The 72,089-nt window shown below is 41.3% G+C and overlaps 3 protein-coding genes and 1 pseudogene across 3 annotated transcripts; 2 read left to right on the top strand and 2 right to left on the bottom strand.

The window, feature by feature from the left end:
- Positions 1–14,769: 14,769 nt before the first annotated feature.
- Positions 14,770–15,855, top strand: LOC127683606 (TD and POZ domain-containing protein 1-like). The gene has a single exon (XM_052180929.1). The coding sequence runs from the start codon at positions 14,770–14,772 to the stop codon at positions 15,853–15,855; it is 1,086 nt and encodes a 361-aa protein (XP_052036889.1).
- Positions 15,856–25,281: 9,426 nt separating this feature from the next.
- Positions 25,282–26,376, top strand: LOC127683605 (TD and POZ domain-containing protein 2-like; annotated as a pseudogene).
- Positions 26,377–33,799: 7,423 nt separating this feature from the next.
- LOC127682213 (TD and POZ domain-containing protein 1-like) lies at positions 33,800–34,870 on the bottom strand. Its single transcript, XM_052178599.1, has one exon. The coding sequence runs from the start codon at positions 34,868–34,870 to the stop codon at positions 33,800–33,802; it is 1,071 nt and encodes a 356-aa protein (XP_052034559.1).
- Positions 34,871–41,329: 6,459 nt separating this feature from the next.
- Positions 41,330–42,394, bottom strand: LOC127682212 (TD and POZ domain-containing protein 1-like). The gene has a single exon (XM_052178598.1). The coding sequence runs from the start codon at positions 42,392–42,394 to the stop codon at positions 41,330–41,332; it is 1,065 nt and encodes a 354-aa protein (XP_052034558.1).
- Positions 42,395–72,089: the final 29,695 nt, after the last annotated feature.

Genomic DNA, 72,089 nt, shown 5'->3' with positions numbered 1-72,089 from the left:
CCAGCTTGGTCAATTTGAGGTCACCTAACTATGGTACATATACAAAGTTGGGCAAAACATGCTGTGAGTTGCCTGGATGTAAACCATTCTTAGCATTCCAGTTCTATCATCTAGGAGGCATGTATGGGAATTTCTGGGGTCTATCAGGTTTAACTCTAGGGTTCAGGGTTCACTGGAATAGCCAAACCACCATATGAGGCTGCCAGGGGCAAGAAGATAGAATAGACCCCTGAGATAGATGTAGCTTTTAAGACCTATAAAAAAGTCTTATTGGAGGCACAGGCTCTGGTCATTATGGACATGCCCAAGTCCTCCCACCTGTATATAGATGAAAGAAAGGGAATAGTCAAAGGGGTGCTCACCAAAACTTTGGGTCCCTAGAAAATCAGTCTGTTTTTAACTAAGAACCTGAGCTTGCTTGACAGCGGTGGCACTCACCTTTAATCCCAGCATTTGTGAGGCAGAGGCAAGCAGATTTCTGAATTTGATGCCAGCCTGGTCTACAGAGTGAGTTCCAGGACAGCCAGGGCTACACAGAGAAACCCTGACTCAAAAAACAAAACAAAACAAAACAAAACAAAACAAAACAAAACAAAACAAAACAAAACAAAACAAAACAAGAAGCTGACTTGGTGACCCAAAGATTGCCAGCCTTTCTCTGGACCATAGCTACTACTGCCCTGCTAGATAAGGACCCTGACAAGAAAACAATGTGACAGGCACTTGTTTTCATGCCCCAATCCCCATGCTATCAAGTGGACCCTCAAGAATCCACTTAGCCAATGGCTGTCCAATGCCAGATTGATGTACTTCCAGGTGTTACTTTTGAATTCCCTCACATTAGATAAACCCATTATCTGCCCTTAACCCAGTCCCCCTGCTACCTGACCTATCCTCAAATGTACAGCATGATTGCTCTATAGCTTTGGGGCATGTCCAGAGCATCAGACCAGACTTGATTGGCATACTCCGGCCAGATGCAGAGCACATTGACTTCATAGATGGGAGCAGCTTCATCCAGAACAGAATCAGGTACACAGGGTTAGGAGTGGTGGACTTGGACTGTGTTTTATGAGCATCCGCTCTTCTGCCAGGCACATGAGCCCAAAAGGCTGAGTTGACAGGTCTAATTCAGGCTTTGCAGTTGGCAGATGTGGCTATAGCCAACATTTGTATTGACAGGAGATATGACTTTGCCAAGGCTCATGCACATAGATCCATACATCAAGATTGAAGATTGTTGATTGTTGCCTGCTCAAGGAAAGACCATCAAAATAAGGAAGTAATATTTGCTTTGCTGTAGGCGTTATGACTTCCTTTCTAAGTGGCCATAATTCATTACCCTGGGCATCCAAATGGATCATGTGAATTAGCCTGAGGAAACAGACAAGCTAATAAAGCAAAAAAGAGGCCACCCAAGCTTTCACCACCAGCATCCTGATAGCCTTGTGACCCCCTGAACTCTCAACCATTCCTGAGTATACTACTGAAGACTAACATGATCAGAAGAAAATCAAAACATTTTACAGAAGAAATGGTTTCTAACCTCTGAGGGCTTTAAGGTCCTATCTAAGAAGTTTGGTATGAAATTCAGCTATCAGATTCATCAAGTTTTGCACCTGTGTCAGCAAAAACTTAAGTATTTGCTAATAGGGGTAAGATACAAAATATTTCAGTTAGGATTCTTGATCGATCAGGCAATCTCACATTGTCCCACCTGCCAGGATATAAAAACTTCAGTAATAACAACCTCCTAATCAAGGATCTCCAGGAAGAAAAATTAAGAGCTAGAGCCAACAAAGAAAGAGAACTTAAGGCCAATTTTCTTTATGAATATCGATGAAAAAATACTTAATAAAAGTCTTGCTAACTGAGATCAAGAAAACATCAAAACAATCATCCACTATGATTCATCCCAGGGGTGCAGGGATGGTTCAATATAAGGAAATCCATCAATGGAATCCACTCCCTAAACAAACTCAAAGAATAAAACCCAAAAGATCACTTCATTAGATGCTGCAAAAGCATTTGACAAAATTGAGCATCCTTTCATGCTAAAAGTCTTGGAAAGGTCAGGAATTCAAGGCCCATCACCAAACATTCTCAAAGCAATATAGAGCAAACCAGTAGCCAACATCAAACTAAATGGAGAGAAATTGAAGCAATCCTACTAAAATCAGGGACTAGACAAGGCTGCCATCTCTCTCCATATCTTTTCAATATAATACTTGAAATTCTAGCTTGAGCAATTAGACAACATTAGGAAGTCAAAGGGATACAAATTGGAAAGGAAGAAGCCACTACTTTTTCATAATAAAGCTTTAAAATCATGGGCTATCTCCTCTTATCTAATCCTGCCAGGTTGGAGCAATGAAACAGGCTTCTCAGTACTTCCAGAACACAGACTGGACCAAGGAAAAAGAAACTCTTCCTTGTCTTTCCTTCTCTGATGTGGAAACAATCATGGTTGATTTCTCCTTGCCAATGGCCACAGTCATCTGTTCTGTTCAGTTCAAGGCAGAAACATTTCTCCAAAGAAACTCAGTTGTTCTCTGCCTAGGGCCAGCTCTAAATTGAATCACAGTTTCCAAAAAACTAGACAAAATTCAAAGAGGAACATTAACATCATAGATGTCAGGTAGAGTGTTCCAGACTGCAGTGATGCCTATTGCTCACCTACCACTTCAATATGTATAATACATTGCAGGTGTTTTAAATCCTGAGCCACCATGCTGCCGTTCCCCTGATAAAGTGAAAATGCTCCCTCAATACCGTTGTCTAACCAGAAGTCATTACTGACAAAACTGGTTGTTGCTGTTGCAGAAGAGTGCAGGTCACACCTGTCGAGCTCCTGAAATCACTTTAGGCATTTGAATGACGGCTCCAAGAAAGGACACTGTGCAGAAGGACTAAGGATGTTGAACATTTCTTTAGGTTCTTCTCATCCATTCGCTATTCCTCAGGTGAAAATTCTTTTTTTTTATTGATATATTTTTTATTTACATTTCAAATGATTTCCCCTTTTCTGGGTCCCCACTCCCCTCAAGTCCCATAAGCCCTCTTCCCTCCCCCTGTTCCTCCATCTACCCCTTTCCACTTCCCAGTTCTGGAATTCCCCTATACTCTTGCACTGAGTCTTTCCAGAACCAGGGGCCACTCCATTCTTTTTGGACATCATTTAATTTGTGGATTATGTCTTGGGTATTCAAAGTTTCTAGGCTAATATCCACTTATCCGTGAGTGCATACCATGATTGATCTTTTGAGACTGGGTTACCTCACTTAGTATGATGTTCACCAGCTCCATCCATTTGTCTAAGAATTTCATGAATTCATTGTTTCTAATGGCTGAATAGTACTCCATTGTGTAAATATACCACATTTTTTTTTTATCCATTCCTCTGCTGAAGGACACCTGGGTTCTTTCCAGCTTCTGGCTACTACAAATAGGGCTGCTATGAACATAGTAGAGCATGTGTCCTTATTGCTTGCTGAAGAATCCTCTGGATAAATGCCCAGGAGTGTTATAACAGGGTCCTGAGGAAGTGTCATGCCCAGTTTTCTGAGGAACCGCCAGACTGATTTCCAAAGTGGTTGCACCATCTTGCAATCCTTCCAGCAGTGGAGGAGTGTTCCTCTTTCTCCACATCCTCACCAACACCTGCTGTCTCCAAAGTTTTTGACTTTAGCCATTCTGACTGGTGTGATGTGAAATCTCAGGGTTGTTTTGATTTGCATTTCCCTAATGTTTAATGATGTTGAACATTTCTTAAGGTGTTTCTCAGCTCTCTGAAATTCTCCATGTGAAAATTCTTTGTTTAGCTCCGTACCCCACTTTTTAATGGGGTTATTTGGTTCTCTGGGTTCTACCTTCTTGAGTTCTTTGTATATATTAGATATTAGCCCTCTGTTGGATTTAGGGTTGGTGAAGATCCTTTCCCAATCTGTTGGTTGACGTTTTGTCCTTTTGACAGTGTTCTTTGCCTTACAGAAACTTTGTAGTTTTATGAGGTCCAATTTGTCAGTTCTTGATCTTAGAGCATAAGCTATTGGTTTTCTATTCAAGAACTTTTTTCCTGTGCCCATGTCCTCCAGGGCCTTCCCCAGTTTCTTTTCTATTAGTTTCAGTGTGTCAGGTTTTATGTAGAGGTCCTTGATCCATTTGGAGTTGAGCTTAGTACCAGGAGATAAGAATGGATCGATTCACATTCTTCTGCATGCTGACCTCCATCTGAACCAGCACCATTTTTTTGAAAAGACTATCTTTTTTCCACTGGATGCTTTCAGCTCCTTTGTCGAAGATCAAGTGACCATAGGTGTGTTGGTTCATTTCTGGGTCTTGAATCCTATTCCATTGATCCACATGCCTGATATTGTACCAATACCATGCAGTTTTTATCACTATTTCTCTTTAGTAAAGTTTAAAGTCTTGGGTACTGAATCCCCCTGGAATTCTTTTACTGTTGAGAATAGTTTTAGCTATCCTGGGTTTTTTGTTATTCCAGATGAATTTGAGAATTGATCTTTCTAGCTCTATGAAGAACTGGGTTGGGATTTTTATGGGGATAGCATTGAATCTATAGATTGCCTTTGGCAAGATGGCCATTTTAAGTATATTAATCCCACCAATCCATGAGCATGGAAGATTTTTCCATTTTCTGAGATCTTCTTTGATTTCCTTCTTCAGAGATCTGAAGTTCTTGTCATATAGGTCTTTTACTTGTTTGGTTAGAGTCACCCCAAGATACTTTATGCGGTTTTTAGCTATTGTGAAAGGAGTCATTTCCCTAATTTGTTTCTCAGTCTGTTTATCCTTTGAATATATAAAGGCTACTGATTTGCTTGCATTGATTTTGTAGCCAGCCACTTTGCTTAAGTTGTTTATCAGCCGTAGGAGTTCTCTAGTAGAGTTTTTTTAGGGTCACTTATGTATACTATCATTTCATCTGCAAATAGTGATTGTTTGACTTCTTCCTTTCCAATTTGTATCCCTTTGACTTCCTTATGTTGTCTAATTGCTCTAGCTAAGACATCAAGAACTGTATTGAAAAGATATTGAGAGCCTTGTCTAGTCACTGATTTTAGTGGGATTGCTTCAAGTTTCTCTCCATTTAGTTTGATGTTGGCTACCGGTTTGCTGTATATTGCTTTTAGTATCTTTTGATATGGGCCTTGAATTCCTGTCCTTTCCAAGACTTTTAGCATGAAAGGATGCTGAATTTTGTCAAATGCTTTTTCAGCATCTAATGAAATGATCATGTGGTTTTTTCCTTTGAGTTTGTTTATGTAGTGGATAGCATTTATGGATTTCCTTATATTGAACCATCCCTGCATCCCTTGGATGAAGCCTTCTTGATCATGGTGGATGATCATTTTGATGTGTTCTTGGATTTGGTGGGCAAGAATTTTATTTAGTATTTTTGCATCGATATTCATAAGGAAAATTGGCCTGAAATTCTCTTTCCTAGTTGGGTCTTTATGTGGTTTTGGTATCAGCGTAATAGTGGCTTCGAAGAAGGAGTTGGGTAGTATTCCTTCTGTTTCTATTTTGTAGAAAAATTTGAAGAGTATTGATGTTAAGTCTTCTTTGAAGGTATGATAGAATTGTGCACCGAAACCATTTGGTCCTGTGCTTTTTTTTGGTCGGAAGCCTATCTATGACCCCTTCTATTTCTTTAGGGGTTATGGGTCTGTTTAGATGGTCTATTTCATCCTGGATTAATTTTGGTAATTGGTGTCTGTCTAAGAAAATGTCCATTTACTCCAGATTCTCCAATTGTGTTGAGTACAGATTTTTGTAGTAGGATCTGATGATTTTTTGAATTTCCTTGGTTTCTGTTGTAATATCTCCATTTTTATTTCTTTTTTTTTATTCGATATAATTTATTTACATTTCAAATGATTTCCCCTTTTCTAGCCTCCCCCCCACTCCCCGAAAGTCCCGTAAGCCCCCTTCTATTCCCCTGTCCTCCCTCCCACCCCTTCCCAGTTCCCCGTTCTGGTTTTGCCAAATACTGTTTCACTGAGTCTTTCCAGAACCAGGGACCACTTCTGCTTTCTTCTTGTATCTCATTTGATGTGTGGATTATGTTTTGGGTATTCCAGTTTTCTAGGTTAATAACCACTTATTAGTGAGTGCATACCATGATTCACCTTTTGAGTCTGGGTTACCTCACTTAGTATGATGTTCTCTAGCTCCATCCATTTGCCTAAGAATTTCATGAATTCATTGTTTCTAATGGCTGAATAGTACTCCATTGTGTAGATATACCACATTTTTTGTATCCACTCTTCTGTTGAGGGATACCTGGGTTCTTTCCAGCATCTGGCAATTATAAATAGGGCTGCTATGAACATAGTAGAGCATGTATCCTTATTACATGGTGGGGAATCCTCTGGGTATATGCCTAGGAGTGGTATAGCAGGATCTTCTGGAAGTGAGGTGGCCAGTTTTCGGAGGAACCGCCAGACTGCTTTCCAGAGTGGTTGTACCAATTTGCAACCCCACCAGCAGTGGAGGAGTGTTCCTCTTTCTCTGCACCCTCTCCAACACCTGCTGTCTCCTGAATTTTTAATCTTAGCCATTCTGACTGGTGTAAGATGAAATCTTAGGGTTGTTTTGATTTGCATTTCCCTAATGACTAATGAAGTTGAGCATTTTTTAAGATGCTTCTCCGCCATCCGAAGTTCTTCAGGTGAGAATTCTTTGTTTAACTCTGTACCCCATTTTTTTAATAGGGTTGTTCGGTTTTCTGGAGTCTAACTTCTTGAGTTCTTTATATATATTGGATATTAGCCCTCTATCTGATGTAGGATTGGTGAAGATCTTTTCCCAATTTGTTGGTTGCCGATCTGTCCTCTTGATGGTGTCCTTTGCCTTACAGAAACTCTGTAACCTTATGAGGTCCCATTTGTCAATTCTTGCTCTTAGAGCATACGCTATTGGTGTTCTGTTCAGAAACTTTCTCCCTGTACCGATGTCCTCAAGGGTCTTCCCCAGTTTCTTTTCTATTAGCTTCAGAGTGTCTGGATTTATGTGGAGGTCCTTGATCCATTTGGATTTGAGCTTAGTACAAGGAGACAAGGATGGATCAATTCGCATTCTTCTGCATACCGACCTCCAGTTGAACCAGCACCATTTGTTGAAAAGGTTCCTTCACTGGCATTAGACCCTTCTTCTTAAGAATTCCAGTATATAGTGAAGAATACCTGAGACTTCATACCTTTCAGAATAAGTAAATACTGACCCCCCATGTCCAGCAAGAGATAACACGACACCAGGGAGTTTTCTTCCTCCAAGCAGTTTATTAGGCAACCTTGAACAAAACTTCTTCTTCTTCCAGGGAGTGCCCACCAACCCCTTTTATGCTGTCCCAAGATCAAATCCACAGAAGTTTCAGAGACTACAATTTGAGACACTAGGTTCTCTGAGCTTCTCAGGCAAGGGAGAGGGCAGTGGTCAAGGAATTCCAGAGGGTGTTCAACCTGAGATCCAGATTCCCGAGATTTACCTTAATCAATGTGTTCCCAAAACACACAGTAGTGCCTGACACCTCCATACTAAAAGAAAACTGTCACAGCATATTTGATCAAATTGTGAACCCCAAAAATGTGTTATGCTTGGAAGAAAACTGTTTTTAGTTGTGGAGTGCCTCAGCCTTGGCACACACCTTTAATCCTTCTGGGTGGAATACAGACATTCACTTAGTACACACCTTTAATTCCAAACACTTAAGGTAAAGTTAGTTTATAGAAAGAAGCACCAATGTTCAGAGAAACTAAAAAATTAAAGAAAGATTAGACAGAAAAGGATATGCCCGACCATTACTAGAAGAGAGAAGAAAGGAAAGAGATCACTGCAGAGAGAAAGAGAGAAGAAACAGGTAAAGATAGAATGAGCCAGAGAGTGAGAGGACCTTGAAGATTAGAAGTGATTGTGAAAGTTAGTATGAGACCACGTGAGCAATTCAGGAGAAGATGAGAAGAGCCAGACTGAGTCAGTTACAGTGGAGCAGACTTTTGAGCCAGAACAAATTAAAGCAGACTGCCAGAGGTCAGAGAGAACTAGAAAGTGGTGAGCTTATTCAGCTGTAAGTCTCAGAAGCTGAGAGCATTCTAAACCGAGATTTGATTTGAGGGAAGCTAGAACCTTCCAGGACTAGTCTTAGATGAGCAGATCAAGGCAGAAAGCCTCAGAGACAACAATTAATATGTGCAAATAAAAGTTACTTTTCTAGGAAATTATTTGAATTATTTGAAAGGTGCCTGCACTGTCATCCCTGAAGGTAAGTATGGTATGAGAAAGCATCTTCAGTTTAGACACCAGTGTCCAGAAAGTGTTAAATACATCCCCAGATTCTCATCTTTCTGGACATGTGACAGCTACCACTGGTTGTCTGTGTAGCCTCTGTCTCGCTATCTGTCTCTGTCTTTGTCTCTGTCTCTCTCATCTCTGTTTCTCTCCCCCCCACCCTCTCTTCCAACACACCCTGTCTCTTTCTACATACATTTGACTCTTGTTTTTTTGTAATGACAAGTTGTGTTCTCTGGTATGAGGATGCTTCCAGGGCTATATTCCTTCTGTGTGGTACAAAATTCTATTGGCTCTGGGAAGTCATCTATAAAATCACACCTCTCTGCCACCCCCTAACAAAATACCTCACAGAGGTCCCACTCTGCGACAGAGATTTCATTAGCAAAGCCTATGGTTGCTGCCCAGGGGGTCTCAGTTCTCCTATAGGAGGCAACTTCTACCTACATAAGCTTGTTCCTAGGAGCTAAGAAAACAATTTAGAACATCTCTCATGCAAAGGGCCCGTTGCACTGTGATCATCTACAAGATTTCAAATGTTAGACGTCAAGCAGGGGATCCTCCTATTGAGGCACCAAAAGCATGAGATACAGAGTCATTGATGTTCAGAAGTGACTAATAAGTTTCAATAAGTCTAATGTGGGAATAAAAAATTAAAATAGATTCAGTTATTGAATATTGAGGGATAAGCAAAATTGGAGCAAGACATACTGGAGAGCTAGGAGCTGTGGAGCTGACTGAAACACAGTAATTATTTCCATGTCCTCTAGGACGTGGGTCTCTCTAAGACATGACAACTGAAGAGATGAGAGTCACAGGCAGAATTTTACCTGTCAGTTTAAATGAGGGCAGTAATAACACCCTATTCTTTGATATGTGTTGAATATATGCTTTAACCCTTCAGAGGTTTGTGGCTCTGCTTCCTGCACTCCATAAAGGAGCTCTTCCACATGCCCTACATTTGGTGAACAACAAGACAGATGACAAGTTAAGGAAAACACCCCATCTTTGATCATGCTTATGGCAAAATCAGTGTTAGACCAGCACAAGTATAAATAATATCTGTGCAGAGATTGACATGTTACCTTCATTTAGGGAAGACTGATCCCAGTAAGCAAAGGTGATGCCTATTCTTGTCTAGACTACCTGTGGACTTAAGTAACATCCAAAACTGGAGGGTGTGTCTTTAAAAACATTTTTTTTGCTTAAATTGAAATAGATAGAACAATTCAAACACAGACTATTAAGTTAGAAAATCCCATACCTTTAATCTAAGTCTTCAGGGAGGAAAACAAACACCTTTAATCCAGAATTTGAGACTAGAAGACCCACCCTTAATGGGGCCATGCCTTCTACTGGAGGCCTATATAAGCAAATGAGGAAGGAAGCTTTGTGTCTTTGCCTGCCTGCTCTCATCTTACTAGCAAGCCCATTCCTTCAGTGGCATTAGACCCTACTTCAGAATTCCAGCATATACTGAAGTAAACCTGAGACTTCAAACCTTGTGGACTAAGTAAGTACTGGCTTTACCCATTGATGAAAAGCTGGACCTCAGTCTGTATGTTATATTCAGATATCCACTTTCAATTTATGTGGAGGAATTCATTCTACAGGTCTCTACAGAACCCTGACTAATGAAATATACTTGAAATGAGAATGTATAGCATGTGTATATAGTTTAATGTAGCTTTTGTATGAAATAGAGTTTATTTAAACCATGGGAATTTGAGTTGAGTAGGGATGAGAAGGAAGTAGAGGTAGAGAAAAACACCCAGATATAGCGAGAGAGAGAGAGAGAGAGAGAGAGAGAGAGAGAGAGAGAGAGAGAGAGAGAAAGAGACAGAGAGAAAGAGACAGAGAGAGAGAGAGAGAGAGAGAGAGAGAGAGAGAGAGAGAGAGAGAGAGAATGAGAGAGGGAGAGGGAGGGAGAGAAGAGGGAGAGGAGAGGAGAATCTGTCTAGTAACACATGGAGAATGAGGAGGATGGTGTAACAGGAATGAGGGAGAAAGTGATTACAGGGTTTGGGAGAGGAAAAGACTAAAAGATGATCAGAGAGAAGTAGGGGGCAAACATCTCCTTTCATGGTGAGTCAACGGTACCTGGTTATTGCCAGGAAACTGTTGGGTAGACCCTAGAAGGAATGCTAACATTCCTTCATTTTGGATTAATTTAAAATAAAGGTGAAAACTAGGCAGAAATGATGGTGGAGCAGGGATAGGGACTCCGTGATCTTTAGCTATTTCCCGCTGTTTTGGGAGGATGTGTATTTGTGAAACTAAAGAAAATTTCTATTGGGAAGTTGGTTCCATCTTAGAAAGTTGGCTGTTTCCTTGCTATCCAGGGTTTGTGGAACCATCTTTAGGTAAAAGGAGCAGATCCAGTCGAACCATTTGTGTCTTGGTGGTTGGGGTGAGGAAAGTCCCAATCCCAGGGAAGAGGAGAGGAATCCTACGTTCTGGAATAGGTCACAAGTGGGAACTTAGGCTATTGATTGGCAGTTGTACTTATCCAAATGGAGTCTGTTTCATCCATGAGAGGTCAATCTCAGTGTGTTTCTTGGAGATTATAATTTTACAAAAGAGATAAATGTGTTAATAGCATGAGAAGTCTTCAGGATGAGCTTTGGGAAGACAGAAACCTTTTGTGGAACAGGAACCAGAAGGGCTTTTTTTTTCTCTCTAGGAGACTGACTGTATACCAATGTAGTATAATGAGAAGCATTTTGAAGTATGTATTGAAAAGACAATTAACTGGAAAATTTGACAACCTTGTGAATATGATAATTGATCATATAGTTTAGCATGAGAAACACCTTGAGTTTAGAGTTAAAATATTTAGCATGAGAAACACTTTAAGTCTATAGGTTAAAGACAGTCAAAGGAAACTTCAAATTTGGACTTACAATGTAAAAGTGGGATTGTATAGTAGAGTGTTTTATTAGGGTTATTCTAATTTATAAAAACTATTAATGTTAGGACAGTGGCATAACAGGGAAGATAAATTTGAAGCATTTAGTCACTGGGAACTGAGCTTAGAAAAGGAAGTAACAGAAGGGTAGGTCTGAAAGGTTATATCTGAACTGTGTGTACTTTATCTTGAATCCTGTGAGTGAGGCAAACTTGTCTGTCTTTGATAAAATATCTGGTAGTCATAATTAGTTAACAAATTGACTAATGAGCTAATAAAGTGGGAGATTTAGATTTGGGGTAAAGAATTAGGGTTCTGTTTTCTAGAGTTAGCTTAGCTGTCAATGTAGTTAGACATTTATGAAAAGTAAATTAAAATCTAGAAGTCATTAATTAAAATGACAGAGTTTGCTCAATAGTCCACTACCTAGACAATTTTCCCAGGTGCCTGGGTTCTCCATCATAACTCGGGCAGAGTCAATGTCACCATTAGGCCCAGAAGACAAGAAGATTTTTTCTTGAGGAGTAGAAATGTGGGAGAAATCTGGGCGTGGTGGTGTATGCCTTTAATCCCAGCACTTGGGAGGCAGAGGCAGGTGGATTTCTGAGTTCAAGGCCAGCTTGGTCTACAGAGTGAGTTCCAGGACAGCCAGGACTACACAGAGAAACCCTGACTCAAAAAAACCCCCAAATTTGTGAGAAATGACCCACCCTGTCCTAGGCAATATGAGACATTTAACCCTCTGGTTATCCTCAGTTTGACAATAATGTAGGCTGAGTGCCGGCATCAGCAATGCAATGGAGCACAGAACCTCAGTGCTTATCATAATACAGTCTAGGCAGTCTTGTCACTGCATACATCTTTTTAGAGATCTTGGTTGGGGGAGGGGGTGGTAACTGTTATGCTATGGAGTCTTTCTGTCCTAATAAGCTTAAACATTTGTTGTTACATTCAGCAGTTTCTGAGAAGAATGAGAGCTAGTATCTATTAAGCATATCTGAGTTAGGCAATCTTTAACTTAAAGCAGTGATCTTTTACCTGTTTGCTATTCTAAATCTTTAAATTAATATTTAAATTATTATTTATCAAGGCAGAATAGACTTCAAAGACCCTGTCACGATGTTCTAAGGTGAGGAGGCAGTGAGGTAGGAACTGCCCATAACAAAGATGCTGGGTGATCATGGGACTGTCATTAATTAAGATGGCACTAAAGCTACAGCCATTTATCTGACCTCCCTTATTTAAGATGGTACTGAAGCAAAAGCATAGGAAAACCTTATCTGCTTACAAAAAAGATGGCAGACACTCACAAGACTGCCCAGAACAAAAGTAGTGCTGAAGGGGTGGATGGGAGAACAGGGGGATGGAAGGGAGCTTATGTGACTTCGGGGAGTGGGGGACCTGAAAAGGGGAAATCATTTGAAATGTAAATAAAAAATATATCGAATAAAAAAAAGATAAAAAAGAAAAAAAAGATGGTGCTGAAGCAAAAGCATAGGAAATCCTTATCTTCCTACAAAAAAGATGGCAGACACTTACAAGACTGCCCAGAACAAAGGTAGTGCTGAAGGAGTGGATGGGAGAACAGGGGGATGGAAGGGAGCTTATGTGACTTCGGGGAGTGGGGGACCTGAAAAGGGGAAATCATTTGAAATGTAAATAAAAAATATATCGAATAAAAAAAAGATACAAAAGAAAAAAAAGATGGTGCTGAAGCAAAAGCATAGGAAAACCTTATCTTCCTACAAAAAAGATGGCAGACACTCACAAGACTGCCCAGAACAAAGGTAGCACTGAAGCTACAACTCTGCCTAGAGGAATGTAATGTGTTTGTTATATGTGGGAATGGCAGAAATAATTGTGCATCAGCAGATAACATGTAAAAGGATATACGTATGGAGATGAATGGACACATTTTGTCTGGTGGACAGCAGGTCTCCCCTTTCACTGTAGTCAGCCTCTGTTGATGTGTACAGAGCAGTGGGTCTGATCTGTGCATGGAGCAGCTCAGCTGTCACACCTGGTTTAGAGCTGATGCAGAACATAATGGAAAGTATTCAGAGAGCTGACAGTGGTGGTGGTGCGGGGACCCCGGGAGCACAGAAGCATAGGCAGCAGCTCAACCTAGTGTAAGTAGGGCACAAGTGGGGCAGGGCAAGGAAGGAAGCACCTTGGGTGGGCCAGGGAATAAGAGGCAGGGCCTGCAGCTGTGCTCTGTCTGCCTGCAACTCTGCTCTAGCACAGCATGTTTTGTGTCCCATCGTGTTGGGTCAGGCAGGGAGCAAGAAAGCAAGGGGGAACAGAGATAGGAGAATAGAGGCAGCCTTAGATCAAGGTGGAACACTGTTTCTCAGTGTTTATCATACCACAATCAAGGCAGCCTTCTCACTGTGCCTGTATGTGGGAGGGAGAGCAAAGAAGTAAAGTTGCAAGAGAAGAAGGTAGTGGGAGGGGGCCCTGCATAGAAATCTTTCCATTTATCTGAATGGCTGGTGAGAGGTTTGTAAAAATTTAAGTGCCCTCAAACAGCAATGGAGAGTTATTGCTTAATGGATATTGGGGCCAAATTTAGCCTGTGAATTTGGAAGCCTTTAAGAGTCCGTGGCATCTCAGGAGGGAGCATGGGAGTGTCAGCGAAGATATACCCTTTCTGGGTGAGATCGGCAGTTATTAATTTCTGCTAGCAGTATTCTGAGGAAATGTTTATAACTAAACAACAAGAGGGTCAGTTCACTAAGACCTCAAGCATTGCGTTGTGGTCTGAGCTCAGGCCAGTACCTGAGTGGGCTGTGAGGAGAATGGTCCACACAGGCCTGGGGTTTCACAACAGTGAGAAAAGGAAATGATGCAGAGGAGAGAGGAAATCTCACTCAAGGGAAAATGTCCTAAAATGAGGAGTGAGCAAGGATGCCAGTCTTAAAGACTGTAAATGTCACCATCCACCAGGACACCATAAAGTGGCTGTGAGGTCAACACCCCTCCCTTGGGACCAGGGGATGTATACACTGACCAGTGTGGGAGAGGGAGCTAACCAATTTGCTGATGTTTGGATGGATAGCTCTAGAGAGCAATATTGTTGCTGGCAAGTTCATGTGGCAGTGGGAGATGTTAACCTGTAAGTTTCTAAATCTGAGTCACAACATCAATGCTGTGTTTTATAAAAAGAAATGCAGGACATGCCTATGGTAAGGGTGGGAGGGGTACTCTGGCTGGACCATGCTAAGGCTTCCCTTGCCCCTAGGGTACCAGTCATATGACAGGACTAGCATAGAATAGAGTTTATTTGCAGCCTTGGGAGGGGAGTTAAGTAGGGATACTAAGAGAGGAGATGAAGAGGGAGAGGGAAAGAGAGAGAGACAATGAAAGACAGACAGAGAGAGAGAGAGAGAGAGAGAGAGAGAGAGAGAGAGAGAGAGAGAGAGAGAGATTTAGAGAAATTGAAACTCAAATCGAATGTGTACCTATAATTGTATCCAAGAGGAAGACATATAAGTAACTTCTAGTTCTTCTTTCAGATCACCTTTAACTTCCAAATTCTACCTCCTTCAGAAATGTCAGGAGAAATGGAAGCCAAGAGCTGGGACTCCACACAGAACAGTGTTCAGAAATTGTGCTATGAGTGGACCATTAGCAACTTTTCAACTTACATGTGGGGGATTCAGAAAGAGATTACAAGCCCAGTGTTCTCATCAGAGGCCAGTGAAGAAGTGGCGTGGTGTTTGAGAGTACACACAAATGGGGTTGATGAAGAAAGCAAAGGTTTCCTGTCAGTTCACCTGGTGTTGATCAGCCAACCAGGAAGCCTAGTTTGGGCCAAGTTCCAGTTCTGGATCATAAATTTCCAAGGAGAGAAATTTCAAAGTATGAAGTGCACGAAAGCTGCCTGCTTTCTGCCAAATAAACCACTGGGATTCAAAAAGTTCCTCTCTCGAGATTTCCTCCTCTCCCTTCAGCACTGGCTTGTCCCTCAAGACCAGCTCACCCTTTGCTGCAAGGTGAACATAATAGGAGCCTTCTTTAGCATGCCTGAACAGAACATAACACCTGCAATCAAGAATACAGGGCAGATGTTGATAGATGACCTAACAAAGCTGTGGGAGAAATCTCTTTTCACAGACTGCTCCCTATTGGTAGGTGACCATGAATTCAGGGCTCACAAGGCCATCCTAGCAGCTCGCTCTCCAGTGTTCAGAGCCATGTTTGAACATGAAATGCAGGAGAGGCTAACCAACGTTGTGAAGATCCCTGACCTGGATCCTCAGGTCTTCAAGGAGATGATGGACTTCATCTACACAGGGAAGGCACCACACCTCAACAGCTACCCTATGGCCACTGGTGTGCTGACAGCAGCTGACAGGTATGGCCTGGAGTACTTGATGGTCATGTGTGAGCATGCCCTCTGCAGGATCCTCTCTGTGGAGAATGCTGCACACACTCTCATCCTGGCTGACCTCCACAGCAGAAAGAATCTAAAGACCCAGGCCCTGAATTTCATTGCACTTCATTCCTCTGAGGTCTCTGAGACCTCGGAGTGGAAGTCAATGTTGGAGTCACATCCCCGCTTGGCAGCTGAAACCTTCCACTCCCTGGATTCTGCACAGAGAATATTTTCTTTGAGCCCTCACTCAAACGCCTAAAGAGATTTTAGAAGCTAGTCAGACATGTCCAACACCTGTCTTCCAATGGCAACACCCAATGTAGCTATCAATGACTTCTGGTTAGAGTACAGTATTATGGGAGCATTTATACAGAATCTGTGGCAAGACAGCATGGTGGCTCAAGATTAAAACAGCTGTACTATGTTAAAATGGCAGGTGTGAGAAGGGCAGCACAAGAGTCTGGGTCAATCAAGTTGACATCTGCCCTGTTGATGTTCTTGTTTATTTTTTGACTGACACGTTGGAAACTGGGATTCAAGTTAGGTGCTGACCCTAAGCACAGCTCAACAGAGTTTCATCCAGGAAAACTGTATGTACTGATCTAAACAGAACAAATGACCAGGGCCCAGAGAAAGGGAGAAATCAAACATGAATGTTTATTTATCTGAGACTAAAATGACAATGAAGACTTTTTAAAGGCTCAGTTTGTGGGAACTCAGCTGCAAAAGGAATTACTGCTCTCTCAGAAAACTGATTCAGTTCCAGCAGACAGAGGAGAGTTTTTTCAGCCACCTGTAACTGGTGATGCAGTGGATCTGAGACACTTTTCTGGTCTCAATGGGCACAAACAGTTCTGTATACAAAACCTTAACCTAATAAAATATAATAAAAATAAAACAGTTGAAATCATTCGGTGGATTTCAGAGCTGTTTATGTTCCGAGAAATCACATATAGTCCAATCAGCTCTGCTCAGCTCAAGATATTTGTGCAGACTTTCTTACCAGTATTAGAAATCCTTTGTCTTTTTCTTGGCATCTAAATTAGCAAAAAGCTCCATCATCATGCTTTTATGATGACTAAGAAGAGTAGACCAATGTAGAGGAAGTCTACTCCTCCTGGGAGGGAAGTGTTTGTTGGTCAAGATATGCAAGAATCTTTTATGTATTTTGAAAACATTTGCAGGGATTCATTTCATATGGATTCATGCACCGTAGGCCAGTAGTTCCTCCTCTTCTCAATGTTGTGCCCTCTTAAAATAGTTCTTGTTGTGGTCAACCAGAAGCATTAAATTACTTTGTGGCTACTTCATAACTGTAGTGTGGCTCCTGTTAGGAATTATATTGTAAAATCGGATATAGAGGATTTTTGATATTCAACCCCCATGAAATGGTCATTACTCTTCCAAAGAGGATGAGGAAGCCACAGGTTGAGAACCATGGCTCCAGGCCATGCTTTCTGTAACACCAGCCAGACCTCTTATAGAACTTCTCATACTAAAGTTCTCCCAGACCCAATTCCACAATCTCTGTCAACCTCTGTACCACAATACCAGTGGGAGTCTTCACTGTCCATTCGTTTTATATCCACGGATGCCATATATCTTTCCCTTCTGGCCTCCGTCTGAAGTTCTTCAGGTGAAAATTCTTTGTTTAGCTTTGTACCCCATTTTTTATAGGGTTATTTGGTTCTCTGGGGTTTAAGTTCTTGAGTTCTTTGTATATATTGGATATTAGTCCTCTGTTGGATTTAGGGTTGGTGAAGATCCTTTCCCAATCTGTTGGGTGACATTCTGTCCTTTTGACAGTGTCCTTTGCCTTACAGAAATTTTGTAATTTTATGAGGTCCCATTTGTCAATTCTTGATCTTAGAGCATAAGCTATTGGTGTTCTATTCAGGAACTTTCCCCCTGTGCCCATGTCCTCAAGGGTCTACCCCAGTTTTTTTTGTTTTTTTTTTTTTTTGGCCTTGAATTTATTTTTTTTTTAGATTCGATATATTTTTTATTTACATTTCAAATGATTTCCCCTTTTCTAGCCCCCACTCCCCGAAAGTCCCGTAAGCCCCCTTCTCTTCCCCTGTGCTCCCACCCACCCCTTACCACTTCCCTGTTCTGGTTTTGCTGAATACTGCTTCACTGAGTCTTTCCAGAACAAGGGGCCACTCTTCCTTTCTTCTTGTACCTCATTTGATGTGTGGATTATGTTTTGGGTATTCCAGTTTTCTAGGTTAATATCCACTTATTAGTGAGTGCATACCATGATTCACCTTTTGAGTCAGGGTTACCTCACTTAGTATGATGTTCTCTAGCTCCATCCATTTGCCTAAGAATTTCATGAATTCATTGTTTCTAATGGCTGAATAGTACTCCATTGTGTAGATATACCACATTTTTTTTGCATCCACTCTTCTGTTGAGGGATTCCTGGGTTCTTTCCAGCATCTGGCAATTATAAATAGGGCTGCTATGAACATAGTAGAGCATGTATCCTTATTACATGCTGGGGAATCTTCTGGGTATATGCCCAGGAGTGGTATAGCAGGATCTTCTGGAAGTGAGGTGCCCAGGTTTCGGAGGAACAGCCAGACTGCTTTCCAGAGTGGTTGTACCAATTTGCAACCCCACCAGCAGTGGAGGAGTGTTCCTCTTTCTCCACACCCTCTCCAACACCTGCTGTCTCCTGAATTTCTAATCCTAGCCATTCTGACTGGTGTAAGGTGAAATCTCAGGGTTGTTTTGATTTGCATTTCCCTAATCACTAATGAAGCTGAGCATTTTTAAAGATGCTTCTCCGCCATCTGACGTTCTTCAGGTGAGAATTCTTTGTTTAACTCTGTTTCCCATTTTTTAATAGGGTTGTTTGGTTTTCTGGAGTCTAACTTCCTGAGTTCTTTATATATATTGGATATTAGCCCTCTATCTGATGTAGGATTGGTGAAGATCTTTTCCCAATTTGTTGGTTGCCGATTTGTCCTCTTGATGGTGTCCTCTGCCTTACAGAAACTTTGTAATTTTATGACGTCACATTTGTCAATTCTTGATCTTAGAGCATACGCTATTGGTGTTCTGTTCAGAAACTTTCACCCTGTACTGATGTCCTCAAGGGTCTTCCCCAGTTTCTTTTCTAATAGCTTCAAAGTGTCTGGCTTCAGAGGACCTTGATCCATTTGGATTTGAGCTTAGTACAAAGAGACAAGGATGGATCAATTCGCATTCTTCTGCATGCTGACCTCCAGTTGAACCAGCATCATTTGTTGAAAAGGTTATCTTTTTTCCATTGGATGTTTTCAGCCTCTTTGTCGAGGATCAAGTGGTCATAGGTGTGTGGGTTCATTTCTGGATCTTCAATCCTGTTCCATGGATCCTCCTGCCTGTCACTGTACCAATACCATGCAGTTTTTTAACACTATTGCTCTGTAGTATTGCTTGAGGTCAGGGATACTGATTCCTCCAGACTTTCTTATGTTGCTGAGAATAGTTTTATCTATCCTGGTTTTTTTGTTATTCCAGATGAATTTGATAATTGCTCTTTCTAACTCTGTGAAGAATTGAGTTGGGATTTTGATGGGTATTGCATTGACTCTGTATATTGCTTTTGACAAAATGGCCATTTTAACTATATTGATTCTACCGATCCACCCAGTTTCTTTTCTATTAGTTTCAGTGTGTCAGGTTTTATGTGGAGATCCTTGATCCACTTGTAGTTGAGCTTAGTAAAAGGAGATAAGAAAGGATCAATTTGTATTCTTCTGCATGCTGACCTCCAGATGAACCAGCACCATTTGTTGAAAAGTCTATCTTTTTTCCACTGGATGTTTGCAGCTCTTTTGTCAAATATCAAGTGACCATAGGTGTGTCGCTTCATTTCTGGGTCTTCAATCTTATTCCATGGATCACTTGCCTGTCATTGCATCAACACCATGCAGTTTTTAACACTATTGCTCTGTAGTAAAGTTTGATGTCCAGGATACTGATTCCCCCAGAAGTTCTTGTATTGTTGAGAATAGTTTTAGCTATCCTGGGTTTTTTGTTATTCCCGATGAATTTGAGAATTGCTTTTTTTTTTAAAAATTCCATTTATTTTTTATTTACATTTCAAATGATTTCTTCTTTCCTGGCTCCCCACTTCCTGAAAGTCCCATATGCCCTCTCCCCTCCTCCTTTTCCCCCATCCACCCCTTCCCATTTCTTTGTTCTGGTATTGCCCTATACATCTGCACTGAGCCTTTCCAGATCCAGTGGCCACTCCTCCATTCTTCTTGGACATCATTTGATATGTGGATTATGACTTGGGTATTCCAAGTTTCTAGACTAATATCCACTTACCAGTGAGCACATACCATGATATAGGTCTTTTGAGACGGGGTTACCTCACTTAGTATGATGTTCTCCAGCTCCATCCATTTGTCTAAGAATTTCATGAATTCATTGTTTCTAATGGCTGAATAGTACTCCACTGGGTATATATACCACATTTTTTGTATTCATTCCTCCATTTATGGAAACCTTGTTTCTTTCCGACTGCTGGCTATTATAAAAAGGGCTTCTATGAACATAGAGGAGCATGTATCCTTATTACATCAAATTGCTCTTTCTAACTCTATGAAGAACTGAGTTGGGATTTTGAAAGGGATTGCATTGAATCTGTAGATTGCTTTTGATAAAATGGCCATTTTAACTATATTAATCCTGCCAATCCATGAGCATGGGCGAATTTTCCATTTTCTGAGGTCTTCTTCCAATTCCTTCTTCAGAGACTTGAAGATCTTTTCATACATATCTTTCACTTGTTTGGTCATAGTGACACCAAGATACTTTCTGTTTTTTGTGGCTATTGTGAAGGGTGTCATTTCCCTAATTTCTTTCTCAGTCTGCTTATCCTTTGAGTATAGGAAGGCTACCGATTTGCTTGAGTTGATTTTGTAACGAGCCACTTTGCTGAAGTTGTTTATCAGCTGTCAGACACTCTGAAGCTAATAGAAAAGATACTGGGGAAGACCCTTGAGGACATCGGTACAGGGGGAAAGTTCCTGAACAGAACACCAATAGCTTATGCTCTAAGATCAAGAATTGACAAATGGGACCTCATAAAATTACAAAGTTTCTGTAAAGCAAAGGACACCATCAAAAGGACAAATTGGCAACCAACAAATTGGGAAAAGATCTTCACCAACCCTACATCAGATAGAGGGCTAATATCCAATATATATAAAGAACTCAAGAAGTTAGATTCTATAAAATGAAATAACCCTATTAAAAAAATGGAGTACAGAGTTAAACAAAGAATTTTCACCTGAAGAACTTTGGATGGCGGAGAAGCATCTTAAAAACTGCTCAGCTTCATTAGTCATTAGGGAAATGCAAATCAAAACAACCCTGAGATTTCACTTTACACCAGTCAGAATGGCTAAGATTAAAAATTCAGGAGATAGCAGATGTTGGCGAGCATGTGGAGAAAGAGGAACATTCCTCCACTGCTGGTGGGATTGCAAATTGGTACAACCACTCTGGAAATCAGTCTGGCGGTTCCTCCAAAAACTGGGCACCTCACTTCCAGAAGATCCTGCTATACCACTCCTGGGCATAAACCCAGAAGATTCCCCAGCATGTAATAAGGATACATGTTTCACTATGTTCATAGCAGCCCTATTTATAATTGCCAGAAGCTGGAAAGAACCCAGGTATCCCTCAACAGAAGAGTGGATGCAAAAAAATGTGGTATATATACACAATGGAGTACCATTCAGCCATTGGAAACAATGAATTCATGAAATTCTTAGGCAAATGGATGGAGCTGGAGAACATCATACTAAGTGAGGTAAACCAGACACAAAAGATGAATTATGGTAAGCATTCACTAGTAAGTAGATATTAACCTAGAAAACTGGAATACCAAAAACATAATCCACACATTAAATGAGGTACAAGAAGAACAGAGGAGTGGCCCCTTGTTCTGGAAAGACTCAGTGAAGCAGTATAGGGCAAAACCAGGCAGTTTTCTTCTTTCAGGAGCCAGTCCACATATACAAGCAGTCATCCATGGGAAGCTGCATCTGTGTGTTTGGCAGGAGATTGAATTGGGGACCTCAACATGCTAGGCAAGTTCCCAAGCATTGAGCTAAATGTTTCCACACTTTGTACCCTCATTACTCCCACAGGCCCTTTCTTTCTTTCTTAATATTTATCAGATTTTCCTTCAGAAAACTTGGTCCAAGAAGGATGCAGAGCATCTAACATTGTGTTTCTGAGACTGATGTTACTCATAATTTGTTGTATCAGTGTACAAGGGAGCTCAGGTCTCCTTTCTCAGCACCACAGAGTATAAGACAAGGCTATTTCTAAGAATTGAAGGTAAACATCATCTACATCAAGAATTGAAGTATAACAAAAATTACGTTACTGCAAAACCCATGAGGGGATTTAAAAAGCTCAGCTTTTGAGCTTTTCTGCTCTCCCATGGGCATTGGCTTCTCCCTGCAGACCAGCCCACCCTGTGCTGCAAGGTGAGCATGGTACAAGGCTCCTTCAGCATTTCTGGACAAAACAGGAAGCTTTCAATCATCGTTCCAAAAAAATCTGAGACATCCACCTATGCTGTCTTCTATTCAAGAAAATGGTTAAGGGCTGGAGAGATGGCTCTCTGGTTATGAGCACTGATCTCTCTTCCTGAGTTCCTGAGTTCAATTCCCAGCAACCACATGGTGGCTCACAACCATTCATAGTAAGGTCTGACACCCTCTTCTGGTGTGTCTGAGGACAACTACAGTGTACTTACATATAATAAGTAAATAAAGCTGTAAAAGAAAAGAAAATGGTTAGGATGACTTCTGTTTGGACACATAGGATTCAGTCATGATCAGTTGATTCAGTGTCCAGAACGTGTGTGAGGCATTTCCAGACATTTCCGTGATAGAAGTCATTCAGGATGCAAACCCCAACACATACAAAGCATTTACAGTTAAAACTAAAACCAAGGTGTATTTGATCATAGTCCATAGTGTTGGAGTGTAGAGCCAGGGAAGTTTTAGTGATCTCCTAAAATACAGAGAGGTGCTCTTTTGCAACTCAAGAAGGATCTTTATTTTATTTGAGTTAGCTCCTGCCACACCATATCCATGTAAGGTGATTTCGGTGTTTGGGGAGCCCTGGATATCTATGTGGCAAGGCCATATACTAAGCAGCAAGCAGGGAGTAAATGTGAAAACATCTAATTGTAAAGCTACTGTGACCTTTAACATAATTGGCTGGTGCTGGGTGTCATAACATAAACTATTTTTTTTTGTTTTGTTTTTCCTCTGAGACAGGGTTTCTCTGTGTAGCCCTGGATGTCCTGGAACTCACTTTGTAGACCAGGCTGGCCTCAAACTCAGAAATCTGCCTGCCTCCACCTCAAAATTGCTGGGATTAAAGGCGTGCTCCACCACCATGTGTCTAACATAAAGTTAATTTCTGTTCTCCTCTGCATTGGTGGTCATTAGCCAGGGGGTGGTTTTGTAATCTGGGGGTGCAGGTGTTGGTGGAATAACCTGGTCTTGTTGAGGATGTAAATTGAAGATGCTGGTCTTATTAGAGATTGGCTTAGAGAGTGATTAAGGGGGTGTAAATTGAAGATGCTGGTGTTATTGGAGATAGGCTCAGGTTTTGTTGAGGGGCAACTTGGAAACTAATGCTAGGTGCCAGGATGTTAATTTGAACAGGTTTTTAAAAATGGAGTCTGAACTTCAAAGATTTGACCATACATCAGGAATATCTGTATTCTCTAACCTTAGTTTTTCATGTTCAAGTTTCTGCTCCTGGATATATATTTTTGTTAGCTAAATTGCATCAATGAAAAGTGTGGGTTTTGTAATTAAAACACACCCCCACAGACCCTAAATTACCAGAAGCAAATGCAGCTGTTGATCTAGCTTTTATTACTTAGCCAGCATATTTAAAAAAAAAAACCTCCAGTGGGTTTAGAGCTTATGGAAAGGTGTTTGAGATATTTAGTGATAGTGGCAGAGAGTATTTAATTAAAGAACTACAAAAGATAAAAAAATAAGTGTACAGAAGCAACAGACTCCAGACCCGTAAAAAAGGCTGTTGGCAGTCAAGGAAAAACCAGAAGACTGCAGGAGGTGCCTAAAACAGATAGCTTCAGAGGAAGGAGGTAAGGGGGCCCTGAAGACCCTGAGGGGAAGTACAAAGTCTAAATGGAATAAAACACAGGAAAGTATAGAGCCATCTTCAGAGGTTTGCGGCTCTGATCCTGCCCACCATACAGGAGCTCTTCCACATGCCTTACATTTTGTGAACACTCAGACTCCTGAGCAGTTAAGGAAAGCACCCCTTCCCTGATCATGTTTATGGTAGCATTTGTAAGACCAGTGCATGTGTAAATAGTATCTGTGCAGAGATTTACATCATCTCTTTATTTATGCAAGGTTGTCCCTAGTAAGCAAAGTCTATTGGTGATGGTTATTCTTCTAGTCTGCACTACTTGTGGACATACTAAAGTGGAAGGCATGCCTTTTAAATTTTTTTCTTTTGCTTTTTTTCAAGACAGTGTTTCTCTGTGTAGCCATGGCTGTCCTGGAACTCACTTTGTAGACAAGGCTGGCCTTGAACTCAGAAATCTGCCTGCCTCTGCCTCCCTATTATTGGGATTAAAGGCGTGTGCCCCCAGTGCCCTGCGAATTTTTTTTCTTAAGTTGAAGTAGGTAGATTCAGTTCAAATGCAGATTCTTCTTGTCAGAAAAAACATACACATTTAATCTGAGAAAAACATACACCTTTAATCTGAGTCTTGAGGCAGAAAAACACACACCTTTAATCCAGATCTTCAGACTAGAAGACACTCCCTTAACTAGGCCACACCTTCTACTGGAGGCCCACAATAAGCATAAAGAAGAAGGAAGCTTTTTTCTTTGGCTTCCTGCTCTCATCTAAATAGCAAGCCCATTCCTTCACTGGCATTAGACCCTTCTTCTTAAGAATTCCAGTATATACTGAAGAACACCTGAGACTTCACACCTTGTGGAATAAGTAAATACTGACTGTAGTCATTGTTATATTAGCTAGACCTCAGCCTGTATGTTATTCTTCTATATTCTCTGTCTATTTACATAAAGGAATTCATTCTGTACATTCTCTATAGGACCCTGAAAATACAACACACTTGAGATGAGAATATATAAAGTTTTACAGACTTTCCTATCCAGAGGTGGATAGAATAGCCCAACTAGTGGCCACTGACCTAAGAGTCACGAAACTCAAACACATACACACACATAGAAATTCCAGTGTTTGGGGGAAAGAGAGAGGGGGGGAAGAGGGAAAGAGGGAGAGATGGAGGGAGAGGGAGAGGGGGAGGGAGATAGGCAAAGAGAGGGAGAGAGGGGGAGAGAGGGGGAGAGAGAGGGAGGGAAAGGGAGAGGGAGAGAGAGAGAGGAAAAGAGAGGGAGAGACGGAGAGAGAGGGAGAGAGGAAAAGGGAGACGGAGAGGGAGACGGAGAGGGAGAGAAAGAGAGAGAGAGAGAGAGAGAGAGAGAGAGAGAGAGAGAGAGAGAGAGAGAGAGAGAGAGAACTTAGGGAAATTGAAACTAAATTCCAAAGTATACCTATAATCGTGTTCAATAGGATGAAGAGTAAATAACCTCTGGTGTTCTCTCAGGTCAAGATTAACCTTCAAACTACCTCCAGCAGAAATGTCAGGGGACATGGAGACAAAGAGCTGGGGCTCCACACAGATCAGTGTAAAAAAAAAAATCTGCTATGAGTGGACTATAAGCAACTTCTCATTTTGCATGGGGGGAATTCAGAAAAGGATTTCAAGCCCAGTGTTCTCATTAGAGGCCAATGAAGAAATAGCATGGTGTTTGAGAGTACACCCAAACGGGGTTGATGAAGAAAGCAAAGATTACCTGTCAGTTTACCTGGGGTTGCTCAGCTGTCCAGAGAGCCCAGTTTGGGCAAAGTTCAAATTCTGGATCATAAATTCCCAAGGAGAGAAATGCCAAAGTATGAAGAACCCCAATGTCGTAAGTTTTCAGCAATACGAAAAGTGGGGATTCAAAAAGTTCATCCTTCTAGGTTTCCTCCTCTCCCATCAGCAATGGCTTGTCCCTGAAGACCAGCTCAGCCTCTGCTGCAAGGTGAGCATAATAGGAGCCATCTTTGCATGCCTGGACAGATCATGACACCTGCAATCAAGGAGCCAAGACAGATGTTGAGAGATGACCTAGCAAAGCTGTGGGAGAAATCTCTCTTCAAAGACTGAACCCTATTGGTAGGTGGCCATGTATTCAGGGCTCACAACGCCATCCTAGCAGCTTGTTCTCCAGTTTTCAGAGCCATGTTTGAACATTAAATGATGAGAGCCTAAAGAACCTTGTTGAGATCCATGACCTGGACCCTCAGGTCTTCCAGATGATGTACTTCATCTACTCAGGGGAAAAACACCACACCTCAACAGCAACTCCATGGCCACTGGTGAGCTGGCAGCTGCTGACAAGTATGGCCTGGAGGACTTGAAGGTCATGTATGAGGATGCCCTCTTCAGGATACTCTCTGTGGAGAAAGCTGCAGACACTCTCATCCTGGCTGACCTGCACAGCACACAGTGGCTCAAGAATCAGGCCCTGGATTTCATTGCACTTCATTTCTCTGAAGTCTCTGAGAACTCAGAGTGGAAGGCAATGTTGGAGTCACATCCCTATTTGGCGGCTGAAGCCTTCCACTCCCTGGATTCTGCACAGAATGTTGTCTTTGAGCCCTCACTCAAAGGCATAAAGAGATTTTAGGAGCTAGTCAGATATGACCAACACCTGTCTTCCAATGGCAGCACCCAATGTAGTTACCAATGACTTCTGGTTAGAGTACAGTATTGCTGGAGCATTTACACTGCATCTGCAAGAAAGCAGCATGGTGGCTCAGAATTTAAAACAGCTCTACTATGTTAAAATTGCAGGTGTGAATGGCAGAACAGGAGTCTCACACAATCTAGATGATATCTGCCCTGTTGAAGTTCTTGTTTGTTTTTGTCTGACATGATGGAAACTGGGATTCAAGTTAGGTGCTGACCATAAATAAGCACAGCCCAAAGGAATTTCATTGGGGGAAACTGTATGGACTGATCCAAACAGAACAAATGACCAGGGCCCAAAGAAAGGGAGATATCAAACATGAATATTTATTTATCTGAGACTTAAATGACAATGAAGACTTTTTAAAGTTTCAGTTTGTGGGAACTCAGCTGCAAAAGGAATTACTGCTCTGTCAGAGAACTGTGGTTCAGTTCCCAGCACACCCAGGAGAGTTTTCAACCAACTGTAACTGGTCATTCAGAGGATCTGAGGCCCTTCTCTGGTCTTCATGGCCACAAACAGCTCTGTAAACAAAATCGTAACCCAATAAAATATAATATGAATAAAACATGTGAAATCAGTCTGTGGATTCCAGAGATGTTTAGGTTCAGAGAAGTCACATATAGTCCAATCAGCCCTGATCAGGTGTGGATATTCGTGGAGACTATATTACCAGAATTACAAACCCATTGTCTTTTTTCTTGGCATCTACATTAGCTAAAAGCTCCATCATCATGCTCTTATGATGACTAAGAAGTGTAGACCAATGTGGAGGAAGTCTCCTCCTCCTGGGAGAGAAGTGTTTGTTGGTCAAAGCATGCAAAAATCTTTTATTAATTTTGAAAACATTCAAAGAGATTTATTCATTATGTATTCATATTCCCTAGGCCAGTAGTTTCTCATCTTCTCAATGTTGTGCCCCCTTAATACCGTTCTTCCTGTTGTGGTCAACCAGAACCATTAAATAACTTGTTGGCTACTTCATTACTGTAGTGTGGCTCCCGTATGAATTATACTATAAAGATCTGATATAGAGGATATCTGATATCCAACCCCCATGAAATGGTCAATACTCCACCACAGAGGATGAGGGAGCCACAGTTTGAGAAGCATGGCTCCAGGCCATGCCTGCCTTCATACCAGATAGACTTCTTACAGAACTTCTTGTACTAAAGTTCCACCACACCTAATTCCACAATCTCAATTAACCTCTGTACCGCACCACCTGTGGGAGTCTTCACTGACCATTCTTTTTATATCTTGTGGATGCCACAGATCTTTCCCTTCTAGCCTCCCTACCCAACTCTATGCTCTGCCCCAGGCTTTAAGTACAGCTTGCACCCCTGCTAACACAAGTGTCACTCTTTCCATGGTAACAGAATGGTAAGGGCAGAATTAAAACTTGTCCTTTGCTTTCCCACTTACTATTTCCCCAATCCTATTCCAAGATTTATAGTGGGAAATTTGATGTGTTTTTTTTTCTGTCCTGTAAAGCACCAAACAAGTGGATCACAAAGACCTTCTCACCCATCTTCCTATAGCTGTTCAGTTGTTAAAGTGAATAGAATCCAGGCATGGATACACTGTTGCCATGTTCAGCCTGCCTGGAGTGAGAGGAAGTTCCCAAGGAATTAGCACTAGAACAATGGAAAGTCATGCCACGCTCAGCTGATCTGCTGAAGTTGTTACTTCAATATTCCTAATTCTGCTCCCTTTATGCTGACATCTTACAACCATCACAGACCGTCTTCATCAGGCTCTTATGTTCACTTGGATAATTGTTAACCTTGACCAAACAATCTCATCCATCTGGCCAGCCACATGGCCCCCACCTGAAACTTGCTTCCCATTTTTATAGTTTGACCTGGAAGATTTGTTGTATCACCAGTTAGACCCCTCTGTGAGAAAATACCTGTCAAAACAATATTTTTACATGCACCCAGAGCATCAGGTCCATCAGAGAGTCTGTGAAGGAGCTTCGGACTACTACTGTGCACAGTGGGGTTATGAAAGCACAGGTTCTACTGGGACTCTCACTAAAATCTGATTTCATCAAGCTAGTTGGGCTACCAACAAAAGAATACAAATGGAGGGACCCATGGCTCTGGCTGCATATGTAGCTTAGAATGGCCTTGTTGGAAATCATTGGGAGAAGTGGCTCTTGGTCTTGTGGGGGTTTTATGCTCCAGTAGAGGGGAATGCCTGGTCAGGAAGGCAGGAGTAGGTGCATGGGTAGGGGAGCACTCTCATAGAGGTAGGGGGAGGGGAATGGAATAGGGGGTTTTCAGAGGGGAGACTGGAAAGTGGATAACATTTGAAATGTAAGTAAAGAAAATATCCAATGAAAGAAAAGAAAAAAAGAAGAAAAACCTCCATGCTTCTCTCATGCATATTCACCTTATAGCCACATGACACTCAGCTTCACTGAAAGAAGAAAACAGGCCACTGGATGGGATTCAGGCTATATTTGGGGATGTAGAGCATGTACAAAAAAAGGAGTTACGTATGCATACAGATTCCAGGGTAAGCAATAGAAATACTCTCTTCTCTATCCAACAAGTTGTTAGACAGGTTCTGGCTGGCTATTGGGCCCAATAAAGTCCTTGCAAGGCTGGACTTCAGGCCCTAGCCTCTGCCTATGACCACACCTACCCTAACATAAGTGTCACTAAGTTTACTCGCTTCCTGTCTCAACAACCCACTCCACAATCATGACCCCTGCATTTATGAAAGCTTGTTCCAGATGATTGACTCCTCCTGTCCTGATTTGACATAGGACTGTTGGTTATGCTTAAATGCCTAGCCCACCTACTATGATAGAACAGCTCTCCCTGGAAACTATTCACAGACTACAGAAAGTACTCAGTGTACATGGCAGCATTCAGAGAGAGGTAAGCTCACCCTTCAGTAACAGAAGAAAGCCTCTGTATTGGGAATCAGTTATCCTCAGAACGTTCACATCTCTGCAATTTCATTGTAACTCCTACCAATTAAGAATATGAGTGCCTCTTGCTTCCAGAGGATGATAGGTGGGCTTGTGCATCAGGACTTACCCCTTGCAGACATTCCCTAGTTGTAAATGTATCATCTGATATTGGTATCCTGGCACAGTAGTTACCCCAATAACCTCCCACACAGGGGAAAGCATTCCCAATGAATTAGACTCTGTAGATCACCAGGTGAAAAGGGTTGCTGCACCTGTTGTGGTGTTCTCCACCTTGCTTGGTATAGGAGTAGCTGGTACAGCTGGCACAGGAACTTCTGCACTAGATCTTCAATCTACCAGGTGAACAAACTGAGAGACAGCAGCCTCACAATCATCACATTAGATGCAGAAAAAGCCTTTGACAAAATCCAACATCCTTCTTGACAAAAGTCCCAAGAGACAGGGATGTAACTGAATATAAAAAAGGCAGTTTAGAGCAAGCCCATAGCCAACCAACATCAACTTAAATGGAGAGAAACTTGAAAAATTCCACTAAAATCCAGACAAGGTAAGGTGGTCTCCTCTGTATATATACCTATTAAATAGGGCACTTGATGTCTTTGAGCAATAAGACCACTGAAGCAGATCAAGGGTATACAAATTAGAAAGGAAGAAGTCAAATATTGTTATTTGTATTAACATGACGGTAGACATATGTCTCTGCATGGTTCTAGAGGAGGTGCCGGAGCTGAATCGGGGAATTTTATACTATCTCCTATCCCTGACTGAGATGTTCTCTCTAACTCATAACTGCCTGGAAATGAAAAATTATTTTTCCAGCAGATTTACCCTGGTTATACAAAGAATATTTAAGAGTAGGCCAACTCTCAAGGAGTTGATGGCCTACACAAATGCTGAATTGTACTTTTTAATTTCTCTCATATGCTTTGTTTAGTCATTTTTCTACACTTTTGCTTTTATGTTTTGGTTCATGATTTTGTGTTTTATTGACTTTATGCATTTGTGTGTAAGTGCATGTAAGTTTCATGTGTGTTTTCTTTGTTTTTCATCCTGGTTTTGTTTTTCTGCTTGTCATCTAACTGGAAGGAGTGAGACCTGAGCAGTACAGTGAGTAGTGAGATGGGGAGGGACTGGAAGGAGATGGGGAAAGGCAAATTGTAATCTGAATATTTTGTGTGGAAAACTCATTTTCAATAAAAAAGAAAGAAAAGCAGGGCCTCTGTAAGGTGATTTTGTCATATGCTACTCCTTAGGAATAGGAAAGTACTCTCATACAAAAATTCAATCCAGGAATCCCAACATGTTTCTGATCGAGCAAGGATTTGGAGATTGAGAAAGTCCTGCTTAACCATGGCTTTGAGGCCTGCCTTGACTGTTGAGCTTCTACCATATAAAGAGTAAAAGAGTATAAAGGAAGTGAGGAGGTCCTTGCCAATTGGCTCTTCTACCATTATATCCCTAGAGCAGGTATCATTTATGAAGAAATGCATGTGTTGATCCTTCCTGACCTTCACACTGTAGGAATAAATTCCATGGTTTTAAATTACACAGTATAATGTAATTTATTATGCCAGAATGGTATTTTTTCTTAATTCCAATAACACAAGATAGAGCTAGTCAGCAGATACAAAAACCTGCAAAAATTTCCAATAGAGGAGACAATAAAATATTTTCATGGACTCCCAAACTTCTCAATATTAGTAATAGTCAGGGAATGGTGTGGACACAACTGTGTGGGAAGATGGAGAAACTATAGGGACAGAGGCTGAATTCCTCATTCCAAAGACTGATGCTGAGAGGATGAACCTGAAAGAAGAGATTGTGGTCTGTTAGCTCTGTATCCCAGATTCCTCAGAATTCACTTGTCAAGTTTCCCTTCAACTCGACCTCATGCTGAGGACAACTACAGGTGTGTAATCAGAATCAAATGGGACAGGGCCTGAGGAGATGACTGAGCACTTGGTGCTCTGGCTGCCAGTCAATAGAACCAGGTTTCATTCCTAGTAGCAATGGGCAACTCACAAAAGTCTAGCTGTCAGTCTCATGGGATCTAGTGCCTTCCTCTGGATTCTGTGGGTAGCACACATGCAGATAGGCATGCAGAAACAACACTCTAAACATGAAGTAAACCATTTTTCTAAAACATTCATTGAGGCAATAGAGATCCACAGGAGGGAGATAAGGTTTTTCTCAGAATTGGGAGAACCAGCTAAGTGTACTGGCTGGTTTTGTGTGTCAACTTGACACAGACTGGAGTTATCACAGAGAAAGGAGCTTCAGTTGGGGAAGTGCCTCCATGAGATCCAGCTGTGGGGCATTTTCTCAATTAGTGATCAAGTGGGGAGGGCCCCTTGTGGGTGGTACCACCAGGGGAGCAAGCCAGTAAGGAACATCTATTCATGGCCTCTGCATCAGCTCCTGCTTCCTGACCTGTTTGAGTTCCAGTCCTGACTTCCTTTTGTGATGAACAGCAATGCAGCAGTGTAAGCTGAATAAACCCTTTCCTTCCAAACTTGCTTCTTGGTCATAATGTTTGTGCAGGAATAGAAACCCTGACTAAGACACCAAGAATATGAGCAAAAAGGGCACGTTTATGTATTTTATTCTCTCTTCCTGATATTTGGTTACCACTGAATTTAATGTCCCTAATGACATTGCACTAAAACATAACCAGAGGGGCTCTACTTAGAAACACTTCTTATCTCATTCTGAAAGTTTTGGAAAACTACTATATTTTCTCCCCAGGCATCTGCTCCTCCTCCTCCTTCTTTAATTAAGCATGAATTCTTTATTAATACTCTATAATCTGAGTGAGCAGTGTTTCCCTCAATTCTTCTAGTTCTTTCCCACGTCCTTTCCCATATGGATTCTCTACATTTCTGTCTGTCATCAGAAAAGGACAGCTGGTACAGATCCATGGAGGCCATGGGACTGCTGCCTCAGTGTCTGTGAGTTAAAGGGGATTCAAAGGGTGTTGTCTTCCCGAGAATCTCCATTCCCTGTGTCTCCCTCCCTGCTTCTGATCATCTTCCTTAGGGCTCTCTGAACTATGAGGGCATGGATTTAAGGGAAACATCTCATTTACAGTTGTGTGTATGAAGATCTTTCTTTGTCTCTGTCTCTCCAATGTCTCTGTCTCTGTCTGTCTCTGCATAATGTCTGGGTGTTAATCTCTGTATTTGTTCCAGTCTGCTGCAGGAGGAAGCTTCTCTGATGAGTGAATAAGGTATTAATTAAGGAGATTATTAAGATTAAAGGATTATTGGAAGATATTTTACCCTTTTTAAAGAAGACCAGTAGTATTTTACTGGTGTTTTACTCCAGGTCACTGGGTTATCTATCATCTGGTTTGTTTTAGTTGGTGTTCTGGACCAAGGACTTGTACCTCTGCTCCTTCCCCAGCCGGTTCTCCCTCAACAGGTATACAGGCCTGCAAATCTGTAATGAATAAATCCCTTTGGATGTTTTCAAAACATTTAATAGATTTTGCATGCCTTGATCCACAAACACATCTCTCCCAGAAGGATTAGACTCCCTCTACTATGGCATAGTCTTCTCAGTCGTCATAAGAGCATGAGGGTGGAGTTCTCATTTTCCAACATTAAATTCCAAGGAAAAAGACCAAGGGTTTCTAATATTGGTAGGAGAGTGAGGGCTCTGTTCAAACATCCACAGCTAGCTAGGCTGCTTGGTCTACATGTTACTTCTCTGAAATAAACATCTCTGGAAACCATAGACTGATTTCAAAAGTTTTATTCATCTTGTATTTTATTTGGTTAAGGTTTTGTCTACAGAGTTCTTTGTGGCCATGGAGACAAGAGGAGGGCCTCAGATCCTCTGATTCACCACTTTCAGGTGGTGGAAAACTCTCATATGTGTGCTGCAAACTTAGCTAGAGTTCTCTGAGAGAGCAGTAATTGCTTTTGCAGCCGAGTTCCCTGAACCTTGAATGTTTAAACAGAAACTCTTCATTGTCTTTCCTTCTCTGATGAGGAAGCAATCATGGTTGATTTCTCCTTGCCAATGGCCACAGTCATCTCTTCTGTTCAGTCCAAGGCAGAAATGTTTCTCCAAAGAAACACAGTTGTTCTCTGCCTAGGGCCAGCTCTAAATTGAATCTCAGTTTCCAAAAATCAGACAAATTCAAACAGGAACATTAACATCATAGATGTCATGTAGAGTGTCCCAGACTGCAGTGCTGCCTATTGCACACCTTCCATTTCAGTATGTATAATATATTGCAGGTGTTTTAAATCCTGAGCCACCATGCTGCCATTCCTCTGATAAAGTGCAAATGCTCCCTCAATACCATTGTCTAAGCAGAAGTCATTGGTAAAAAAGCTGGTTGTTGCTGTTGCAGAAGAGGTGCAGGTCACAGCTGTCTATCTTCTGAGATCACTTTAGGCCTTTAAATCATGGCTCCAAAGAAGGACACTGTGCAGAAGCCAGGGAGCAGAAGGCTTCAGCCACCAAGGGGGGATGTGACTCCACCAATGACTTCCACCCTGAGGTCTTAGAGACCTCATAGGCAAAATCTGTGATGAAATCCAGGGCCTGAGTCTTCAGCCACTGTGTGCTGTGGAGGTCAGCCAGGATGAGAATGTTTGCAGCATTCTCCACAGAGAGGATCCTGCAGAGGGCATCCTCACACATGGCCTTCAAGCCCTCCGGGCCATACCTGTCAGCAACTGCCAGCAGACCAGAGGCCATGGAGTAGCTCTTGAGGTTTGGTGCCTTCCATGTGTAGATGAAGCCCATCATCTCCTGGAAGACTTGGGGATCCAAGTCATGAATCTCAACGAGGTTCTTTAGTCTCTCCTGCATTTTATGTTCAAACATGGCTCTGAAAACTGGAGAGCGAGCTGCTAGGATGGCCTTGTGAGCCCTGAATTCATGGCCACCTACCAATAGGGAGCAGTCTGTGAAGATGGAATTCTCCCAAAGCTTCCCTAGGTCATCTGCCAACACATGCCTTGGATCCTTGATTGCAGGTGTCATGTTCTGTCCAGGCATGCTGAAGATGGCTCCCGCTATGCTCACCTTGCAGCAGATGGTGAGCTGGTCTTCAGGGAGAAGTAAATGCTGATGGGAGAGGAGGAAATCTCGAAGGATGAACTCTTTGAATCCCCTGTGTTGGTATTGCCAAAAGCTTACAACACTGGGGTTCTTCCTACTTTGACATTTCTCTCCTTGGGAATTTATGATCCAGAACTCAAACTTTGCCCAAACTGGGCACACGGGACAGCTGAGCAATCCCAGGTCAACTGACAAGTAATCTTTGCTTTCTTTATCAACTCCATTTGGGTATACTCTCAAACACCATGCCACTTCCTCATTGTCCTCTAATGAGAACTCTGGGCTTCTAATCTCTTTCTGAATTCCATCCATGCAAAATGAGAAGTTGCTAATGGTCCACTCATAGCAGATGTTTTTTACACTGATCTGTGTGGAGCCCCAGCTCTTGGCTTCCATGTCCCCTGACATTTCTGTTGGTGGTAGTTTGGAGGTTAACATTGATCTGAAAAGAAGAACTAGCATTTATTGACTCTTCATCCTGATACATACAATTATATATACCCTTTAAATTTTATTTTAGATTTCTCCTAAATTCTTTCTCTCTGCTGTTTTTCTCTCTCTGTCTCTGTGTAACTGTCTCTGGTTCTCTGTGTCTCTCTTCCGCCCTCTCTGTCTTCTCTCTCTCTTTCTCCCTCTCTCTGAGTGTATATCTGTGTGTGTTTATTGAACATACAGAATTAATTCCTTTATATAAATAGAAAGAGGATTTATGAGAATAACATAAATTCAACTAATATAACAATGACTACAGTCAGTACTTACTTAGTCCACGAGGTTTGAAGTCTCAGGTTTTCTTCAGTATATGCTGGTATTCTGAAGTAGAGTCTAATGCCAGTGTAGAAATGGGCTTGCTAGTAAGATGAGAGCAGGCAGGCAAAGACACAAAGTCTCCTTCTTCATATGCTTATATAGGCCTCCAATAGAAGGCGTGGCCCTATTCAGGGTGTGTCTTCAAGTCTCAACTTCTGGATTAAAGGTGTTTGTTTTACTGCCTGAAGACTCAGATTAAAGGTGTGTGATTTTCAACCCTAAGAATCTGTGTTTGAACTGGATCTATCTATTTCAATTTAAGCAAAACAAGCTTTTAAAAGATGATCCCTCCATTTTATATGTTACATGAGTCCACAGGTAGTCTAGACAAGAAGAGCCATCACCACGGTACTTTGCTTACTGAGACTTCAGACTTCCATAAATGAAGGTATCATGTCAATATCTGCAAAGCTATTATTTACTCCTGTGCTGGTTTTTACACTGATTTCTGCCATAAACCTGATCAGGGAAGGGATGTTTTCCTTAACTGGTCAAGAGTCTGAGTGTTCACCAAATGGAGGGCATGTAGAAGAGCTCCTGTATGGTGGTCAAGAATCAGAGCCCCAAAACTCTGAAGATGGCTTTCTTCTTTCCTGTGTGTTATTCCAATCAGAAGCACAGACCTTGTGATCACTCCTCCCAATTTGGTCGGTGGTAGTCTTGTACTTCCCTCCGAGGAAATCCTTCTTCAGAGCCAATTAGAACAATGGTTCTGGAATATCCTAAATGCTTCTCTTTCTGTTTCTCTCTGTCTCTCTGTCTCTCTGTCTCTCTGTCTCTCTGTCTCTGTCTGTCTGTCTCTCTCTCTCTCTCTCTCTCTCTCTCTCTCTCTCTCTCTCTGTGTGTGTGTGTGTGTGTCTTTCTGGTTTTTTGAAACAGGGTTTCTCTGTGTAGCCCTGGCTGTCCTGGAACTCACTTTGTAGACCGGGCTGGCCTCAAACTCTGAAATCTGCCTGTCTCTGCCTCCCAAATGCTGGGATTAAAGGTGTGTGGCACCACTGCCTGGCTGGATTCTCCTTTTTTCAATTTTTATTTTATTAATTTTCATCTGAAATTCTTCCTCACTGCAGTGCTCCCCTCACAGTTTTTCAGCCCTCCCCCATCTCCTTTGCCTCTGAGAGGGTGCTCCCCATGCATTCCCCCTCCCTGGGGCATTAAGTCTCTATAGGATTAGGCACATCCTCTTCCACTGAGGCCAGACAAGGTATGCCTGTACTTCATTTGTGCTTGGGGCATCAGACAAGTTCATGTATGCTCACTGGTTAGTGGCTTAGTCTCTGGTGGCCCCTGAAAGTCCAGATTAGGTGATACTGGTCATCTTTTTAGAGTTGCCATCTCCTTTAGTTCCTTTAATCCTTCGCCTAACTCATCCATAGGGTTCCCCTACTACAACCCAATGCTTAGCTGTAACTGCATTTCAGTTAGCTGTTGGTAGCGCCTCTGAGAGGACAGCCTTGCTAGCCTCCTGTCTGCATGGAAATGCATTAGTAGCATGTGTGTGTGTGTTTTGCCCAAACAGCATTACATGTAAATATTTACTGCAAGTAGTCAATGTTCTGGTTCAAGGATTCTGCTTTCTGAAACATCATAGGAGTGGCTCCTCCATGACCTCCAGAAGCTGGTAGATGGAGTAGATTGTCAGGTGAACCATCTCAAAACATTGGCTTCCAGCGTGGATTGCAGCAGAGTGAGTAAGCCCAGTTTTTGTGTTCTGGCTTTTTTGCCATTATTTATTTATTTTTCAATTTTAATTAAATATTTTCTTGATTTTTCGTTTGAAAGGTCCCCTTTGCTCATTTCCCCTCTGCAAAGCTCTATCCCATCCCCCTCCCTCTGCTCACTAACCCACCCACTCCAGCTTCCCTGACCTGGTAGGGGTACCCTGAGGCAATGAGCCTTTAAGGGTCCAAGGGTCTCTCCTCTCATTGATGTCTGTTCAGGCTGTCCTCTGTTACCCATGTGGCTAGAGTCATTGTTTCTTCCATGTGTACTCTCTCATTTGTGCTTAAGTCCCTGAGAACTCTGGGCTTACTGGTTGGTTCATATTGTTGCTCATCCTATGGGGTTGCAAACACCTTCAGCTCCTTGGGTGCTTTCTCTAGTTCCTCCATTGAAACCCTTTGCTCAGTTCAATGGTTGGCTGTGTGCATCCCCCTCTGTATTTGTCAGGCACTGGCAAAGCCTCTCAGAAGAGAGTTATATCTGGCTCCTGTCAGCAAGCACTTATTGGCATCCACCATAGTGCCTGGGTTTGTTAACTGCATATGGGATGGATCCACAGGTGGGGCAGTCTATGGATATCCATTCTTTAATCTCTGCTCCACACTTTGTATTTCTTCCCATGGGTATTTTGTACCCCTTCTAAGAAGCATCAAAGTATCCACAGTTTGGTCTTCTTTCTTCTTGAGCTTCATGTGGTCTGTGAATTGCATCTTGGGTATTCTGAGCTTCTAGGCTAATATCCACTTATCAGTGAGTTGGACTTGAAGTCCTCTATCAACCTCATGCAATGTGATTTTAAATTCAAATCTTGCTCTGTCATATATTCAGTTATCCAGGACTTGCTGTGATGGGAGAACTGGCTTCTGATGATGCTAAGTAGCCTCAGTTTTTGTTGGTAGGGTTCTTGTGCTTGCCTTTTGCCATCTTGTGACTTTTGGTGTTACATAGTTCTGTTGTTTCTGTGTTTCTGACTGGAGCTTGTACCTCCTGTAGTCCTGGAAGCCTGTGCCAGATCTCCCGGGAGCCCAGCTCTCTTATGGTGGGACCTGTGCACAGAGGGCTGTGGAGCAGCCCCAGCTCCATGGTACAGATAGCTCAACTTTTTTTTTTTTAATAATAGCTCAACCTGTGTCATTGTTTTTTCTTTCTTTTAATGTTTGTGTGTTTGTTTGTTTTAGATATTAATTTATTTATGAAGAATGACATCAATTCAAATAAACTAATTTTCCCAGAACAGCCCTAGTGTGTATCCTAGGGTACCACTTCAGTTTAGGTTCTTCTGCCTCTGTCTCTTGAATATCATTTTCAGGGCACCTCTTTATCTTCAGAGTTGATCTTTTGGGGAGTTATTGCTTTTTTTATTTGATGTATTCTTTATTTACATTTCAAATTATTTCCCGTTTTCTGGGTCCCCACTCCCTGCAAGTCTTATAAGCCCTATTCCCTCTCCCTGTTCCTCCAAGACAGGGTTTCTCTGTGTAGTCCTGGATGTCCTGGAACTCACTTTGTAGACCAGGCTGGCCTTGAACTCAGAAATCTGCTTGCCTCCTCCTCACAAGTGCTGGGATTAAAGGCGTGCTCCACCACCACCTGGCTAACATAAACTTAACTTCTGTTCCCCTCTGCATTGTTGGTCATTAGCCAGGGGGTGGTTTTGTAATCTGGGGGTACAGGTGTGTTGGTGGAATAACCTAGTCTTGTTGAGGGTGTAAATTGAAGATGCTGGTCTTATTGGAGATTGGCTTAGAGAGTGAAGCTAGGCTTAGGTTTTGTTGAGGGGCAACTTGGAAACTAATGCTAGGTGCCAGGATGTTAATTTGAACAGATTTTTAAAAATGGAGTCTGAACTTCAAGATTTGACCATACATCAGGAATATCTGCATTCTCTAGTCTTACTTTTTGGTGTTCAAGTTTCTGATCCTGGATAACTATTCTTGTTAGCTAAATTGTATCAATGAATAATGTGGATTTTGTAATTAATACACACCCCACAGAAAGCAGAAGCAAAGACAGCTGTATATCTAGCTTTTATTAATTAGGCAGCATATTAAAAACAAACCTGCAGAGGGTTTAGAGGTTAGGGAAAGGTGTTTGAGAGATTTAGTGATAGTGGCAGAGAGAGTATTTAATAAAAGAAGACTACAAAAGAGAAAAAAGTTAAGTGGCCAGAAGCAACAGACTCCAGACTCATCAAAAAGTCTGTTGGCAGTCAAGGAAAAACCAGAAGACTGCAGGAGGTGCCTAAAACAGATAGCTTCAGAGGAAGGAGGTAAGGGGGCCCTGAAGACCCTGAGGGGAAGTACAAAGTCTAAATGGAATAAAACACAGGAAAGTATAGAGCCATCCTCAGTGGTTTGCGGCTCTGATCCTGCCCACCATACAGGAGCTCTTCCACATGCCTTACATTTTGTGAACACTCAGACTCCTGAGCAGTTAAGGAAAGCACCCCTTCGCTGATCATGTTTATGGTAGCATTTGTAAGACCAGTGCATGGGTAAATAGTATCTATGCAGAGATTTACATGATCTCTTTATTTATGCAAGATTGTCCCAAATAAGCAAAGTATATAATTTGGTGATGGTTATTCTTCTAGTCTGCACTTATTGTGGACATCCAAAAGTGGAAGGCATGCCTTTTCCTTTTTTTTTTTTTTTTTTTTTTTTTTTGGTTTTTTTCAAGACAGGGTTTCTCTGTGTAGCCCTGGCTGTCCTGGAACTCACTTTGTAAACCAGGCTGGCCTCGAACTCAGAAATCTGCCTGCCTCTGCCTCCTAAGTGCTGGGATTAAAGGCATGTGCCAGCAGTGCCCAGCTAAATTTTTTTCTTAAGTTGAAGTATATAGATCCAGTTCTAATACAGATTCTTCTGGTCGAAAAACATATACTTTTAATCTGAGAAAAACATATACCTTTAGTCTGAGTCTTGAGGCAGAAAAACACATACCCTTAATCCAGATCTTCAGACTAGAAGACACTCCCTTAACTAGGCCACACCTTCTACTGGAGCCCCACAATAAGCATAAAGAAGAAGGAAGCTTTTTTCTTTAGCTTCCTGCTCACATCTCAATAGCATGCCCATTCCTGGATGGAGCTAGAGAACATCATACTAAGTGAGGTAACCCAGACTCAAAAGGTGAATCATGGTATGCACTCACTAATAAGTGGATATTAACCTAGAAAATTGGAATACCCAAAACATAATCCACACATCAAATGAGGTACAAGAATAAAGGAGGAGTGGCCCCTTGGTCTGGAAAGACTCAATGAAGCACTATTTGGCAAATCCAGACCGGGAAAGTGGGAAGGGGTGGGTGGGAGGACAGGGGGAGAGAAGGGGGCTTATGGGACTTTCAGGGAGTGAGGGGCTAGAGAAGAGGAAATCATTTGAAATGTAAATAAAAAATATTTTGAATAAAAAATATTTCTATGTTGATTGAAAGTGGAGTCATATTTTCTGGTAAAATTGAAGAAGTACATGAAAAACAAAAAATAGAGCATGAGGGTGGAATTCTCATTTTCCAACATTAAATTCCAAGGAAAAAGACCAAGGGTTTCTAATATTGGTAAGAGAGTGAGGGCTCTGTTCAAACATCCACAGCTGAGCTAGGCTGCTTGGACTACATGTTACTTCTCTGAAATAAACATCTCTGGAAACCACAGAATTATTTCAAAAGTTTTATTCATCTTGTATTTTATTTGGTTAAGGTTTTGTCTACAGAGTTCTTTGTGGCCATGGAGACAAGAGGAGGGCCTCAGATCCTCTGATTCACCAGTTTCAGGTTGTGGAAAACTCTCATATGTGTGCTGCGAACTTAGCTAGAGTTCTCTGAGAGAGCAGTAATTGCTTTTGCAGCCGAGTTCCCTGAACCTTGAATGTTTAAACAGAAACTCTTCATTGTCTTTCCTTCTCTGATGAGGAAGCAATCATGGTTGATTTCTCCTTGCCAATGGCCACAGTCATCTCTTCTGTTCAGTCCAAGGCAGAAGTGTTTCTCCAAAGAAACACAGTTGTTCTCTGCCTAGGGCCCACTCTAAATTGAATCTCAGTTTCCAAAAATCAGACAAATTCAAACAGGAACATTAACATCATAGATGTCATGTAGAGTGTCCCAGACTGCAGTGCTGCCTATTGCACACCTACCATTTCAGTATGTATAATATATTGCAGGTGTTTTAAATCCTGAGCCACCATGCTGCCATTCCCCTGATAAAGTGAAAATGCTCCCTCAATACCATTGTCTAAGCAGAAGTCATTGGTAAAAAAGCTGGTTGTTGCTGTTGTAAAAGAGGTGCAGGTCACAGCTGTCCATCTTCTGAGATCACTTTAGGCATTTAAATCATGGCTCCAAAGAAGGACACTGTGCAGAAGCCAGGGAGCAGAAGGCTTCAGCCACCAAGGGGGGATGTGACTCCACCAATGACTTCCACCCTGAGGTCTTAGAGACCTCATAGGCAAAATCTGTAATGAAATCCAGGGCCTGAGTCTTCAGCCACTGTGTGCTGTGGAGGTCAGCCAGGATGAGAGTGTTTGCAGCATTCTCCACAGAGAGGATCCTGCAGAGGGCATCCTCACACATGGCCTTCAAGCCCTCCAGGCCATACCTGTCAGCAGCTGCCAGCAGACCAGAGGCCATGGAGTAGCTCTTGAGGTTTGGTGCCTTCCATGTGTAGATGAAGCCCATCATCTCCTGGAAGACTTGGGGATCCAAGTCATGAATCTCAACGAGGTTTTTTAGTCTCTCCTGCATTTCATGTTCAAACATGGCTCTGAAAACTGGAGAGCGAGCTGCTAGGATGGCCTTGTGAGCCCTGAATTCATGGCCACCTACCAATAGGGAGCAGTCTGTGAAGATGGAATTCTCCCAAAGCTTCCCTAGGTCATCTGCCAACACATGCCTTGGATCCTTGATTGCAGGTGTCATGTTCTGTCCAGGCATGCTGAAGATGGCTCCCGCTATGCTCACCTTGCAGCAGATGGTGAGCTGGTCTTCAGGGAGAAGTAAATGCTGATGGGAGAGGAGGAAATCTCGAAGGATGAACTCTTTGAATCCCCTGTGTTGGTATTGCCAAAAGCTTACAACACTGGGGTTCTTCCTACTTTGACATTTCTCTCCTTGGGAATTTATGATCCAGAACTCAAACTTTGCCCAAACTGGGCACACGGGACAGCTGAGCAATCCCAGGTCAACTGACAGGTAATCTTTGCTTTCTTTATCAACTCCATTTGGGTATACTTTCAAACACCATGCCACTTCCTCATTGTCGTCTAATGAGAACTCTGGGCTTCTAATCTCTTTCTGAATTCCATCCATGCAAAATGAGAAGTTGCTAATGGTCCACTCATAGCAGATGTTTTTTACACTGATCTGTGTGGAGCCCTTGGCTTCCATGTCCCCTGACATTTCTGTTGGCGGTAGTTTGGAGGTTAACATTGATCTGAAAAGAAGAACTAGCATTTATTGATTCTTCATCCTGATACATACAAATATATATACTCTTTAGATTTTAGTTTAGATTTCTCCTAAATTCTTTCTCTCTGCTGTTTTTCTCTCTGTCTCTGTGTAACTGTCTCTGGTTCTCTGTGTCTCTCTTCCCCCCTCTCTGTCTTCTCTCTCTCTTTCTCTCTCTCTCTGAGTATATATCTGTGTGTGTTTATTGAACATACAGAATTAATTCCTTTATATAAATAGAAAGAGGATATATGAGAACAATATAAATTCAACTAATATAACAATGACTACAGTCAGTACTTACTTAGTCCACGAGGTTTGAAGTCTCAGGTTTTCTTCAGTATATGCTGGTATTCTGAAGTAGAGTCTAATGCCAGTGAAGAAATGGGCTTGCTAGTAAGATGAGAGCAGGCAGGCAAAGACACAGTCTACTTCTTCATATGCTTATATAGGCCTCCAATAGAAGGCGTGGCCCTATTAAGGGTGTGTCTTCAAGTCTCAGCTTCTGGATTAAAGGTGTTTGTTTTACTGCCTGAAGACTCAGATTAAAGGTGTGTGATTTTCAACCCTAAGAATCTGTGTTTGAACTGGATCTATCTATTTCAATTTAAGCAAAACAAGCTTTTAAAAGATGAGCCCTCCATTTTATATGTTACATGAGTCCACAGGTAGTCTAGACAAGAAGAGCCATCACCACGGTACTTTGCTTACTGAGACTTCAGACTTCCATAAATGAATGTATCATGTCAATATCTGCAAAGCTATTATTTACTCTTGTGCTGGTTTTTACACTGATTTCTGCCATAAACCTGATCAGGGAAGGGATGTTTTCCTTAACTGGTCAAGAGTCTGAGTGTTCACCAAATGGAGGGCATGTAGAAGAGCTCCTGTATGGTGGTCAGGAATCAGAGCCCCAAAACTCTGAAGATGGCTTTCTTCTTTCCTGTGTGTTATTCCAATCAGAAGCACAGACCTTGTGATCACTCCTCCCAATTTGGTCGGTGGTAGTCTTGTACTTCCCTCAGAGGAAATCCTTCTTCAGAGCCAATTAGAACAATGGTTCTGGAATATCCTAAATGCTTCTCTTTCTGTTTCTCTCTGTCTCTCTGTCTCTCTGTCTGTCTCTCTGTCTCTCTGTCTCTGTCTCTGTCTCTGTCTCTGTCTCTCTCTCTCTCTCTCTCTCTCTCTCTCTCTGTGTGTGTGTGTGTGTGTGTGTGTGTTTATCTGGTTTTTTGAGATAGGGTTTCTCTGTGTAGCCCTGGCTGTCCTGGATCTCACTTTGTAGACCAGGCTGGCCTCAAACTCTGAAATCTGCCTGTCTCTGCCTCCCAAATGCTAGGATTAAAGGTGTGTGGCACCACTGCCTGGCTGGATTCTCCTTTTTTCAATTTTTATTTTATTAATTTTCATCTGAAATTCTGCCTCACTGCAGTGCTCCCCTCACAGTTTTTCAGCCCTCCCCCATCTCCTTTGCCTCTGAGAGGGTGCTCCCCATGCATTCCCCCTCCCTGGGGCATTAAGTCTCTATAGGATTAGGCACATCCTCTTCCACTGAGGCCAGACAAGGTATGCCTGTACTTCATTTGTGCTTGGGGCATCAGACAAGTTCATGTATGCTCACTGGTTGGTGGCTTAGTCTCTGGTGGCCCCTGAAAGTCCAGATTAGGTGATACTGGTCATTTTTTTAGAGTTGCCATCTCCTTTAGTTCCTTTAATCCTTTGCCTAACTCATCCATAGGGTTCCCCTACTACAATCCAATGCTTAGCTGTAACTGCATTTCAGTTAGCTGTTGGTAGAGCCTCTGAGAGGACAGCCATGCTAGCCTCCTGTCTGCATGGAAAACATAGCATTAGTAGCGTATGTGTGTCTGTGTGTGTGTGTTCTGCCCAAACAGCATTACATGCAAATTTTCACTGCAAGTAATCAATGTTCTGGTTCAAGGATTCTGCTTTCTGAAACATCATAGGAGTGGCTCCTCCATGACCTCCAGAAGCTGGTAGATGGAGTAGATTGTCAGGTGAACCATGTCAAAACATTGGCTTCCAGCGTGGATTGCAGCAGAGTGAGTGAGCCCAGGTTTTGTGTTCTGGCTTTTTTGCCATTATTTTTTTTTCAATTTTACTTAAATATCTTCTTTATTTACATTTCAAATGTCCTTTTTGCTCAATGCCCCTCCGAAAACCTCTATCCCATCCCCTCCATCTGCTCACTAACCCACCCACTCCAGCTTCCCTGACCTGGTAGGGGTACCCTGAGGCAATGAGCCTTCAAGGGTCCAAGGGTCTCTCCTCTCATTGATGTCTGTTCAGGCTATCCTCTGTTACCCATGTGTCTGGAGTCATCGTTTCTTCCATGTGTACTCTCTCATTTGTGCTTAAGTCCCTGAGAACTCTGGGATTACTGGTTGGTTCGTATTTTTGTTCATCCTATGGGGTTGCAAACACTTTCAACACCTTGGGTCCTTTAGCTAGTTCCTCCATTGAAACCCTTTGCTCATTTCAATGTTGGGATGTGTGTGCATCCCCCTCTGTATTTGTCAGGCACTGGCAAAGCATCTCAGAAGAGAGTTATATCTGGCTCCTGTCAGCAAGCACTTATTTGCATCCACAATAGTGTCTGGGTTTGTTAACTGCATATGGGATGCCCCCGCCACAGGTGGGGAAGTCTATGGATATCCATTCTTTTACTCTCTGCTCCACACTTTGTATTTCTTCCCATGGGTATTTTGTACCCCTTCTAAGAAGAATCAATGTAGCAACACTTTGGTCTTCTTTCTTCTTGAGCTTCATGTGGTCTTTGAATTGTATTTTGGGTATTCTGAGCTTCTAGGCTAATATCCACTTATCAGTGAGTTGGTCTTGAAGTCCTCTATCAGCATCATGCAATGTGATTTTAAATTCAAATCTTGATCTGTGGTATATTTGGTTATCCAGAACTTGCTGTGCTGGGAGAACTGGCTTCTGATGATGCTAAGTAGCCTTGGTTTTTGTTGGTAGGGTTCTTGGGCTTGACTTTCACCATCTTGTTATTTTTGGTGTTACATGGTTCTGTTGTTTCTGTGTTCCTACCTGGAGCTTGTACTTCCTGTGTGCCTGTAAGCCTGTGCCAGCACTCCTGGGAGCCCAGCTCTCTTCTGGTGGGACCTGTGCACAGATGGCTGTGGAGCATCCCCAGCTCCATGGTACAGATAGCTCAACTGTTTTTTTTTTTAATAATAGCTCAACCTGTGTCATTTTTTTTCATTTAATGTTTTTGTGTTTGTTTTAGATATTAACTTAGTTATGAAGAATGACATCAATTAAAATAAACTTATTTTCCCAGAACAGCCCTAGTGTGTATCCTAGGGTACCACTTCAGTTTAGGTTCTTCTGCCTCTGTCTCTTGAATATCATTTTCAGAAGGACACCTCTGACTTTAGCTTCAGAGTTGATCTTTTGGGCACTTATTTTTTTCTTTCTTTTTTTTATTCGATGTATTCTTTATTTACATTTCAAATGATTTCCCCTTTTCTGGGTCCCCACTCCCTGCAAGCCCCATAAGCCTTCTTCTCTCTCCCTGTTCCTCCAGACAGGGTTTCTCTGTGTAGTCCTGGATGTCCTGGAACTCAGTTTGTAGACCAGGCTGGCCTCGAACTCAGAAATCTGCTTGTCTCCTTCTCACAAGTGCTGTGGTTAAAGGCATGCTCCACCACCACCTGGCTAACATAAACTTAACTTCTGTTCCCCTCAGCATTGATGGTCATTAGGCAGGTGGTGGTTTTGTAATCTGGGGTTGCAGGTGTGTTGTTGGAATAACCTGGTCTTGTTGAGGGTGCCAATTGAAGATGCTGGTCTTATCAGAGATTGCCTTAGAGAGTGAAGCTAGGCTCAGGTTTTGTTGAGAGGCATCTTGGAAACTAATGCTAGGTGCCAGGATATTAATTTGAACAGATTTTTAAAAATGGTGTCTGAATTTCAAAAATCTGACCATACATCAGGAATATCTGTATTCTCTAGTCTTAGTTTTTGGTGTTCAAGTTTTTGATGCTGGATAACTATTCTTGTTAGCTAAATTGTATCAATGAATAATGTGGAATTTGTAATTAAAACACACCCTAACAGAAAGCAGAAGCAAAGACAGCTTTTGATCTAGCTTTTATTAATTAGGCAGCATATTTAAAAAAACATGCAGAGGGTCTAGAGGTTAGGGAAAGGTGTTTGAGAGATTTAGTGATAGTGGCAGAGAGAGTATTTAATAAAAGAGGACTACAAAAGAGAAAAATGATAAGTGTACAGAAGCAACAGACTCCAGACCCATCAAAAAGTCTGTTGGCAGTCAAGGAAAAATCAGAAGAATGTAGGAGATGCCTAAAACAGATAGTTTCAGAGGAAGGAGGTAAGGGGTCCCTGAAGACCCTGAGGGGAAGTACAAAGTGTAAATGGAGTAACACACAGGAAAGTATAGAGCCATCTTCAGAGGTTTGGGGCTCTGATCCTGCCCACCATACAGGAGCTCTTCCACATGCCTTACATTTTGTGAACACTCAGACTCCTGAGCAGTTACGGAAAGCACCCCTTCCCTGATCATGTTTATGGTAGCATTTGTAAGACCAGTGCATGGGTAAATAGTATCTGTGCAGAGATTTACATGATCTCTTTATTTATGCAAGATTGTCCCTAGTAAGCAAAGTATATTGGTGATGGTTATTCTTCTAGTCTGCACTAATTGTGGACATACTAAAGTGGAAGGCATGACTTTTCCTTTTTTTTTTTTTTGGTTTTTTTCAAGACAGGGTTTCTCTGTGTAGCCCTGCCTGTCCTGGAACTCACTTTTTAGTCCAGGGTGGCCTTGAACTCAGAAATTTGCCTGCCTCTGCCTCCCAAGTGCTGGGATTAAAGGCATGTTCCACCAGTCCCCAGCTAAATTTTTTTAAGTTGAAGTATATAGATCCAGTTCTAATACAGATTCTTCTGGTCAAAAAACAGATAAATTTAATCTGAGTCTTGAGGCAGAAAAACAGATATGTTTAATCCAGATCTACAGACTAGAAGACACTCCCTTAACTAGGCCACCCCTTCTACTGGAGGCCCACAATGAGCATAAAGAAGAAGGAAGCTTTTTTCTTTGGCTTCCTGCTCTCATCTCAATAGCTAGCCCATTCTTTCACTGGCATTAGACCCTTCTTCTTAAGAATTTCAGTATATACTGAAGAACACCTGAGACTTCACACCTTGCACAATAATACTGACTGTAGTCATTGTTATATTAGCTAGACCTCAGCCTGTATGTTATTCTCATATATCTTCTGACTATTTATATAAAGTCATTCATTCTCTATATGACCCTGAAAATAAAACAAACTTGAGATGAGAATATATAAAGTTTTACAGACTTTACTATCCAGAGGTGGATAGAATAGTCCAAATTAGTGACCACTGACCTAAGAGTCACTAAACTCATACACATACACATGTATGGAAGTCCAGTGGGGGGGGGAAGAGAGAGAAAGAGAGAGAGAGAGAGAGAGAGAGAGAGAGAGAGAGAGAGAGCGAGCGATGGGAAAGAGAAGAAGAGAGAGGGAGAGAGAAGGAGGGAGCAAGGGAGGGAGAGAGAGAAAGAGAGAGAGAGAGAGAGAGAGAGAGAGAGAGAGAGAGAGAGAGAGAGAGAGAGAGAGAGAGAGAGAGAGAGAGAGAACTTAGGGGAAATGTAGTGAGCCACCCTTTGTTCTTCTCTGTTACAAGATGGCACTGGCCACATGCTGCTCCCTGGAAGTAAGTCACTTGAATACATGCGCAGTGTGCTGTATTCCTCATCTCACTTAGATGCTAATGAAGAACTCACTGAGTTCACCTATGAGAAAACAGCTGGTTATCTCCCTTGGCAGATGAGGCTATCTAGGCTTTATAAGGTCAGGCTGGGAGAGAGCCCGGGGCCGCCAAAAGAAGAAATAAGCTTAATTCAAGGTTTCCTGCATAAACCATTAAAGGAAGAAACTCCTTGGTGTTGTGTACTCCTTGCTGGTGAAGGTGGACGCGACATTATTGGTGGCCCGTACTGTCTGGAGTCTTCAGAACATTTATTGGTCGGGGGTTTTCAGTGCGCTGGTGAGTACCCAGTAGTTGGGGGTTAATTAAATTAAAAATTCCTGGAATATGGGAGGTATAAAGATCCCGGTTATGGGACAAGACAGCTCTCGGTATTAAGAGGCTATAAAGATCCCAGTAATGTATGGGACAAGGCAGCTCTCGGTATTAAGTGGCTAGGAAGTTCCCGGTATTTGGGGCAAGTTTTAAATTATAAAAGAAAAATTAATCGGTAATAGAGGCCACAGGAGTCTCAGGTCTGTAGTACAAATGAACAAACGGAGGAAAGTGTGGCTAGTTCGCTCTGCCCTACAAATTAAGGCGGGGGGGGGGGAGTTTGTGGTGGAACAAAAGGAAAGAGGATTTGCATAGTAATCAACTAACAGTGAACTCCATGGTTAAGAACCATGGGAATTTTAAGTAAGAAGTTCTCACGCATGTTTTTAAAGCGACAGGCACCTTGTTACTCTGCCTGGTCAATTAGAAGCAGTTTAGATTCTGCCTCTAATTACGTGATAGCAATGATAATAGAAATTTATTTAGGATGGGGACTTCCCAGTCTCATCCAATTTTTCTGGCTCTGCAAGAGCTATTATTTTCTAAAAACTTAAAACTTAAGAAATCCACCCTGGAGAGATTCCTGAATGAATGTGATACAGTAGCTCCTAGGTTCGCAGTCTCAGGGAACCTTACGGTACCCTGCTGGGATAAATTAGGCAAGGACTTGGATTTCGCTTGGGAACAGGGCACCCTGAAACCAGGGGTGAAGCCCGTTTGGAAATTGGTGAGGAGCTGTCTAGAAGATCACAGATGCTACAGGGCCCTTGAGAATGGCCGAAATGCTTTGGAAATGATAAAGGAAGAAAGGTCAGAAAAAGCTGAAAGTGAAAAAGGAGATAGGAGAGGGTCGCTGTATCCTAGCCTCAGGGACTTAGAACAAACAGAATCTGAAGATTCCCACAGCGAAGATGAAATTCAGGCTCTCATGAGCAAGTTAGAGGCCGAGGTACTAAAGAGAAAAAAGACATTCAAAGACAAAAAGCAAATTCCGGCCAGGGCAGCAGAGTGCCACTCCCCTATGCCAGCCCTGCCTCCTTACCAGAAAGGCATTTCTGCAGCGCACCCTTCCCCGCTTCCCCTCCCGCACTTTGTGGGCATTCCTTATGCCCAGAACTCTGGGGGCAGGCCCGAGCGAAACCTCTCACCAGGTGAAAACATTCCAGGGTTCCACAGGGAAAAAGAGCTTGCTTTAATAGCCTTCTTAAAGGATCTATGAGATTTAAAAGGAAATTTTAAAAGGTACTTTAAATCTTCCACGGAAGGCTGAATCCTACACGAGCTAAATTTTCTGGAGGAAAATTTATTCTTTATAAGTCAGAGACAGTTAAAACAGCCAGACAAAGAAATTCCTGGGCTCTCCTCTCCCCCCCCCCCACCTCTCTCTACATGGTCATGGCCAAGATACTGTGTCTCACATTTTTTAAACCTTTTTCTCTTTTTATAAACTTAATATGGGTTAAAAAAGGAAGACACTATACAATAACTATCAATGGTTGCCACTATTTCTTTCCTTCCTTCCCTGGCAGAACTTCCAGAAGAAAAAGAAGACAAGGAGTTAACTCTTAAACAAGAGAAAAAGCAGGTTTCAAAAAAAGCTGTTTTTCCATGTACAGGACATGGTATCAAATAGTATAATAATAATTATACTACTACTACTACTAATAGTAATAGTAATAATAATAATAATAATAATAATGGTTAAAAGCTAATTTCAAAACTCTCCAAGAAACAGAAGAAAATGGGAGATGTCCTATTTTCTCTCTGAATCCTAATGGAGATATTCTTAGTTCTGGTTAAGGTATTTGGATCTTTTTGGGACATCAAGTTCCATTTCTATCTGTTGCCTATCTTTGGTGCACCAAACTTGTCTATATGTGTGTCAATTCATGTTGTCTATTGTTTGAGTGGCTGAATGATTGCTGTGTTTATGTTATGTGTTAAAAAGAAAAAAATAAAATGGTTAAAAAAAAGGTATTATCTACTGGCAGTCCTGCCAGTCTATAATTTACACAGAAGATGATTAAAGGTGCTTCACATTCTTAACTATGAGTTAAACATAGCTGGAGAAAAAAGCTACTTTTAAGAGGCCAACAGCCTCAAACTTAATGGTTAATTCTCCTGGAAAAATTTCTACCATGGTGATGGTTGGGTTCAAGGTGTTTTATTCCCCTAAAATTACAGCTAGAAAAATATATATGTATTTGGTTTAAATTAATGAGATTTGTGTAATTGCTTCATCTTTATTTCTAATTGATCTTAAAGGTATAAATGTTTTACATGCCTTGACTATAGAGTATTGACTCATAAGTTATTGGACATGATTTAAAAAATATAATGATGGTAACAAAAGGTAAGTTTAAAACTAACAATTTAGGGCTAAAGCTATCTTAAGCAACATGTGGCATGACAGAAGTCAAGAAATACAGGTCTCTAAGGTATTTCTAAATTGACATAACGTTTTATGTGATTCTTATCCTAGAACTCAGACTTATAAAACATAAGACTTAAAGTAATGTCTCTTCAATAAGTTACATTGTCATACAATCAAACACACAAGCTGATAGACAAACTTTGCAATATGAAAATAATGTGTTTGCTATTATTTTAAGGAGAAAAGATTATTTAAAACTGGGTTTTGCTTTCAAAAAATTGCAGCTATGCTTTGATATTACAGGTTACTTTTGTTGTTTGACCTTCATACAGTGGGGTCTGGTTACAGGTTGCTCCTTGCAAGATTCATGGGTATAAGGCTGGCCTTATCTTACAGACTTCACCTAGAGAGTTATGGCCAAAAGAACATTTTTAATAGATTCATACAGATGTGGTTCAAAATAAAGTTTTAAACTTAGATCCATAAAACATTAATAAGGCTATATAGAAATTGTAAAGGCATTAAAATTTGGCCTTGGATTCACCCCAAATATTAACACAGGAGGCTAGAGTAGCCCTCAAAAGAATAGAACAAGGGTTACAAGACGCAATATTGTTTCAGTACAAAGAAAGAGGGAAAATTGCTTTATATATTTTGTCTACCTTTTTGCAGCCTACAGGCCTGCTTTGGCAGGAATGTCCCCTGTTGTGGGTACATCCTATAGCCTCACCAACAAAACCTATTGATCATTACTCTACTGAAATTGCTAAATTGGTCCTTCTGGGGATACAACAATGTCTACAGATTTTTTGGGAAGAATCTTACATCACTGATCGTTCCCTATACTGCTTCTCAGGTGCAGGTTTTGTGTGGGACAATTGATGACTGGGCCATATTGCGCTGCTGTTTTGATAGATTAATAGATAATCATTTTCCCAGACATCCTTTGCTTTCATTTTTAAGGAGCATCCTGTGGTGTTTCCAAAAGTAACTGCACAAGCACCCTTGCCGGGTGCCCCCAATATATTTACAGACGGATATAAAACAGTCTGTGGAGCTTATATGATCGAGCACAATAAGCCCGTTTTGTGCCAATATCAGCCTGGCTCCCCACAGGTTAGAAGTTTTCAAAAAATGTTCCTTTCCATTTAATTTACTTTCGGATTCATCTTATGTGGTAAATGCTGTTAAGATATTAGAAGTAGCTGGCTCCATAAAACCTACTAGTACAGTAAGTCATTCATCTTATGAAGGAATTACAGAAAATTATCTGGTCCAGGGATTCAAAAATTTTTATACAACATATTGGAGCCCATTCTGATCTGCTAGGACCGCTGAATAAGGGCAATGACCTTGTTGATCGATGCACCAGAATGGAATATGCCCTCCTGGCCTCATCCCTGGAAGCTGCATGGAAATTTCATCAACAATTTCATGTTTCAGCTAGGACATTACAACAAAAATTCCATCTTTCCCATGCAGATGCATGACAGATCGTGCTGGAGTGCCAACAATGTATATTTTTTCACCATCCCCCGAGTCTAGGAGTTAATCCAAAGGGCCTATTGCCCCTAAAATTATGACAGATAGATGTGATTCACATATCTTAGGTTTAGAACCTTAAAGTATGTTCATGTCTCTGTGGATATATGCTCTGGCATTATTCATGCTACTGCCATGAGTGGAGAGAAGGCTCGCAATATGATTGGACATTGCCTTGAAGCATGGGCTGCCTGGGGGCAGCCTTGTCAGTTAAAAACAGATAACGGTCCAGCTTATACTGCTCAGTCGTTCCAGTCTTTCTACAAACAAATAAATATACAGTTAAATCATGGCCTTCCTCATAATCCCCAAGGTCAGGGCATTATAGAGCGTGCCCACTACACCTTAAAAGAACACTTAATAAAACAAAAAGGGGAATTGGCTATGGTCGCACCCCTAAGGACGGCATAGTATTTGCCCTCTTCTGGTGTGTCTGAAGACAGCTACAATATACTTATCTATAATTTAATCTTTAAAAAGGTGCCTAGACAGGACCCTTTTGGACAGGACACATAAAGTGTGTATCCCAAAGAGGGTATATAGAAACATCAGATATATAAGCACATTTATTATTCATATCATCAAAAAGCTAATGGCTTAAAAAACAATTTTACATTTTTGTATACATCAAATTATAAAGATTTGTTATTGATGTACCACATTATGATGGTGATACTAAAGGACTTAATTAGCTTCTGAAGATGGTTGATACTCATATTTCTAATTTAAAAAATCAATATATGTGCACATAACTATGATTCATCTTGGGACATCATTTTCATGAATGGCTTTTTTGAAGGAAGAGCTAGATATCTTGTTTATAATCAACAGGTGGCTGTGGAAACACATGGGCTGAGCTCAGTTAGCAGAGCTGACCATGATCGACTTATGGATTATGCTTTTAATCCTTTTACAATTTGCCACAGGGCTCATGCTCTGAGTAATCTGTCATCTAGCGTTGCTCATGCAATTGATGTGCAAGTGAGCCTTTATGGTCAACTGAAAGGAGGCTTAATGGTAATAAACCAAAGAATTGATTTAGTACAAGAACAAATTGAGACCTTGTGGCAGCTAGCCCAATTGGGATGTCAGTGGAAATATTCTAGTTTATCCATTACCAACATTTAGTATGAAAATTTTAAAAGAGCTGCGAATTTGTCTAAACAAATGTCTAAGTATCTTTTAGGAAATTGCATTGGTGAATTTGACACCCTGATGGACCAACTCCATATGGCTATCATCACTGTGAATTCCACTCCAGTGGATGTGTCTTTGGCTGAAGGACTGTCATCATGGATCAGCTTAGTGGTGTATCATCTGAAGGAGTGGGCGGGACTTAGAGTCCTTGCTGTTCTCATGATTTTAATAGCATTTGCTTGCCTGTGGTGTATCTGTAGGATAGGTATGTCCAACAGAGACAGGCCACAATGATAGTACAGGCACTCACAGCTATTAAAGCTGGACAGTTCCCCCAGGCCTGGCTGACAGCCTTATATACTCTTACCTGATAGCGTGTTTAATAATAAAAAAGGAGGAACAAACAGGAGCACAGAATGCATGGCCATGGTATGATGGGATCTTGTCAAATTATCAAAATGCTTTTACCCCACTAACTCCTCTTGCTTGCATTAAGGGAGAATTTTTTCTTTATAATATATTTGCTGTTAGGAACGTTAACAGAAGGGCAGTCAGACTTCTTAATATAACCATAAACTCACTTTTGCAAAACATGAATTATTCTTCTGCCCCGGTTTACCTCAAACCACCCTTTTTCTTCCTTATTAGTACCGATGTATCTAGTGATCGCCTAGATTGTAACAGTACCCATACACAATGCTATCTATCGGCATGTTGGGATGGTGGCTACGATACTGCCTTGGTACTTCACCTACCCATGTTTGTGCCCATTCCAGTTATAGAAGACCCAGACACTTTTCCTATAGGACAATTGTTCCATTTCAAGAGAGATTTTGGTATTGCTGTTGCCATTATTACAGCCATTACTATATCTGCAGCAGCCGCTGCTACTGCTGCAGTAGCCATGGCGTCTCAAGTGCAGACTGCAGAGGTAGTGAATAGTATAGTTGAGTGGTCTGCACGAGCCTTACAGACCCAAAATCAATATAATTCCCATTTAGAAGCTGGAATACGACTTTTGAATCAGAGAGTAGATATTCTACAAGAAGAAATTGATGCACTTGTAACAATGGTACAGGTATCTTGCGTTAAACATACCCCAGGATTGTGTATTACTCCCCTTCAGGTAAATATGACAGCTCTAAAAGAAAGTCAGTACAATATAAGTGAATTCCTTAAAGGAAATTGGTCTCTTGAGGGAGAATTATTAACCAAACAGCTTGTATTTCAGATAGCATCGCTTAAAGCCACAAGACTGAAGCCAATCACCGTGGAGGACCTGACCTCGTGGATCTCCAGTGCCTTTTCTTGGATCAAAGAGTGGGCTGGATTGTTAGCTATAGCCACCTTTATGTGCTCAGCAGCCTTTGTCTGCCTTTGGTGCTTCTGCCGTATTAGAAGAGATCATGCAGCTCATAGAGCCGTAGTTTATCAGGCTCTTGCAGCTATAGACGCTCAGGAAGACGTGTCTGTGTGGCTGGCCTCTCTAAAATCTTAGAAGCCTTCGCTCCACGGTACACTGAGCATATAGTACTGTACATACTATACTGTCTGGAATCCAATGATACTTAATGACAGGCAAATTCTCAGCTCTTGGATCAACCTGAGACATAGGGCTCGGTGGGCGATAGGGTAACCCTTTGACGGGTAAGACTAAGTCGTGGCAGAGATGACATAAGTCAGGGGTCATTGGACAGTAGGATGCCAGTGACCCGATTAGCCCTGACCTGGGACGGCTTCTATTAAAACAAAAAAGGGTGATATGTAGTGAGCCACCCTTCTTCTCTGTTACAAGATGGTGCTGGCCACATGCAGCTCCCTGGTAGCAAATCACTTGAATACATTCGCAGTGTGCTGTATTCTTTATCTCACTTACATGCTAATGAAGAACTCACTGAGTTCACCTATGAGAAAACGGCTGGTTATCTCCCTGGGCAGATGAGGCTATCTAGGCTTCATAAGGTCAGGCTGGGAGAGAGCCCGGGGCCGCCAAGAGAAGAAATAAGCTTAATTCAAGGTTTCCCGAATAAACCATTAAAGGAAGAAACTCCTTGGTGTTGTGTCCTCTTTGCTGGCGAAGGTGGACGCGACAGAGAAATTGAAACTAAAATGTAAAGTGTACCTATAATTGTGTTCAAAAGAATGAAGAGTAAATAACTTCTGGTGTTCTTTTCAGGTCAACATTAACCTTCAAACTACCTCCAGCAGAAACGTCAGGGGACATGGAGGCAAATGGCCGGGGCTCCACACAGATCAGCATTAAAAAATCTGCTATGAGTGGACCATTAGCAACTTCTCATTTTGCACGGGGGGGAATTCAGAAAAGGATTTCAAGCCTAGTGTTCTCATTAGAGTCCAATGAGGAAGTGGCGTGGTGTTTGACAGTGAACACAAATGGGGTTGATGAAGAAAGCAAAGATTACCTGTCAGTTTACCTGGGGTTGCTCAGCTGTCCAGAGAGCCCAGTTTGGGCAAAGTTCAAATTCTGGATCACAAATTCTCAAGGAGAGAAATGTCAAAGTATGAAAAACCCCAATGTCGTAAGCTTTCAGCAATATGAAGACCGGGGATTCAAAAAGTACATCCTTTGAGGTTTCTTCCTCTCCCATCAGCAATGGCTTGTCGCTGAAGACCAGCTCAGCCTCTGCTGCAACACGAGCCTAGTAGAAGCCATCTTTAGCATGCCTGGACAGAAGATGACACCTGTAATCAAGGATTCAAGATAGATGTTGACAGATGACCTAGCAAAGCTGTGGGAGAAATCTCTCTTCACAGACTGTTCCCTATTGGTAGGTGGCCATGTATTCAGGGCTCACAAGGCCATCCTAGCAGCTCGCTCTCCAGTTTTCAGAGCCATGTTTGAACATGAAATGCAGGAGAGCCTAAAGAACCTCGTTGAGATCCATGACCTGGAACCTCAGGTCTTCCAGATGATGTGCTTCTTCTACTCAGGGGAAAAACATCACACCTCAACAGCAACTCCATGGCCATTGGTGTGCTGGCAGCAGCTGACAAGTATGGCCTGGAAGACTTGAAGGTCATGTGTGAGGATGCCCTCTTCAGGATCCTGTCTGTGGAGAAAGCTGTAGACACTCTCATCGTGGCTGATCTCCACAGCACACAGTGACTGAAGACTCAGGCCCTGGATTTCATTGCACTTCATTCCTATGAAGTCTGTGAGACCTTGGGGTAGAAGGCAATGTTGGAGTCTCATCCCTACTTGGCAGCTGAAGCCTTCCACTCCCTGGATTCTGAACAGAGTATTTTCTTCGAGCCCTCACTCAAAGGCATAAAGAGATTTTAGGAGCTGGTCAGATATGACCAACTCCTGTCTTCCAATGGCAGCACCCAATGTAGTTACCAATGACTTCTGGTTAGAGTACAGTATTGCTGGAGCATTTACACTGCATCTGAAAGAAAGCAGCATGGTGGCTCAGGATTTAAAACAGCTCTGCTATGTTAAAATTTCAGGTGTGAATGGCAGAACAGGAGTCTCAGACAATCTAGATGATATCTGCCCTGTTGATGTTCCCTGTTTGTTTTTGTCTGACATGATGGAAACTGGGATTCAAGTTAGGTGCTGACCATGAGCACAGCCCAAAAGAATTTCATTGGGGAAAACTGTATGTACTGATCTAAACAGAACAAATGACCAGGGCCCAAAGAAAGGGAGAAATCAAACATGAATATTTATTTATCTAAGACTTAAATGACAATGAAGACTTTTTAAAGGCTCAGTTTGTGGGAACTCAGCTGCCAAAGGAATTACTGCTCTGTCAGAGAACTGTGGTTCAGTTCCCAGCACACCCAAGAGAGTTTTCAACCACCTGTAACTGGTCATCCAGAGGATCTGAGGCCCATCTCTGTTCTTCATGGCCACAAAGAGCTCTGTAGACAAAATCGTAACCCAATAAAATATAATATGAATAAAATATTTGAAATCAGTCTGTGGATTCCAGAGATGTTTATGTTCAGAGAAGTCACATATAGTCCAATCAGCCCTGCTCAGCTGTGGATATTTGTGGAGACTATCTTACCAGTATTACAAACACTTTGTCTTTTTTCTTGGCATCTACATTAGCCAAAAGCTCCATCATCATGCTCTTATGATGACTGAGAAGTGTAGACTAATGTGGAGGAAGTCTACTCCTCCTGGGAGAGAAGTGTTTGTTGGTCAAAGCATGCAAAAATCTTTTATGTATTTTGAAAACATTCGAAGAGATTGATTCATTATGTATTCATAATCTCTAGGCCAGTTGTTTCTCATCTTCTCAATGTTGTGCCCCCTTAATACAGTTCTTCCTGTTGTGGTCAACCAGAACCATTAAATTACTTGTTGGCTACTTCATTACTGTAGTGTGGCTCCTGTTATGAATTATACTATAAAGATCTGATATAGAGGATATTTGATATCCAACCCCCATGAAATGGTCAATACTCCACCACAGAGGATGAGGGAGCCACAGTTTGAGAAGCATGGCTCCAGGCCATGCCTGCCTTCATACCAGCTAGACTTCTTACAGAAGTTCTTGTACTAAAGTTCCACCACACCTAATTCCACAATCTCAATTAACCTCTATACCGCACCACCTGTGGGAGTCTTCACTGACCCTTCTTTTTATATTTTGTGGATGCCACATATCTTTCCCTTCTAGCCTCCCTACCCAACTCTATGCTGTGTCCCAGGCTTTAAGTCCAGCTTGCACCCCTGCTAACACAAGTGTCACTCTTTCCAATACAAGGAGGGAAACTACATCCTGGAAAAAGTAAGATAGTACCCTTCCTTCATCAAACCCAAAAGAAGATAATCACTCAAATATAAAAATAACATCAAAAATGACAGGAAGTAATAATCTCTATTCCTTAATATTCCTTAATATCTCTTAACATCAATGGGCTCAATTCCCCAATAAAAAGACATAAACTAACAGACTGGATAAGGAAACAAGACCCTACATTTTGCTGCATACAGGAAACACACCTAAATGTCAAAGACAAAAACTACCTTAGAGTAAAAGGCTGGAAGACAATTTTACAAGCCAATGGTCTCGGGAAACGAGCTGGAGTAGCCATTCTAATATCAGATAAAATCGACTTTCAACCTAAAGTCATCAAAAGAGACACTGAGGGACACTTCTTGCTGGTCAAAGGAAAAATCCACCAAGAAGAACTTTCAATTCTGAACATCTATGCTCCAAATACAAGGGCACCCTCATTCGTAAAAGAAACTTTACTAAAGTTCAAAGCACACATTGCACCTAACACAATAATTGTGGGGGACTTCAACACTCCACTCTCCTCAATGGACCGATCAGGAAAACAGAAACTAAACAGGGACACAGTAAAACTAATTGAAGCTTTAGACCAATTGGATTTGACAGATATTTATAGAACATTTCACCCTAAAGCAAAAGAATATACCTTTTTCTCAGCACCTCATGGTACCTTCTCCAAAATCGAACATATAATTGGTGGAAAGAAAGACCTCAACAAATACAAGAAGATCGAACTAATTCCATGCCTCCTATCAGAGCTCTATGGTGTAAGAGTGGCTTCAATAGCAACATGGAGGCTGAACAATACTCTACTCAATGACACCTTGGCCAAAGAAGAAATAAAGAAAGAAATCAGAGACTTTTTAGAATTGAATGAAAATGAAGGCACAACATAACCAAATCTTTGGGACACAATGAAAGCAGTGCTCAGAGGAAAACTCATAGCCCTGAGTGCCCCCAAAAAGAAAATGAAGAGAGCATATACTAGTAGCTTAGTGACACTGAAAACCCTGGAACAAAAAGAAGCTATTTTACCCAGGAGGAGTAGAAGACAGGAAATCATCAAACTCTGGGCTGAAATCAATCAAGTGGAAACAAAGAGAACCATACAAAGAATCAACAAGTCCAGGAGCTGGTTCTTTGAGAAAATCCACAAGATAGATAAACCCTTAGCCAGACTGACCAAAGGGCACAGAGAAAGTATCCAAATCAACAAAATTCAAAATGAAAAGGGAGATATTACAACAGAAAATGAGGAAATAAAAAAAATCATCAGATCCTACTACAAAAGCCTATACTCAACACAACTGGAGAATCTGGAGGAAATGGACAATTTCCTAGACAGATACCAAATACCGAAATTAAATCAGGACCAAATAGATCATCTAAACAGTCCCATAACCCCTAAAGAAATAGAAGGTGTCATAGAAAGTCTTCCAACCAAAAAAAAAAAAAAAAAAAAAACCACAAGACCAGATGGTTTCAGTGCAGAATTCTATCAGACCTTCAAAGAAGACCTAACACCAATACTCTTCAAACTATTCCACAAAATAGAAACAGAAGGAACCCTAATCAATTCCTTCTACGAAGCTACAATTACGCTGATACCAAAACCACACAAAGATCCAACAAAGAAAGAAAACTTCAGACCAATCTCCCTTATGAACATCGATGCAAAAATACTCAATAAAATTCTTGCCAACCGAATCCAAGAACCCATCAAAACGGTCATCCACCATGATCAAGTAGGCTTTATCCCAGGGATGCAGGGTTGGTTCAATATACGGAAATCCATCAATACAATCCACTACATAAACAAACTCAAAGAACAAAACCACATGGTCATTTCATTGGATGCTGAAAAAGCATTTGACAAAATTCAGCATCCTTTCATGCTTAAAGTCTTGGAGAGAACAGGAATTCAAGGCCCATACCTAAACATAGTAAAAGCAATAGACAGCAAACCAGTAGCCAGCATCAAAATAAATGAAGAGAAACTTGAAGCAATCCCACTGAAATCAAGGACCAGACAAGGCTGCCCCCTTTCTCCTTATCTTTTCAATATTGTACTTGAAGTACTAGCTCGGGCAATTCGACAACATAAGGAGGTCAAAGGGATACAAATTGGAAAGGAAGAAGTCAAACTTTCATTATTTGCAGACGACATGATAGTCTTCCTAAGTTACCCAAAAAACTCCACTAGAGAGCTCCTATAGCTGATAAACAACTTCAGCAAAGTGTCTGGTTATAAAATCAACTCAAGCAAATCAGTGGCCTTCCTATACTCAAAGGATAAGCAGGCTGAGAAAGAAATTAGGGAAATGACCCCCTTCACAATAGCCACAAACAGTATAAAGTATCTTTGGGTGACTCTTACCAAACATGTGAAAGATCTGTATGACAAGAACTTCAAGACTCTGAAGAAGAAAATGGAAGAAGACCTCAAAAAATGGGAAAACCTCCCATGTTAATGGATCGGCAGGATCAATATAGTTAAAATGGCCATCTTGCCAAAAGCAATATACAGATTCAATGCAATACCCATCAAAATCCCAACTCAATTCTTCACAGAGTTAGAAAGAGCAATTATCAAATTCATCTGGAATAACAAAAAACCCAGTATAGATAAAACTATTCTCAGCAACAAAAGAAAGTCTGGGGAAATCAGTATCCCTGACCTCAAGCAATACTACAGAGCAATAGTGTTAAAAACTGCATGGTATTGGTACAGTGACAGGCAGGAGGATCAATGGAACAAGATTGAATATCCAGAAATGAACCCACACACCTATGGCCACTTGATCCTCGACAAAGGGGCTGAAAACATCCAATGGAAAAAAGATAGCCTTTTCAACAAATGGTGCTGGTTCAACTGGTGGTCAGCATGCAGAAGAATGCGAATTGATCTATCCTTGTCTCCTTGTACTAAACTCAAATCAAAATGGATTAAGGACTTCCACATATAGCCAGATACCCTGAAGCTAATAGAAAAGAAACTGGGGAAGACCCTTCAGGAAATCGGTATAGGGAGAAAGTTTCTGAACAGAACACCAATATCATATGCTCTAAGATCAAGAATTGACAAATGGGACCTCATACAATTACAAAGTTTCTGTAAGGCAAAGGACACCATCAAAAGGACAGATCGGCAACCAACAAATTGGGAAAAGATCTTCACCAATCCTACATCAGATAGAGGGCTAATATCGAATATATATAAAGAACTCAAGAAGTTAGACTCCAGAAAACCAAACAACCCTATTAAAAAATGGGGTACAGAGTTAAACAAAGAATTCTCACCTGAAGAATTTCGGATGGTAGAGAAACATCTTAAAAAATGCTCAACTTCATTAGTCATTAGGGAAATGCAAATCAAAACAACCCTGAGATTTCACCTTACACCAGTCAGAATGGCTAAGATTAAAAATTCAGGAAACAGCATGTGTTGGCGAGGATGTGGAGAAAGAGGAACACTCCTCCACTGCTGGTCGGGTTGCAAATTGGTACAATCACTCTGGAAATCAGACTGGCGGTTCCTCTGAAAACTGGGCACCTCACTTCCAGAAGATCCTGCTATACCACTCCTGGGCATATACCCAGAGGATTCCCCACCATGTAATAAGGATACATGTTCTACTATGTTCATAGCAGCCCTATTTATAATTGCCAGAAGTTGGAAAGAACCCAGGTATCCCTCAACAGAAGAGTGGATGCAAAAAATGTGTTTTATCTACACAATGGAGTACTATTCAGCCATTAGAAACAATGAATTCATGAAATTCTTAGGCAAATGGATGGACCTGGAGAACATCATACTAAGTGAGGTAACCCAGACTCAAAGATGAATCATGGTATGCACTCACTAATAAGTGGATATTAACCTAGAAAACTGGAATACCCAAAACATAATCCACACATCAAATGAGGTACAAGAAGAAAGGAAGAGTGGCCCCTTGTTCTGGAAAGACTCAGTGAAGAAGTATTCGGCAAAACCAGAACAGGGAAGTGGTAAGGAGTGAGTGGGAGCACAGGGGGAGAGAAGGGAGCTTACGGGACTTTCGGGGAGTGGGGGCTAGAAAAGGGGAAATCATTTGAAATGTAAATAAAAAATATATCGAATCTAAAAAAAAATAAATAAATTCAAGGCAAAGGGCAAACGAAGGAACGCTACTAACAGAAATCTAGGCAATATGGCAGCATCTGAACCAAACTCTCCAACATCAGCAAGTCCTGATTATGCCAACACATCAGAGAAACAAGATTTGGATTTAAAATCACTGTTCATGATGCTGCTAGAAGAACACAAAAAGGACATCAATGATTCTCTTAAAGAAATGCAGAGGAACATGAATAAGCTAGAAACCCGTATAATAACAACCTCCTAATCAAGGTTCTCCAGGAAGAAAAATTAGGAGCTAGAGCCAACAAAGAAAGAGAACTTAAGGCCAATTTTCTTTATGAATATCGATGCAAAAATACTTAATAAAAGTCTTGCTAACCGAGATCAAGAAAACATCAAAACAATCATCCACTATGATTCATCCCAGGGGTGCAGGGATGGTTCAATACAAGGAAATCCATCAATGCAATCCACTCCCTAAACAAACTCAAAGAATAAAACCCACAATATCACTTCATTAGATGCTGCAAAAGCATTTGACAAAATTGAGCATCCTTTCATGCTAAAAGTCTTGGAAAGGTCAGGAATTCAAGGCCCATCACCAAACATTCTCAAAGCAATATAGAGCAAACCAGTAGCCAACATCAAACTAAATGGAGAGAAATTGAAGCAATCCTACTAAAATCAGGGACTAGACAAGGCTGCCATCTCTCTCCATATCTTTTCAATATAATACTTGAAATTCTAGCTTGAGCAATTAGACAACATTAGGAAGTCAAAGGGATATATATTGGAATGGAAGAAACCACTATTTTTTCATAATAAAGCTTTAAAATCATGGGCTATCTCCTCTTATCTAATCCTGCCAGGTTGGAGCAATGAAACAGGCTTCTCGGTGCTTCCAGAACACAGACTGGACCAAGGAAAAAGAAACTCTTCCTTGTCTTTCCTTCTCTGATGAGGAAACAATCATGGTTGATTTCTCCTTGCCAATGGCCACAGTCATCTGTTCTGTTCAGTTCAAGGCAGAAACATTTCTCCAAAGAAACTCAGTTGTTCTCTGCCTAGGACCAGCTCTAAATTGAATCACAGTTCCCAAAAATCTAGACAAAATTCAAAGAGGAACATTAACAGCATAGATGTCATGTAGAGTGTCCCAGACTGCAGTCCCGCCTATTGCTCACCTACCATTTCAATATGTATAATATATTGCAGGTGTTTTAAATCCTGAGCCACCATGCTGCCGTTCCCCTGATAAAGTGCAAATGCTCCCTCAATACCGTTGTCTAACCAGAAGTCATTAGTGACAAAACTGGTTGTTGCTGTTGCAAAAGAGGTGCAGGTCACACCTGTCGAGCTCCTGAAATCACTTTAGACATTTGAATGACGGCTCCAAGAAAGGACACTGTGCAGAAGGACTAAGGATTTTGAACATTTCTTTAGGTTCTTCTCATCCATTCGCTATTCCTCAGGTGAAAATTCGTTTTTATTGATATATTTTTTATTTACATTTCAAATGATTTCCCATTTTCTGGGTCCCCACTCCCCGCAAGTCCTATAAGCCCTCTTCCCTCAACCTGTTCCGCCATCTACCCCTTTCCACTTCCCTGTTCTGGAATTCCCCTATACTCTTGCACTGAGTCTTTCCAGAACCAGGGGCCACTCCATTCTTTTTGGACATCATTTAATTTGTGGACTATGTCTTGGGTATTCAAAGTTTCTAGGCTAATATCCACTTATCAGTGAGTGCATACCATGATTGATCTTTTGAGACTCGGTTACCTCATTTAGTATGATGTTCTCCAGCTCCATCCATTTGTCTAAGAATTTCATGAATTCATTGTTTGTAATGGCTGAATAGTACTCCATTGTGTAAATATACCACATTTTTTGTATCCATTCCTCTGCTGAAGGACACCTGGGTTCTTTTCAGCTTCTGTCTTCTACAAATAGGGCTGCTATGAACATAGTAGAGCATGTGTCCTTATTGCTTGCTGAAGAATCCTCTGGATAAATGCCCAGGAGTGTTATAACAGGGTCCTGAGGAAGTGTCATGCCCAGTTTTCTGAGGAACCGCCAGACTGATTTCCAAAGTGGTTGCACCATCTTGCAATCCTTCCAGCAGTGGAGGAGTGTTCCTCTTTCTCCACATCCTCACCAACACCTGCTGTCTCCAGAGTTTTTGACTTTAGCCATTCTGACTGGTGTGATGTGAAATCTCAGGGTTGTTTTGATTTGCATTTCCCTAATGTTTAATGATGTTGAACATTTCTTAAGGTGTTTCTCAGCTCTCCGAAATTCTCCATGTGAAAATTCTTTGTTTAGCTCCGTACCCCACTTTTTAATGGGGTTATTTGGTTCTCTGGGTTCTACCTTCTTGAATTCTTTGTATATATTAGATATTAGCCCTCTGTTGGATTTAGGGTTGGTGAAGATCCTTTCCAAATCTGTTGGTTGATGTTTTGTCCTTTTGACAGTGTTCTTTGCCTTACAGAAACTTTGTAGTTTTATGAGGTCCAATTTGTCAGTTCTTGATCTTAGAGCATAAGAATTGGTTTTCTATTCAAGAACTTTTTTTCCTGTGCCCATGTCCTCCAGGGCCTTCCCCAGTTTCTTTTCTATTAGTTTCAGTGTGTCAGGTTTTATGTAGAGGTCCTTGATCCATTTGGAGTTGAGCTTAGTACCAGGAGATAAGAATGGTTCGATTCGCATTCTTCTGCATGCTGACCTCCAACTGAACCAGCACCATTTTTTGAAAAGACTATCTTTTTTCCACTGGATGCTTTCAGCTCCTTTGTCGAAGATCAAGTGACCATAGGTGTGTTGGTTCATTTCTGGGTCTTGAATCCTATTCCATTGATCCACATGCCTGATATTGTACCAATATCATGCAGTTTTTATCACTATTTCTCTTTAGCAAAGTTTAAAGTCTGGGGTACTGAATCCCCCTGAAATTCTTTTACTGTTGAGAATAGTTTTAGCTATCCTGGGTTTTTTGTTATTCCAGATGAATTTGAGAATTGATCTTTCTAGCTCTATGAAGAACTGGGTTGGGATTTTTATGGGGATAGCATTGAATCTATAGATTGCCTTTGGCAAGATGGCCATTTTAAGTATATTAATCCCGCCAATGAATGAGCATGGACGATTTTTCTATTTTCTGAGATCTTCTTCAATTTCCTTCTTCAGAGATCTGAAGTTCTTTTCATATAGGTCTTTTACTTGTTTGGTTAGAGTCACCCCAAGATACTTTATGCTGTTTGTAGCTATTGTGAAGGGAGTCATTTCCCTAATTTCTTTCTCAGTATGCTTATCCTTTGAATATATAAAGGCTACTGATTTGCTTGCATTGATTTTGTAGCCAGCCACTTTGCTGAAGTTGTTTATCAGCCTTAGGAGTTCTCTAGTAGAGTTTTTTAGGGTCACTTATGTATACTATCATATCATCTGCAAATAGTGATAGTTTGACTTCTTCCTTTCCAATTTGTATCCCTTTGACTTCCTTATGTTGTCTAATTGCTCTAGCTAAGACATCAAGAACTGTATTGAAAAGATATGGAGGGCCTTGTCTAGTCACTGATTTTAGTGGGATTGCTTCAAGTTTCTCTCCATTTAGTTTGATGTTGGCTACCGGTTTGCTGTATATTGCTTTTACTATCTTTTGATATGGGCCTTGAATTCCTGTCCTTTCCAAGACTTTTAGCATGAAAGGATGCTGAATTTTGTCAAATGCTTTTTCAGCATCTAATGAAATGATCATGTGGTTTTTTCCTTTGAGTTTGTTTATGTAGTGGATAGCATTTATGGATTTCCTTATATTGAACCATCCCTGCATCCCTTGGATGAAGCCTTCTTGATCATGGTGGATGATCATTTTGATGTGTTCTTGGATTTGGTGGGCAAGAATTTTATTTAGTTTTTTTGCATTGATATTCATAAGGGAAATTGGCCTGAAATTCTCTTTCCTAGTTGGGTCTTTATGTGGTTTTGGTATCAGCGTAATAGTGGCTTCGAAGAAGGAGTTGGGTAGTGTTCCTTCTGTTTCTATTTGGTAGAAAAGTTTGAAGAGTATTGGTGTTAAGTCTTCTTTGAAGGTCTGATAGAATTGTGCATTGAAACCATCTGGTCCTGTGCTTTTTTTGGTCAGAAGCCTATCTATGACCCCTTCTATTTCTTTAGGGGTTATGGGTCTGTTTAGATGGTCTATTTGATGCTGGTTTAATTTTGGTAATTGGTATCTGTCTAAGAAAATGTCCATTTCCTCCAGATTCTCCAGTTGTGTTGAGTACAGGTTTTTGTAGTAGGATCTGATGATTTTTTGAATTTCCTCGGTTTCTGTTGTAATATCTCCATTTTCATTTCTAATTTTGTTAATTTGGATACTTTCTCTGTGCCCTTTGGTTAGTCTGGCTAAGGGTTTATATATCTTGTTGATTTTTTCAAAGAATCAGCTTTTGGTTTTGTTGATTTTTTGTATGGTCTCTTGGTTTTTACTTGATTGATTTCAGTCCTGAGTTTGATGATTTCCTGTCTTCTTCTCCTCCTCGGTGAATTAGCTTCTTCTTGTTCCAGGGCTTTCAGTTGTTCCATTAATCTTCTTTATTTTTAATTTTTTTTATTAGGTATATTTTTTATTTACATTTCAAATGATTTCCCCTTTCCTAGCCCCCCACTCCCAAAAACTCCCGTAAGCTCCCTTCTCTCCCCCTGTCCTCCCACCCACCCCTTCCCACTTCCCCATTCTGGTTTTGCTGAATACTGCTTCATTGAGTCTTTCCAGAACAAGGCGCCACTCTTCCTTTCTTCTTGTACCTCATTGGATGTGTAGATTATGTTTTGGGTAATCCAGGTTTCTAGGTTAATATCCAATTATTAGTGAGTGCATACCATGATTCATCTTTTGAGTCTGCGTTACCTCACTTAGTATGATGTTCTCTAGCTCCATCCATTTGCCTAAGAATGTTTAGAGTTCTGTAGGCTTCTTGTATATTCATGGGCATCTCTCTCTTTAGGTTAGGGAAGTTTTCTTCCATAATTTTGTTGAAGATATTTGCTGGCCCTTTAAGTTGTAAATCTTCACTCTCATCAATGCCTATAATCCTTAGATTTGGGTTTCTCATTGTGTCCTGGATTTCCTGGATGTTTTGGGTTACAAGCTTTTTGCATTTTGCATTTTCTTTAACTGTTGAGTCCATGGTTTCTATGGTATCTTCGGCATATGAGATTCTTTCTTCTATCTCTTGTATTCTGTTGTTGATATTTGCGTCTATGGTCCCTGATTTCTTCCTAAGGTTTTCTATCTCCAAAGATGTCTCTCTTTGTGCTTTCTTAGTTGTTTCTACTTCTGTTTTTAGATCCTGGAAGTTTTTGCTCAGTTCCGCCATTTGCTTGTTTGTGTTTTCCTTTAATTCTTTAAGAGGTTTTTGTGTTTCCTCTTTCATGACTTCTGCCTGTTGATCAAAGTTCTCCTGTATTTCTTTAACTGATTTTTGCGTTTCCTCCTTATTGGCTTTTGTATTCTCCTGAATTTCTTTCAATGATTTTTGTGTTTCCCTTGTAAGCGCTTCTAATTTTTGATCCATTTTCTCCTGAATTTCAAGTATGTCCTTCATGTGTTCCTGTACCAGCATCATGACCAGTGATTTTAAATCCAAATCTTGTTTTTCTGGTGTTTGGGGTATGCAGGACTTGCTATTGTTGGAGAATTGGGTTAGGATGCTGCCATAATGCCTTGGTTTCTGTTCGTAATGTTCCTATATTTGCCTTTACTTTTAGCCATCTAGTTCTCCCAGGTGTTAGATGGTCTTATTGTCACTGGCTGGTGCTTCAACCTACTGTGGATCTTTAAAGTTATCTCTGCAACACTGGATGACTGGGTTTCCTCTGGCACAGATTACTGATATGCTGCCTTCCTCTTTTGTGCCTTTGGAGCCCTTCTCAGTCTTGCCTCAAGCAATGTTATACTTATGTTGTCAAGGTCAACCAGGTCTTCTCTATCTTCTCTATTGTGGAGCGAAGATGGTATGGTGGGGGTCACTCCCTCTGTTGATTCTCACATAGGACACAGATCCCGCGATGGACTGGCTTGCAGATGAACCGCCTATGTGCTCAGTTCCTGAATGCAGGCAGACCTCTGGCGGTTTGCACCACCAGAAATCTAAAGCTCAGGGTGATATAGTACCTAGTGACCCTTTTCTGTCCCGGCAGGCAGGGAGTATGGTCGTGGGGCTTCTCTCCTTCCACAGCTCTCTCTTCTTTGTATTTTTGAAGAGAGTAATTGCTGTACATTTTCTTAGTTAGGGTTTTATGCCTGTGAAGAGACTTCATGACCAAAACAATTCTTACAAAGTCAAACTTGAGTTTGCCCCTTACAAAGCACCTTTAGTTGGGGCTGGCTTACAATTTTGGTAGTTCTGTCCATTTTCATCAATGTGGGAAGTATATCATCTTGCAGGCAGGATTGGTGCTGGAAGAGCCAACAGCTCTACATCTTGATCAAAAAGGGACTCTAACATAGAGCCACGTGCCCCAAACTGCCAACTGCGGCTGCTTGCTGAGATTTGAACAAGCCCTCTTGGTTCTATTATATCTTTCACTGCCTAGACTTGTCTGTTTTAGAATTAGTTCTGTAAACTGACCTTGAACTCAGAGATCTGAATGCCTTTATTTACTGAATGCTGGGATAAAAGGCCTGTACTACTAGGCCAGGACCTAATCCTTTCTTTTCACTTACAAGATTTTTATAAATCTTCTGTGTTGCAGTTCATTACAGATATAGTCAAGTTTACAATTGAGAACAGCCATCACTGCTGTCAGGCAGGAATTTTTCTTTGGACCTTATACTTTTGGTTGTTTAAGGTTTCTGTATACAGGGAGCTAACACTTAGGAATGGAGATAGGTTAGAGGTCTAAAGGGTTTCATAGGAGGAAAGAGATTCCACCAGAATCTGCTTATTTTGTCTTCTTGGAAGTGGGAGAGACAGTGAAAGTAGGTCACCCCAAAGGTTTGCTATGGACTTGAGGATTAGACTGGTAGGTGTGGTTCTACAAGAAGTGAAAGAGAGGGGAAGATCTACAGGCAGCTGAAAGAAAAGATTGTGGTCTGTTAGCTCTGCATCCCAGATTCCTCAAAATTCACTTGTCAAGTTTCCCTTCAACTCGACCTCATGCTGAGGACAACCACAGGTGTGTAATCAGAATCAAATAGGACAGGGCCTGAAGAGATGACTGAGCACTTGGTGCTCTGGCTGCCAGTCAATAGAACCAGGTTTCATTCCTAGTAGCAATGGGCAACTCACAAAAGTCTAGCTGCCAGTCTCATGGGATCTAGTGCCCTCTTCTGGATTCTGTGAGTAGAACACATGCAGATAGGCATGCAGAAACAACACTCTAAACATGAAGTAAACCATTTTTCTAAAACATTGATTGAGGCAATAGAGATCCACAGGAGGGAGATAAGGTTTTTCTCAGAATTGGGAGAACCAGCCAAGTGTACTGGCTGGTTTTGTGTGTCAACTTGACAGAGGCTGGAGTTATCACAGAGAAAGGAGCTTCAGTTGGGGAAGTGCCTCCATGAGATCCAGCTGTGGGACATTTTCTCAATTAGTGATCAAGTGGGGGAGGGCCCCTTGAGTGTGGTACCACCTCTGGCCTGGTGTTCTTGGGTTTTGTAAGAGATCAGGCTGAGCAAGCCAGGGGGAGCAAGCCAGTAAGGAACATCTCTTCATGGCCTCTGCATCAGCTACTGTTTCTAACCCTGCTTAAGTTCCAATCCTGACTTCCTTTTGTGATGAACAGCAATGCAGAAGTGTAAAATGAATAAACCCTTTCCTTCCCAACTTGCTTCTTGGTCATGGTGTTTGTGCAGGAATGGAAACCCTGACTAAGATACCAAGAATATGAAAGAGCAAGTTTATGTATTTTATTTTACTCTCTCATTGAATTTAATGTCCCTAATGGCATTGCACTAGAATATAACGAGAGGGGCTCTACTTAGAAACACTTCTTATCTCATTCTGAAAGTTCTGGAAAACTACTATATTTTCTCCCCAGGCATCTGCTCCTCCCCTCCTTCTTTAATTAAGCATGAATTCTTTTTAATACTGTATAATCTGAGTGAATAGTGTTTTCCTCAATTCTTCTAGTTCTTCCCCATGTCCTTTCCCATATAGATCCTCTCCCTTTCTGTCTGTCATCAGAAAAGGACAGCTGGTACATATACATGGGCCCTGGGACTGCTGCCTCAGTGTCTGCAAGTTAAAGGGGATTCAAAGGGCGTTGTCTTCCTGAGGACCTCCATTCCCTGTGTCTCCCTCCCTGCTTCTGATTGTCTTCCTTAGGGCTCTCTGAACTATGAGGGCATGGATTTAAGGGAAACATCTCATTTACAGTTGTGTGTATGAAGATCTTTCTCTCTCTGTCTCTGTCTCTCCAATGTCTCTGTCTCTGTCTCTCTCTGCATAATGTCTGGGTGTTAATCTCTGTATTTGCTCCAATCTGCTGCAGGAGGAAGCTTCTCTGCTGAGTGAATAAGGTATTAATTAAGGAGATTAGAAGGCTTAAAGGATTATTAGGTGTTATTTTATTTTACCTTTTTACAAAAAAGACTAGTAGTATTTTACTGGTGTTTTACTCCAGGTCACTGGGTTATCTATCATCTGGTTTGTTTTAGTTGGTGTTCTTTATCTGTGAAAAGGCACCATGGGTTTTTTGTAATTCCAGATGAGTTTGAGAATTGCACTTTCTCACTCTTTGAAGAATTGAGTTGGAATTTTGATGGGGATTGCATTGAATCTGTAGATTGCTTTTGACAAGACGGCCATTTTTACTTTATTAATCCTGCTAATCCACAAGCATGGGAGATATTTTCATCTTCGGAGGTCTTCTTCTATTTCTTCTTCCCTAATTTCTTTCTCAGCCTGTTTATCCTTTGAGTATAGGAAGGCTACTGATTTGTTTGAATTAATTTTACATCTGGCCACTTTGCTAAAGTTGTTTATCAGCTGAAGGTGTTCTCAGGTGGAGTTTTTTTGGGGGGTCACTTAATTATACTATCATATCAAGGAGAAAGCCAAACCTAAAGATTATATGCATTGATGAAAGTGAAGATTTACAACTGAAAGGGCCAGCAAGTATCTTCAACAAAATTATGGAAGAAAACTTCCATAACCTAAAGAGAGAGAGATGCCCATGAATAGACAAGAAACCTACAGAACTCCAAACAGACTGGACCAGAAGAGAAACACCTCCTGTCACATAATAATCAAGACTCCAAAATGTACTAAACAAAGAAAGAATACTTAGGGCAGTAAGAGAAAAAGGGCAAGTAACATATAAAGGAAGACCTATCAGAATTACACCAGGCTTCTCACCAGAGACCATGAAAGCTAGAAGATCCTGGATGGAGCTCATGCAGACTCTAAGAAAACAAAAATGCCAGCCGAGACTACTATACCCAGCGAAACTCTCAATTACTATAGATGGAGAAACCAAGATATTCCATGACAAAACCAAATTTACACAATATTTTTCCACAAACCCAGCCCTACAAAGGATAAGAGGGGGAAAACAGCATTACAA

The sequence above is a fragment of the Apodemus sylvaticus genome, chromosome 4 (assembly GCF_947179515.1).
Source record: "Apodemus sylvaticus chromosome 4, mApoSyl1.1, whole genome shotgun sequence".
Lineage (NCBI taxonomy): Eukaryota > Metazoa > Chordata > Mammalia > Rodentia > Muridae > Apodemus > Apodemus sylvaticus.
The sequence above is the reverse complement of the archived record's forward strand: the minus strand, read 5'-3'. Positions and strand labels throughout refer to the sequence as shown.

Excerpts from the sequence above, each read along its gene's own strand:
- LOC127682212 (XM_052178598.1), bottom strand. The coding sequence starts at position 42,394 with ATGTCAGGGGACATGGAAGCCAAGGGCTCCACACAGATCAGTGTAAAA.
- LOC127682213 (XM_052178599.1), bottom strand. The coding sequence starts at position 34,870 with ATGTCAGGGGACATGGAAGCCAAGAGCTGGGGCTCCACACAGATCAGT.
- LOC127683606 (XM_052180929.1), top strand. The coding sequence starts at position 14,770 with ATGTCAGGAGAAATGGAAGCCAAGAGCTGGGACTCCACACAGAACAGT.